Source organism: Homarus americanus, unplaced genomic scaffold (genome assembly GCF_018991925.1).
Source record: "Homarus americanus isolate GMGI-L3 unplaced genomic scaffold, GMGI_Hamer_2.0 scaffold40047, whole genome shotgun sequence".
NCBI classification, from domain to species: Eukaryota; Metazoa; Arthropoda; class Malacostraca; order Decapoda; family Nephropidae; genus Homarus; species Homarus americanus.
Window position 1 is genome coordinate 310,395 of NW_024741731.1, and position 60,948 is coordinate 371,342.

The 60,948-nt window shown below is 37.4% G+C and overlaps 3 protein-coding genes across 15 annotated transcripts in view; all 3 read left to right on the forward strand.

The window, feature by feature from the left end:
- Window positions 1–10,261, forward strand: part of LOC121876021 (carbonic anhydrase-related protein 10-like) — a 158,596-nt gene extending 148,335 nt beyond the window's left edge. For 2 of the 3 annotated variants that reach the window (XM_042380868.1, XM_042380870.1), the window contains exon 11: window positions 935–4,479. The gene's annotated coding sequence lies outside the window, so the exon portion shown is untranslated. Of the gene's footprint in view, window positions 1–934; window positions 4,480–10,216 lie in introns of those variants that run through there. The other variant, XM_042380869.1, reaches the window with a different exon arrangement.
- An 11,674-nt stretch (window positions 10,262–21,935) lies between these two features.
- Window positions 21,936–52,216, forward strand: LOC121876026 (sideroflexin-1-like). 11 transcript variants are annotated; one of them, XM_042380879.1, is made up of 10 exons: window positions 22,245–22,372; window positions 25,774–25,929; window positions 26,902–27,069; window positions 28,139–28,237; window positions 28,870–28,945; window positions 29,910–29,995; window positions 38,957–39,087; window positions 46,499–46,683; window positions 50,987–51,095; window positions 51,780–52,216. In XM_042380879.1, exons 1-9 carry the CDS (start codon window positions 22,290–22,292, stop codon window positions 51,044–51,046), a joined length of 1,044 nt encoding a protein of 347 aa, XP_042236813.1. In that variant the 5' UTR covers window positions 22,245–22,289; the 3' UTR covers window positions 51,047–51,095; window positions 51,780–52,216. The 11 variants fall into 11 exon arrangements, with proteins under 11 accessions (XP_042236821.1, XP_042236819.1, XP_042236813.1 ...); XM_042380887.1 differs by lacking the exons at window positions 22,245–22,372; window positions 51,780–52,216 and adding an exon at window positions 21,936–21,966 and having other exon boundaries at window positions 50,987–51,406; XM_042380885.1 differs by lacking the exons at window positions 22,245–22,372; window positions 51,780–52,216 and adding an exon at window positions 22,045–22,181 and having other exon boundaries at window positions 50,987–51,406.
- Window positions 52,217–56,279: 4,063 nt separating this feature from the next.
- LOC121876025 (basic salivary proline-rich protein 4-like) lies at window positions 56,280–56,726 on the forward strand. The gene has a single exon (XM_042380877.1). It carries the CDS (start codon window positions 56,280–56,282, stop codon window positions 56,724–56,726), a length of 447 nt encoding a protein of 148 aa, XP_042236811.1.
- The last annotated feature ends 4,222 nt before the right edge of the window (window positions 56,727–60,948 follow it).

Below are 60,948 nucleotides of genomic sequence, written 5' to 3' on the forward strand. Positions count from 1 at the left end.
CCAGAAAGTATAGGCTCTCATATAGGCCTACGGGGATTTGGTTAGTTTAATTCTTTATAAGGCAGTGGTGCATATACAATAGGTTAGGTTTGGTTAGGGTTAGGTTAGGTTAGGTTAGGTTAGGTTAGGTTAGGTTAGGTTAGGTTAGGTTAGGTTAGGTTAGGTTAGGTTAGGTTAGGTTAGGTTTCCACACACTATAAAACATTACTTCACCCTCAGCCTTACACACACCATATAAACTCATAAGAGATGAACTTCCCCGTCGTATCAGAAACTTAAAATTTAAGAAAGTTGTTGGTAAATATTGGGAGTATGTGGCTGTTTTGTGGTTAGGAAGTGGATGTGGAGACAGGTGGTGTGGATGAGCCTCATTATCACGGAGACACACGTGCAATGTTGCCTATTGAAATATAAATCTATTGGCTGAGAGTTCATTTTTTTTCTTGTAACCAATTATTAAAAATCTAAAGAAAGAAAATTAATAATACCTTCAAACTTAACCTCCCGAATACTAAATATATATAATATATTTAATTTCCTTAGTAAAACGCTAGTCAGTCAGGACGATATAGAGAAAAATAAATGCACATTAGGCAAGGCATCCAATTAGAGTTGTTCATGATAGTGTGGGGCAGCATGGAGGTCCCCCAGGTTACCCGTGTGCGTGTTAGTCCACAATAATAATTACATTATTTTTAGCCGAGGCATTTCCTGCGGGTGTGTCAGTGCATGACATCAATAATTTTCCACTGCCACCGACAGCACTGATTTACTGGATTTTTCTTACCAGACGATAACGAGGGAGATGGACCTGGCAGCTACAGTGGACAGTGACTCACCGACAGTGTTCCTCACTCGTCCCGTAGTTGAGTAGTTATACCTTGTGTCAACAGGTGATTGTGGCTAATTGTTATATTTTTGTCTTTAAATACAGCTGGACCAGAAACGTGAGCGTCCCGTCCAGGCGTGCCACATCCCCCCCCTCCGACCTAAGCCCCGTGATGCAGCTCGCCGTGCCCACCAGCCCTGTACCCACCGAGTCATCTCCTTCCCCGCCATACCTTGACTCCTCCAGATACATCTTATGATCTTCCATTAATTTATAAAGTGCACACTCAGTCCCTCGTCTCTATCATCACTCTGTTTTCCCTCACTAATAACTGAAGACACCTCGGGAGTCTTCCGGTGTGAGTATCCTTCCCACCAACACTGCCCTCCGTGGCTCACTCTCATCCATCACTTAACATCGCTAGACATTCTTAGGAGATAAAGTTTTCTCTCTGGATAATTTATTTTGGCATTATTGTTACTGTAGGGACCATCCATACAACTCAAACATGATTTTTGTATTTCGTCGTGCCAACTTTGTTTCCGTTAATTTTCCGAATATAAAATCAAGTGTTAGTGTGTGTGTGTGTGTGTGTGTGTGTGTGTATGTGTGTGCGTGCAGGAGGTAGGTGTGTTGTGAGCCTATACAGTGTTAGTTATATAGTAATAGTCGCGAGTTATCCTCCCATGTTGTTCATACATTGTCTTCATAGAACAATAAACAAAAAACATTCAATTAGACAAAAACTATAATGTTTTCTCAGAGGTTTAATGACCCTATGGAGGATAATTACCACATGTAGTTCAGTCTATGGTATTTATCTGCATAATTAATTAAATATATAAATAAATACTTATTTATTTATGTACTTATACATCTATATGAGACTGGTAAATGTATTTGAAAGTTGTAGACAAACTCCAAAGACCACAACAATAATCTGTATCAACTAAGAATAAAAACCAAACGACCTTATGGTTGACGTCACTGCCAGAAGAACATTAGACCGAGGAGATAATTGTCTGTGTAATAAAAATAAGAAAACACGGAAAAATAACACCAATTACCGGACGGACGGATAAAATAGGAATCAGAGGAGCTGGGTGATAAGGGAAGACTCCATACAGAATTGTTGATAACCTTCCCTTACCGATCTATAGGACTGATACTGACTGATTGATTAGGAAAAATAAAACAACAAATTGGATGAACATTATTCTTATTGTGTTTCAGACAATAATGTTATCTCCAGCGCTAGAGAGCAAATCATACGAGTACACTTACAAATTAATGAAGGTTATACTACACAGTGATATGTTCATTAAATTTATAGTGAAACGTGTAGATAATATTGCTTAGATTAATTATTTTTTGCGTTTGTGGCGATAAATAGTACAATAAGTAATAAATTGCCTTGGTAACCCGGTAATATAAGAAAATTTAAGCAAAAACGACTTAAAGTTACTTCATTATTTAAGTGAATTAAGTTTTATTATTATATACCTTGAGGTAGAACTGTAAACACACCAGAAACACAGATACAACTAAGGACTATAAATATATTACTACATAAATATCTAGTGACCCCAAACCCATTAATATTACATCTCCAACACGTTACTGAGGCGGGAGCAGTGTTCGTGACGCGAGATCGACGACTGCTTCTTGTCATGGCTCAACGACACGATTCACAAACTTACGTCAACTAACATCAACATCTCAAACACTATTTCTTGTGAGGTTCTTCATTACTGTAAGACAAGTTTAGCAGAACTTAATCTTCGTAATTTGGAACGAGACTAAAGAAAAATTGGAAAACTATTAGAAATTATAACTTGTGACTCGAAGTTTTCCTTTGATGGTAAACCTATGAACTTGAGGTTGATGAGTAATGGTATTGTCGAGTGGTCGTCCCTTCACCTAACTTCTGTTGGTGTCTTTAGAAGTCATTTTCAAAAGTTATTAACCAATTGCCTACTTTCTGTTTCCTGCCACAGTTACAGAGACCATTCATATTAGGAGTGCAGCTGTCGAGTAATTACAGCTCTCGCCTCCTCTCCTAAGGGACGCTGGTTCACGAGAATATGACTCTCGCTCAGTACTAAGTCTTCTGTACCTTAAATGAACAAATCCGCCACCAGAGGCCGTTCGTGTGTCTTGTACTAATGTGTATGTAATATTACCAATTTTCTTCTTATCAACTTTAGTAAAGGAATTTTCATGCCATTCGTTCATCAGTAATTTCATGTTTACCAATTTCTCTATATTAGTCTTGTTCTCCCCTACCACTGTGTCGGGGGTAGAGCAGAGGGCTCCGTCTGTCTGTTCGTCCGTAATGCTCGAAGCGTGTAACCTATGTGCTAAATCCTTTACAATATTCTATGAATTGACTTGAAAATTAAAACAAATGGAAAAATACGTGCAGCTTTATCACTTTCATTTATTTTATTTTTTTAATCTGTGTTTTGAACGTTGACATACGAGTATCATCTCAGGGTCAGTCAAACAGGTGTACAGTAAATGATCACAGCCTTCTACCGGCTTGAGTGAAATTAATTGAAACTTGAAATAGGGAATGTTGTCTTTGTCATTTTTTAGTTGTATCATAATACTTTACGGATAAGCATATAGTGTGCTTGAAGTACTCAGTGTTCAGTACTCAGTGTTCAGTACTCAGTGTTCAGTAGTTGTTTACTTCATGTAACACTACGGGGGTCATCTTCTCTCCTGTACACAGTTTACAGTGGTCGTCCGGGGCCTTTTAGTGTACTCTTTTACCTTAGAAACATTCGCTGTAAACTTACATTGGTCATCACTTTAGTTTTTGTAACAATTTTTTTTCGTGCAATTTTTTTAATGTAATTATTTTATCGAACTTAAGATACTATTAACAAATTTAATACCAAATTTCAGACTATTTTAACTATACATTTTACTGTAGTTTTAATGAACATTTACTGTGTGTAACTGCCGGTTTAGTATAAATTTGACCAAGTTATTAATTACCTCTTAGCGTTGTTGAAGATGTTACGAAGTCACACATTAATAAAGAAACAAGTTCACCATAGTGTTTGTTATTCTTCCTTAGCGAGATAATATTCCCATGTATACACCAGTCATAACACAAAGTCTACATCATTATCCTCCCGGGTTTAAATCACTGGTCTTGTCTGTATGTAGTTTATAAGCTGCATTTTACAAGCCATTACAGATTGTTTATATTAAGTGTGCATAAAAAGTTATTAAAATATAAAAATGTACAAAGACTTTATAAAGACCCCGTACATACGAAGCTTCCGTAGCCTCTATACTCCGCTCTTCCTCCCTCCCTCCTTCCCCTCCCCTCTCCTTACCTGTACATATCACCCTTCTTCTTGGTCCAGGTGACCTACCCTGCCTCCCTCTCTTACGACACACTCTGCCAACCCTACCTCACCTTGCCACACAGCTCATTATTCTTACCTTGCTGTGTCTAGGTCTAATCAGATCTACTTTACCTTTCTACTTGTCTCATTCATCTCTCTAAACTCACCTGAGTCAATTGTCTTACCTTTCCTAATTCATTTCACTCTATCCTATACAATATCTTCTTCCCTTAGCTGTTTCTGTACATGTTCAGCAATGATCGGTAATAAATGAATAAATTTTAATGGCTGTCTTTTTATAACCTTTATAATATTTATCTTATTAAACTGTATAGGGTAATGCAGTAGGTTATGTAACGTGATGCACCATAACTCTGTTTTATCTTCCTCGATGTACTCAATCTTCCTCTCTCTTCTAAACCAGAGCAAGACAACACAATACTGGAGACTGAATCAAATATACCTACGATGAGTAGAAAGGGGAAAGTGTTAGCTCTTCAACCTAGAGAACTGATCAAAGACAGAAAGTTCTTACGGTTTATGAATTTTGAAAGATAATAAAATGGGTATAATTTTGTATCTGGCTGTACTACGGGGACAAACAGGTACAGTACATACACTTCACAGTAGCTCCGAGAGATTATATTCGCGTCACTACCAAAGCACTGTTACAATTTCCTCAGCTAAGATGTTGTGCAGATAGTTACGTGACCAGAGTTCATTAGTGAAGGCCTAATGACCCTTAATAGGTAGTGTTCCTCTGCCGGGAGAATCATCCTGGGAGCAACTGCAAGCGATATGTCATAATTGCACTATAATTACTGGAATTTTTGGCACTTGATGATGGTCGAGAATTGTGGCGGCATTTAGAGTCACGTCAATTCAGTCAAGCCTCTGTACCTACCCAAGGGCGGCGTTCCCTTAACTAACTTTTATTAGAGTGACTGTTATTCTTTATACCCTTGGTTTTAATATAACATAAATCGTACATATAGCACAACTGAATAAAATCCTCAAAGCATATTTATTAATTGTTTTCACTTTTCTTACAGTAGGATTATACGTATACTAAAATTAACGGATTATATACATTTCAAGAGATTATATATAATTTCTTTGTAATTATCTCGTTATCCTATAAACATTATATTATGAATTAGGTGTTTATATATTTGTCTTATTTGTCACTTTTCATTTTTAACTTAAGATTATTTCTGGATGTTAAGGATAAAATTGTAATTCCAGAAGCAAGTATAACACAGCCAGTGCAGGTAAGAGGGAAGTACCACAGCCAGTGCAGGTAAGAGGGAAGTACCACAGCCAGTACAGGTAAGAGGGAAGTACCACAGCCAGTGCAGGTAAGAGGGAAGTACCACAGCCAGTACAGGTAAGAGGGAAGTACCACAGCCAGTACAGGTAAGAGGGAAGTACCACAGCTTTGTTCCTCCTCCTCTCCTCCTCCACCCTTCCTCCATATTCTTCTCTTCCTCCACCTCCTGCGCCTCCTCCTCCTCCTCCACTCTTCCTCCCCCTCCATTCTTCCTCCTCCTCTTTCCTCCATTCTTCCTCCAGTCTTCCTCCTTTCCTTCCTCCTCCTCCTCCTTCTCCTCCCTTCCTCCTCTTCCTCCATTCTCCCTCCTTTCCCTCCTCCTTCTCCTCCCTTCCTCCTCTTCCTCCTCTTCCTCCATTCTTCCTCCTTCTCCACCTGCTACTCATTCCCCTAGAGACAACACCCAGACAAGGAAGATCTCATTACATAGAGTCGAGCCTCAGAAGGTAATTATAACGCTTATCTTTCTTGCTTCTACGTAAATTAGATGGAATTACATTATATTACGTTAGATTAGATTACGAAAGATTAGGAGGGTTTAAATGTAATGCTAGATTCTCCTTTTTGTAAGATAATGTTAATGTTATGAGAAATGTGTAATTATCAAAGAATAGTTGGTGGGTTAACGTGTGTGTTGCCTTATATAAGAAGTACAATAGGTGGTATAAATGTTGGGTATAGACACTGTCACACTATACATACTGTCACACTATACATACTGTCACACTATACATACTGTCACACTATACATACTGTCACACTATACATACTGTCACACTATACATACTGTCACACTATACATACTGTCACACTATACATACTGTCACACTATACATACTGTCACACTATACATACTGTCACACTACTGTCACACTATACATACTGTCACACTATACATACTGTCACACTATACATACTGTCACACTATACATACTGTCACACTATACACAGTATGAACACCGGCCAGAAATAATGTACTGTATGTAGACAATCCACCATTTTCATTATATTAACAAATTACACTCAGTACATGGAAATAAATAACACGTAATTTGTCACACCCAATATATCTACGACACACACACACACACACACACACACACACACACACACACAAAACCTTCAAGAATAAACATTATATTTTATTAACTGTGAAAGAGCAGGTGATATATGTTGGGCGATGGTGGTGAGCGAGGCAGCAGATCTTTGTACAGGGCGCGGGGAAGACATGAAGAGCTCTGGAAGGTCATAAACTACCAGTACCTTGACGATGGATAAACTATTACCTGTCCTGGGTCTCGGTTCTGGCCTTCTTCTCTCTCATTTTTCCTGTTTTTATCAGTAAATAATTTGTAATGGTATGAAGTGAATGTTGGAGTATAATGTAGTTAGTTATATTTGTTTATTATATAATTTGGTATATGTTTAAGGGGAAGTTGCTGCGATTTGAAGTACTTAAAATGGAATTAAGTTTACAGGTGACAAGTATCGTCCAGTTTTTATATGATTATTTTTTTTTCGCCATAGGATGAAGGTTATTTTTTTTTTCTGAATTTGACCCAATGGTCTCTAGCCTAAAGTTGCCGCTTCGGAAGGCAGCCGGAATTCACACACATTGCTACCCGGGCTCCTCACCTGAGAGAGCGACCCTATAGGTTTACTATCATATAATAAACTTCCACCAACATGTAGGAACAGCGTATATTACCATACAGTACAGAATAATTATTAAAGTCTAATCTAACGATTAAAAAAAAAGGCTACATAACCAGAATTTCAAAGTTCATATTTTGTTCTAAAATAAATACTGAAGTGGTACCTTTTGTCTGGTTTTAATTCATGTTATAAATCTTTTTATTTTCAATTTCCAGTGGTAACCCTCTTGCAGCCTGTGGTTAAGGAGGCAGTGCTCCCGTAAGTGTAAATTAATTTTTCGTCCCCAAAATATGGAAGGGGCATATCTAGTAATTTTTGGTCCAAAAAATTAAATTTGCTCAAAATCTCAGTATAGGACGTAACACTACTTTAACCTCTACTAACAGACAAACTGTTACTAATGAGGAGTGCACTGTAGTCATCATACTGTATACCAGTTTAAATATACGGTATAGATCAGAAGTGTTGTCAAGAACAGAAAAACATTTAGCCTGATGTACAGTATGTAGCACAAACGAGAGATTTACGAATTATAAAAAAGTCACACGATGTTATGTCAAAGAAATGTGAAAACAGAGAAGATTTCAGTGTCAGATCAGCCTTAAGAATAATGCGGCAGAACACAGGGTGGTGGTGGTGGTGGTGGTGGTGGTAGGGACTGTACAAAGATTGGAGACCCACACAAGATAGCCCACGAGCACGACCACTTGGAAGAGACCGAGAGAGAGAGAGAGAGAGAGAGAGAGAGAGAGAGAGAGAGAGAGAGAGAGAGAAAATGAAACACGAAGATAAAAGAATATCAATCATCTTATCCCATTCTTGTGTGGGAATCTGATTACAAAAAAATGAGGGTTCGCTTTACTTTTTGCTCTGATAGAATGATGTATATAATTTTACCTTGCATTATTATACCTTCCTCAATATAAACATCATCAGACCTCTTGTGTTTCAAAATACGTGGCTCAAGACGAAATAAGATGGTAGAGTGATTTCATCGTTGTCAGGAGGATTGCATCGACCACCCGCTGAATATATTACACTGCCAGACTTTTAGACAGATACTTCCACAAAAGTCTCGGTGGCTTACCTGAGAAAGCTTTTACTGTCCTGTCTGACGGATCAAGACTTATAGACGGGTTATATCTTCGAGATTCTTGCCCAAGACAGACGGGGAAACTCTCACGGGTCTCGGAGGTTGAGGGAGCCTCCTTCCTTGAGTACTTAGGTAGTGTTGTCTTGATTTACATAGTTGCTTAAAAAAGAAGAAAAGTTAAAGGTAAAGATAGATTCCCGTGACAAGAGCCGTTCTTCACGTCCTGGTAAAAGAGAGATTGTGTGAAAAAAAAGAGTGAGTGATTGTGTATGTGTGTGTGTAAGAGATAAAGAAAACCCTGACAGACAGACAGAGATAGAGAGCTAAATTTACTCATTTCCAAGACTCACTGGGTTAAAAAAACCCAACCTCTCTATCTTCCTCCTCTTAACCCAAATACCTTAGCCCAACCACACATAACGAACACTCAGGTAAAGTACTGTACACAATCACTAACATAGGATTTATCATACTTATAAATTACCTACATCATGAAATTAGTAAAATAACACACGAGTAAATCCAGAGGAACTGCCAAAAAATCAGTATTAATGGCGTTAATATTGAATTTTTCAGTCCTAATATAATCTACCGTCCAGTACCAGAGACGCCATTAACCAGGTATAGTCCCCACGCACCGCCTCTGTTAGGCCATATATTCAAGTGAGGTGATTATCGCGTCAAGATGGTCGACACAACAATTAAACCGTCTCTCATTACACACTAAGTCTCACTGACCAAGAGACTTCCTCAGATAGATCGATTGTAAACATAATTGTGAGGGAATTGTGTTTAAATACTGGAAAACATATATATAGTTTCTGGTCGATGGTAGACAAGATTTAAAGCGAATAAAGACAAAGTTATTATGACTGTGTGTGTGTGTGTGTGTGTGTGTGTGTGTGTGTGTGTGTGTGTGTGTGTGTGCGTGTGTGTGTGTGTGTCCTTACCTTCCTGTAGCTCCTCACCTGTAATCAGCCAGCTGCATCACGCTAACAGACGTCACTACAGAGAGGCAGGTGGAGGTGCCGCACAGGTGATCTGGCTCAATTAACCCAGCTGACACCCCCACCACTCGAGGTATTTAAGGTTCGCACACCTCCCTTATATACGACACGCTTTGTGCTGTATTAAGCCTATCACATACTTTATAACCGTGAGTTCTCCCTCTAGAGTACATTTCCTTTTTAGTACATATCCTTCTGGAGTACATAGCCTTCTAGAGTACACACTCCTCTAGAATACACGTCGCTCTGCAAGGCAATTTTTCACTGCACATCTATTCACCTGTTAATTAATGATTCTTACTCAGGTGGCTAATAATTCCTCATTAGTTGTTTCTTTGGTATAAAATTCACATCATTTTAGGGATCTGTTTTTCATCACACACGACACACCTCAGAAAACCAGAAATTAAGCAGCCATAACACAGGTGAGTCAGGTTACCCTCAGGTCTCGTCCTCCAAATGAAGACAGCCTTAACCCCTCCCTTAACCCCTGTCTGCAGACCTAAAATTACCACCTGACCTGACCTGACCTGGCTGGTGGTGGTGGGAGACTCTAATTTATGTCTTAATTATATATATTATCAATTTCAAAACATTATTTAAATATTTCTGTATAACTTATCTCGTTGAAAATACTAATAAGGCAGAGTTATCGTGTGTAGTAACTTACATTATTCGTATTCATTATAAAGTGTAGATCTTCCGAGGATATTCTTATGCATTAACTTTATGGCGAAGAGACAGACTTACCTATAATGGCCAGTTATTTAAGATGTAGTATTTCTCATTGCCTCAGAGTCATTTGTGTTGTACAACTTATTAGTATCAGATGGACAAAAAAGGCAAAAGAATGTTGTCGATGATAATATGACGTTACTGTTGGATGATTTATTGCCACTGAATTCTCTTTATGTTTAATAGACACTTTTAGCGTAGGTGTGTGTGTGTGTGTGTGTGTGTGTGTGTGTGTGTGTGTGTGTGTGTGTGTGTGTGTGTGTGTGTGTGTGTGTAATTTCTAGTGGTCGGTGAATCAATCTGAAAGCCTTTTATTACTCTTTAACTGAAGTTATATAAATTGTGGGTAAAATCATCTGTTTTTTTTCTTTTTCAAATCGATGTTTTAATCAAACATAACGTGAGCTGCTATTGTGATCCTGACAACAGATAAACTACGTCTGAAAATCTAAATTGTAGTCGGGTGGGGGTGATCCTTAATCTAAATATTTAATATTCAACTCATTAATGGTAAAAGATAATTAAATTTTGGTAAACGATGTACCCTAAATATGGTAATTATATTAATCACCAGTTGTTAATATACATGTATATCATATTATGTGTGTGTGTGTGTGTGTGTGTGTGTGTGTGTGTGTGTGTGTGTGTGTGTGTGTGTGTGTGTGTGTGTGTGTAATGTTCTCACAGTTTGGTGTAAAGTCTTAACACAAAGAGAGGAAAGTTTAGAGATATAATGGTTGAGTATGAGTTTGAAACCCCCGACCCCTTGACTTAATACACCACAAAGAAGTGTCTCAAGATTACTGCTTCCCTTGTTGGTCCCGTCGTGAGGTGGACATTCTTAACACTCACTTAAATTACCGTACCTTCAACATATTACTGGATATATATATATTACGAAACGAGCTTGAAAAATAATTCCAATTGACCCCAAAAAATCCCTAGAAAAAAGTTGGATATTCCCTAGAACATCTGCATATATAATTTCCCTTCATCTAGAGAAAAATATTAAATAATGTAATAATGATCGCAGTTAGTTTCATATTGAATCTTTGGCGTGAATTAAGAAAAAATCCACATCAGAATAAATTATATTATAAACATAAACAAGACCAACAGAGGAACACAAACACACGTGATAAGTAAAGAGGGTAAATATACGTATAATATGCACCCTATTGTTATGAATGTTTACTGAGAATAAATATACTGCCTCCACAAAGGTAAATAGCTTTCTGTATTAGAGGGTCGGGGTCGTGGACGTCCCACTTCTCATGCCTGTGGAGCGAGACTGGGCCAGCCGCTGCACACTAATTGGCTTAACGCGGTAAACTCGGCCTGTGTGGAGGATATACCATGCTAAACTAATTACCTGTAAAGTTACGCTAACCAAGTGAGGTCGATCCCGCGTATAGATGACAATGAACCTGGCTACCTGTGTGACCCTAGCTACCTGCGTGACCCCTAGCTGCCTGTTTGACCCGAGCTACCTGCAGTGTAAAAGGAACATAACAGATTCAGTACATAGAAGTTACAATAAATGGAAAGAATCAGTGTAATAAAATTAGAAATACATTTGAAGTGACAGATAGTTCAGTTATAAAATTTCATGAAACAAAACAATCTGGAAAAAATGTTTTATTTATATCAAGATGTTGTAAAAACTTGTGCAGCAAACCAGAATTTTTACGTCAACGAAAGACTTTTAAAACGAAAATATCAGGTTTAGTGAATCAGTTTGTTGTGTTATACAATTCCTGTTAAACAAAATACACCAGGTGAGTAAACTAAGGTACAGGTAACAGTACAGTTTAGTAGTGGCGCTCACACTGTTCCATGGTTCAGTAATGTTTTGTCAAATAGGTTGTGGAACAGTAATTCAAATGTCTTAGTATAATAAAGTTTCGAAAATGAGGAGGTTCAGTAAATTAGGTTCACTAAATCAAAAGTTTCTGTTGAATTAGTTTGATAAGTGAGGAGGCTTAGCGAGAGAGAGGAATCACTTCAGAAGGTTATAAGTGAATTAATATGAGATTGTCTTATAGTTCAAGTGAATAGATTCAGTAAATCAAATGGTTTAGTAAAATAAGTTTAATAAGAAGGTTCAATTCAGTTAAATAGTTTTAATAAATCAAAAATCTTAGAAAACAGAATTTCGTTCACAACAATCGAGTCATAAATTCGAACTGTAGAGAAATATAAAATTCACTTCAAAATCGTCTTGTCTGTGAAACTTTTCATAAAATAAATTTTAGAAAATTTTCAATAAGTATTGTGTGGAATACTTTATGAAGGTGGCTTGAGAAAACCTTTGTGAATATATTCCTCGATGATAAAAGTGCAAGAGAAACATTCATACAGAGAACCAAAGAATATTAAGTGACACGCTTACAGTGACCATATACTGATCCAAATTATCGTGTGAGAAGTATCGCTTTTACGACACCTTCAGGCCAGGGCAGCGTCTAGTGGTGTATTTGTTCTGATTGTGTTGATTCTTGGTATATATTGCGTTTAATAAAACACTAAATGTATTAGAACTCACATTCAGAAATACACGTTTATATTACATTAATGCCTCAAGATGGTTCAATTATTTTCCAAGAAATGCACTTGTGTATGCGGTGGTTAGTTCGGTAATAAGTTTCTCTACTTTGACGTATTTAGAGATACTAATATCTCTATATCCAGAGTAATATATACCAAGAATAATACATACCCTAGTAAACAGGTCAGCTGAGAGAACAGACTAATGATTAGCAAACGTAGCCTACCTTATACCGTCTATGGTGAAGTAAAGTTTGACTCACATTCGAGTTTGTGTCTTGAGCTTAACACAGGCGAGCCAATTAATCCTTATATTACTACGTGACTCTCATCCTCACAACGCTGGTAAAGTTATAATTGGAAGTGTTGAGGCGATGGAAACATGTTATGATGTGTTGATGGTTGTACAGACATGTTGAACTAGTTTTAGAATTTATGAAGACATGAGAGAGCGTATGGGAATACTGTCTGTACAGTAACGTAAATACGGTGCGTTATTACATTGATATACACTCTGTGTGTGTTGGTCAGACGGGGTGAACCAGCGGGTGGGTGTAGCTGTGACACCTTCATGGTAGTGTAGGTGTAGCTGTGAGACATTCATGGTAGTGTGGGTGTAGCAATTCACCTCCTTGCATTTGCTAGGTATTTACCATTCAACGTTGATCATCTAAAATAATTAATTTTATCAATATTTTCGTAAGGTGCTAACCCTGCATAAATCCCACACGACAGTAATAAATAAATGTAATATATTAAGAATAAATCCTCCATATCTTCTCTTGATCTCGCCCATGACAATTCACATGTTTACGTCAGCCCAAGTAAATGAATGACACTGACATAGCCAATCATGTGAAGCCATAACGGGTGGTCGGGCACCATTATACGCCACAATGGATTTTCGGAGAATACAAAGAGAAATATGGACCATTTTGACGGTGTTTTTCAGTATTTTCTTAGTGTAATATATATTAATGCCTTTATTTTACGGCAATTATTTACGTTTTGTGGTTCTCGACATCACCTTTGTTATGTTTGTGTTATGCTGTACAGTCGAAGTCAAAAGATCTCTCGTATAACCTTAGCTGTCACAGTGTGCCCTCCCTGACACAGGTAACCAGCTCTCAGTCAGGGAAGATCTATGGTTCTTGCCTGGACCACCCGGGGGTCCCTGGTCAATAGTAATACCAAGGTGCACAACCTTGGCACCCATGTAATATGCGTGTAAAGTTTCACTACTCTAACTACTTCCGTTTTGTAGCTGTTGCTGGAACAGACAGACACACAGACACGTTCTTTTATTATCATAGATAGCCAGTTAGGTAAGGTTAAGTTAGGTTAGATTTTCTTTGAAACATTTTATAATATGTCTTATGAGAATCTGCAGGAATGTCTATATACAATCAGATGTTTCCAAGAAAAGGATGGGAAAATATTTCAGAAATAAATCTGGTAACATAATAAGGAAATAAATGTCCCTTGGTTTCTGGTAATTGGGAGCGTCACCCAGGCGCTGAGCCTCACGCCACCACCCAGTAATCAGCCCGCGGCGCCATCTGTCTCTGCCCTGTACTTCTTGTCCCACTCAACACTCATCTGGTTTCTGCCAAATTCTTGATCCCTAATTTTTGTCATAGACTAATGTTATGATTATAGAATGAGTGTTTTATGATGACAGTTCAAGTCGCTTTCATTCACTCTATTTCACAACAGAATAAACAATTGTCGAAATGCTGTTGGCCGTTTAAATAACGCGACGCCTATTTTCAGCTTAAGAAATTTGAAAATGGAAGGCAAACACCAATAAAACTTCCGTTACCATATTTGTGGAAAAACATTTGCACTTTATATGTTGTATGTACTGTACATACATTGCATACTCATGGATTTCAGCCGAGTGGCCTCGTACGAGCTGTTCTGCTTATGCTTCGTTTTGGCCAGCTAAAAAGGAGTGAGAACCACAGCTCCTAAGGAGGAATGAGAATCATCACCTCCGAACACAATAATCTACCATCACTCTTGGTTGATTGAAAGACCATTGCACAATATATACAAAGACAGACATATATTTACTCTAAGAAACAAGTACAACATGGAAATACAAGAAACACCAAGCACTCCTCCCTAATATGGAAGCCTCGTGGGGCACTGGAGGACCCATCCTGAACTAAACAAAGGAGACAGAAATGGTTATGGCCTTCTTCATGGAGTTGGGAGCCAATCAGAAGACAGAGAGGCGAGGAATGCCCATCCTCCCTAGTGATTGGAGAAAGAATGAGAGTGAGCAAGTGGCAATGCGACTCAGCCTGACCCAGTGTAGCACGAGGGGGGGGGGGAAAGTTGGGGGGGGCGTGTAGCGTGTTTACCCACAATGCACCATAATATGTAACAAAAGATATCTAAATAATTAATGAGGTATTGTTGAGACTAATCCTTAAAAATGAGTACCCAGGTTGTGATCATCAACGCTATTTTAATATAACCAATAAGCATTATAAACATATACGATCTAAACTTTAGTCAAAAGTTGTGGGAAAATACTAATGTCACCATTTAATATCCTCACTGAGCAAATTAAGGAAAATTTAATAATAGACCCTGATGTTCCCAAGGCAGTACGGAAACACCCAGAGCGGCCACCCTCACTGCTACAGGAGCCAATAAATCCAAGGAACCAAGCAAGTTTGTTTCATAAATGACATGCCTGATGTTGTACACTCCTCCATACAAATGTTTGCCGATGACGCCAAGTTATTTCGAGAAATTAAGAACCAAGCGGATTGTAAAGAGCTGCAGTAGGACCTCTGTGGGCTCCAGGAATGGTCGAAGAAATGGCTGCTGAGATTCAATGTCACGAAGTGTAAGAGGATGCACCTGGGGCGTAGCAACGGCAAGGAGGCGTATCATATGTCCCAACGGGATGAAGAAACTGCATTAGTTGAGACTGAATGTGAGAAGGACCTAGGTGTGTATGTTGACAATGAGCTGAAGTTCTCGGGCCATTGCGAGAAGAAGGTAAACCAGGCAAATAAATTATTGGGTCTTATAAGAAGGTCGTTCAGATATCTAGGCGGTCCGTCCCTCGTAACGATCTTCAGGAGTGAAGTGCTTCCCCATCTGGAGTACTGTCACCCCGTCTGGTCCCCGAGATATGCTAGGGACTGTCAGTTGGTTGAAAATGTTCAAAGGAGGGCCACCAGACTGGTGCCTGCACTTCGGCACCTCAGCTACCCTGAGAGATTGGAGTGCCTGAACTTGCCTAGCTTATACTACAGACGGGCAAGGGGGGACCTAGTTGAGGCGCATAAGCATTTCAGGGGGCACTACTCAGTCGAGTGTCCTTACTTGGAGCTGGAGGACGCTCGCCCCACAAGGGGTCACAGCTCAAGATTGAAGAAGCCACAAGTCCAGAAAACTGTGAGGGCAAACTTTTTCGGAGTAAGGGTTGTAAACTCTTGGAACAATCTACCAGAGAGTGTTGTGACGGCACCGAGTGTGAGCTCTTTCAAGACAAGACTTGACCAACACTGGAGCGGGTTCAGGTACATTCGGGAACCGGTGCATGCCCAGTATTTGCCAACAGTGCGTGACAGAGACGTGACCGATCGCCCAAGCGGCTAACGAGCCGATCAGTGGTGAAGAGAATAAAAGTAAAGTAAGTATTGGCTTATCCTCTCTGAAGAAAACTTAGATACACACACACACACATATATATATATATATATATATATATATATATATATATATATATATATATATATATATATATATATATATATATATATATATATATATATATATATATATATATATATACTGTATATATATACATATTCTTATGCACTTACCCTTTTGGGGAAACTTCTGAGTGGGCCACGTAGATCATACGAAAACCAAATCTAATCTTACGCAGGGCCGGATTAAGCTTAATAGGGGCCTGAGGCACAGATCAACTTGGGGCCCCCTACCCTCAAGGTATGTATAAATAACGAGAACAAAATATACCCAAATTTATCAATGATTTCACCAATATTAAGCTTCTGCAAAATAACACATTTAATGTTCATAAGAGACAGAAAATTGGGACGTTGCTAGGACATCGTTGAACGAAGTTCATGTTTTATACGCTTCAACTTCGAGAATGTTTGGATTTGGGGGCCCCTTAGAGTCGGGGGGCCTGAGGCCAGTGACTCTAGTGCCTCATGGTTAATCCGGCACTGATCTTACGTAATCTACTTTGGATATAATTTTGATATCTTATGATAGTAAACGACGCTTTAAGTGAAACAGAAAATTTTACCATATACGAAATAATTTCCATTAATTAATAGCAATAAACAAAGAAGTTATCCTCGTTTTTTCCACCATAATGTGTGTTTGTCTTAAGATAAGGCAAAGAGAGAAAATAGTTGTAATATCCTAATAAACCAGACTAATACACTGGGCACATAAAAAAAACATGGAATTTGTTTTTGAAATGAAAACCCGACCTAGAGGGCTGGGTGGCCTTTACTCCGCCTGAGACCCACAACTCTTAACACTTTCCAGTAACAAAATTTCCACTGTAAAAGACTCTGGACAATACACAGTTAACCTTTAACCTTTCTAATACTTATCTCTGGCACTAAATACTTAGCTTAGTAATATATTATATAGAACCATCTTACTCACTTTCCTGAGATATTCAGACAAAATAATTTAGGTTAAATAAAAACTTTATATCAAATCACGAATACTCGAAAATACTTCTCCTTCTTGAATCAACTCATACAAACATATCAGGTTCCAAAGGGCGCTGGGATATTGGAAATTGCAGAAGCGCCTTCCTCGTTGGAGCCGTTCAGACCGTCCACGCACGCTAACCTTCAAAGGGGCGGTGAAAATGGAAGGAAAGCAGGAAGGAGTCTTGGAGTTTTCTCGGTGGTACAGAATAGGCTGCTGCTGCTTTACATTCATAGCCCAGATACTTCACCCGATGGCCCGTCTCAAAATAAACACAATATGATGGAAACAAATTCCTTTACTTATATACAGATGAAATAAGTACGTACACGTTAAAAGAAGTATATAATAGCCACATACACACGCACAACGAACGTACCAACAAAAAAATTTAATTCTTACACACACACACACACACACACACACACATACACACATGTATAAAATGGGCTCCATAATTGTAGGCCTGGGGGTCCATTAGGGGCAGTGTGGATACAGGAAACTGTATTCTAAGCCGACAGTTTTCAAGGTGGTATGGTCGACACGGCAATTGATCGTCATCCTACCCCGTATGTAAAATTACAAACTGTACTCATTCACAGCTAGGTGTACAAGCACTTGTAAATGATCATAATACATATAAATGAATAGGTTCATGCTTAACTTAATCTAAGCTAACCTAACCTTAACCTAACCAAATTTAAGTATAATTTGGCTATCTTATGATGGTAAACGATGCCTTAAATTAGACAGCAAATTTTACCGTATACAAATTAATACACTGTGCATTATGTTGTAGCAATACAAAAAGTTATGCAAAAACTACAGTTGATGTTTAAAGCTCAGGCAAGAAAGATATTTGGGCGAGTTGTTCACTAACCTTTCACCTAAACTTCTCAGTACATTATCATGTTACAGTACTATACAGTATTTGGATGTAAAGTGTATACTGTACTGGTAATTTTGTGTTTAACTTAAATCGATCAATCCGATATATCTTTTTAGCTTCACTTCCTACACGACTTTGTGAATTCTGACAAATGCCAGTAGTGTGTGTTGCTGATAACATATTCAAACAACTAACGGGGTGAATAGATTATCCTGGGAAAATGCAAACAAAGTTTCACAGTGAATCATTAACAACATTTGCAGTTTCTCAGCCTTGTCTCTCAAGTATACTACTGTACAATAGTTTAACAGTAATAGCATCGACTTTGTTCAAAATCTCAGTATAGGTACTCCTGAACATGCTGATTAAGGATCTGTTAACCAAAATTTGTTATCTGCATTATTACTTATTCAAATGACTTACAATTTTTGTCATTTTCGGAGTATGACAGTATGAAATATGATGATCTCAAAGCCCAACTGGAATTCGTTGTCAGTACCTATTGCAGTGACCTGGAAGCATCTGTTCTAGATGAGTTTTTGCAATTTAAAGACTTTTGTCTTCTGAATCTGACAGGTCAGTGACAAACATCTCCTCTTTGCTGAGGTCCAAAGATGGTATTTTGACAACTGCCTTTCCAAACATTAGTATCTTGGTAAGAATTTTCCTTACCATCCCCATTAGAAATTCTGAAGGAGAGGCGTCTTTCTCTACTCTATCTAGGATGAAAAATCACCTGAGGTCTACCAGGGGACAAACCAGATTAAACTCACTTTCATTATTATGCATTAAATCTGGCCTCCTACAATCCCTTGACACAAACAGTATCATTGACAAATTTTCCATGAAAAAAGTAGGAAGAATTTATTTTGAAATTCACACAGTTTGCTGTACTTCATGTGCTTGCAAAATTGATTATGCTTTAAGTTAATTGTATTTCTTTCATTATTCCCATATATAAGACGTACATGATATAGAACTAATTTGATTAAAAGTAATGATGTGTCACATTGTGTTGAAATTCTTATTTCTTACATTATAATATTATGATATTATGTAATATTTGATGACATTTGGCCATTGCAAAATAATTACAGTAAAAAAAAAATATATATATATATATATATATATATATATATATATATATATATATATATATATATATATATATATATATATATATATATATATATATATATATATATATATATATATATATATATATATATATTGATTATTGAAACATGCAAACATTTCTATAAATTTGGTGGCCCACTGATGAGTTTGGCCTGGGGCCCACAAGTAGGTAAATCCGGCCCTGCACCTAATTATAATACAGTATAATTATTGTGGATTATGTCCGTGTATCTCATGATTATACGAGGCATCAACAGTATCATATTTATTCTACAGTAAGATGGGATATATCTAATGTTGACAAGTCGCTAATTTTTAAAACATATCACACATAACATTAAAGTTTTACTATTATTCCTAACATAAACTGATCAACTTGAAATAGTTTTCAGAAGAAGTTGCTCTGACACCCTCGAGAATGGAAGTTTAGAAGCTATTACAGTAGTTATAGGAAGAATGTGTGGTGATAGATCTTAAGAAAAAGGTGTTGATAAGAAAGGTCTGAAAATCTTGAGTCAATACGGAAGAGCGACGGCTGATATCAAGTAATCCCTTACAGAGACGAGGTAAATGCACTTTTACTTAAACATACTAAATTTTGTTCTTACGGGCATCAAGTCAGGAATGGAACAATCTCGGAGGCGCGAGAAAGGACACTCCGGGAAGGGGACCATTTTAGGTAAACACGGGAAGATTGTGAGGAATGCGATCAAGGTAAGTGTTGTGTACATGAAATACAAGATAGGTGCCAAATATTGTGACGGGAAAAAAGACATTTAGCAGGATAGACATTTGCTACACGTACGACATGAGGAGAGTGGTATACCATCACAACAATAACCATCATTATTACAATAACCATCACCGCATCAACGACCATCATCAACACAATTACCATCACTATAACCATTATCACAACAACTAGCATCGTTATAGTCATCACCAACAACCATCATCACCACAACTATCATCACTATAACCATCACTACAACAACTATCATTACAACCATCACAACAATAACCACTAGCTGTCATAGTTCAAGGTTTGATGAAACCACAAGTCCAGAAAATTGTGAGGGTAAACTTTTTGGGAGTGAGAATTTTAAACTCTTGGAACAATCTGTCAGAGAGTGTTGTGACGGCACCGAGTGTGAGCTCATTCAAGACCAGACTTGACCAAAACTGGCGCAGATACAGATGCATTTTGGAGCCAGTACTTGCCCAGTACGGTATTTCCCAACAGTGAGTAACAGAGACGTGACCGAGTGCCCAAGCGGCTAACGAGCCGATTAGTGGCGAAGAGGATAAAAGTAAAAGTAAGTGAAAGTTCATCATGAATATAAACATTGGAGGTATACGGTGCATGTGGGCTGACCTTTGTGGGGTATACAGTTTCCTGTGAACCGAGACAGTGCAAGTAAACAACAATGGCAAACCAGGGGCTGAACCAGGATGGGTCCTGGGGGTGCGGACCCCCCTTGTATCAGAAAAAATCCAATACTTTTTCTTAATGCAGCATTGTACTCAGGCGTTTTTGTGTAGTAACAATTAATTACTATTGATTTGCTTGTTTGGATATTTCTGGCCACTTCGCCTTTCGGCTATTTCGGCCTTAACTATTTACCTCAAAATACCCATTATATTGGTTAGATTTCAATGTTTTTACTCGAGAACCCCTCAGTTTAGATAGCGATGGTAATTAATCTCATTATAAACGTACCTATAACTACTCTCAGACACGATTATATTATTTACAATACTTCCACGCTCGGGTAAAAGTGTGCCTTCTCAACATAAGGTTGCAAATACTGGGGATAGTGAAAACTTGTAATTTCATGCTACAAGAGTCCCTCCATCAGTTACGTTTTCTGTGACGAAGTTTAACAATGTAATGGGAGACTAACACATTACAGTGCAACACTAACCTAAGTTCGGGCTTCCTTGGAATGCAGCTGTAATGTGATGGTAGCTGATCAGTACAATCACGTAGTACAGTGTTAGAAGTGTGATGTTATATAACATTGAAACGGGCAGTAAACTAGGATGACATAAGTAGACTTCAGCGAGCTGAAATGAGAATGGTAGATGTGTATCATATATACTGTACTAACACTAGGACATTGCTGGTCATAAGGAACAGGTAGATCCCCCTAATGGCTAGTGAGATGACATGTTGTGAAATGATATAACAAAAACTTAATCAAATATGATAGTGGTACAGCGGTAATGTGTGTGTATCTCTCACCAATATGTTAAGAGTTCAAGCCTGGAATGCCTGGACTCACGTGAGAAGGGTGTTTTCCAGTGTGACCCTCACTACCAAACATCACAGGTTTCCCGGTCTCCGATTTTCTTCTTTATTAACACTGGATAAACCAACTCCCGAACGGCTAGTAAGGTGATAAATGGTGGAAATTATAAAATATAATGTGTACAGTATTTGTATGTTTATTATATGTATATGTCAGAGAGCGTTGTGACAGCGCCGAGTGTGAGCTCTTTCAAGACCAGACTTGACCAACACTGGAGCAGGTTCAGGTACATTCAGGAGCCGGTGCATCCCCAGTACTTGCCAACAGTGCGTAACAGGGACGTGACCGATCGCCCAAGCGGCTAACGAGCCGATCAGTGGTGAAGAAGATAAAAGAAAAAAGTAAATAATTAATAAAATAAGCGTCTTACCTCACAATCATTCGTTTTCTACAACTCACTTTAGTACAGTAGTTTATATTGCCAATAGATGGCTGGACACCAGACAATAGATAGCTGAAATTAGCTTATATTCTAGTCTTGTATTTCCTTTGGTTCTGTCCTTTTAAATATTTTAGGCTCAGACGTACTTAGAAGGTACGACGCTAATCATAATAAGTGAGTATACTAGTAGAAGCACACACATTTATATATATAATACAGGAGCCGGTCAGTGGTGAAGAGAATAACAGTAAAAATGGGGTGAAGCAGAAGAAGGGTATCTGGATGAGACCAGTTAGTGTGGTGCAGCAGACGACACACGCGGCCCCTAGCACCTTCACCTGCCATCACTCATCACCTGTTATTACGTAATTCTTCGCGTCATTCTCCATTCCCTGACAACTGGTGTCACTGGAGGAGAGCCTATATACGTGTATGACTGCATGGTAGTTGACAGGTCTGATAATATAGCTTGTAGAAGTAGAGGTATTTTTGTTGACAGGTACAGTATCCGGAACATGTGTGTTATATCGAACTACAGTGTTGGTGATAGCTAAAGTTAATGTCATGTCAAATGGCTCATGTCTAGCAATCAGCAGGCCTGAAGTGAGGTGTTGGCTAGCAGTACATCCAGGCTAGGGTGTGTGGTGGTGCTCAAACTTACTTCACTTCTTTATCATTGACATTTTGGTTGTGACCTTTTATCCTCTTCATTGTTCTGCTTGAAATACATTATAGTATAGTTTTCTTGATAATATTTTAGTTTTGGTCATCCAGGGAATTGGTTAGGTTACATTAGGTTATGTTAGCTTAGTTTGGATATCAAATAAAGGGGTTTACCGAAACTAAAATTAGACCATTTCGTTTGTCATCCTGTGAATTTGAGGTTAGGTTAGGTTAAAATTATGTTTATTCGATGGATTATTTCAACTTCCAAATAGATGAAGGACCGCAACAATAATTTTAACTGAATTTTTACTTCAGAGGGGAAGTTGTTTGTTTCTTTCTCTTTAAGCAGTGAATATTTTGCCGTGACTGGCTAAGTTCTTACTGACGCTATTTTACCATGAGTGAACAAAATGGCAAAATATCCGCTGTTCATTTTTTCTTGAGATGTTTGGGTGATTATAGGAAAATAGAATAAGACGATGCACAGGTTCTGAAGTTAGGTGAGGTAGGTAGGTGAGGTAATATTCTAATAGGTTTTGTGCATTGTTGTTTTGATTTGATTAGCCAATCAGAGCGCACTCACGATAAAATAGTGTTAGTAGGAACTTAGCCGGTCACGGGAAAATATCCACTGCCTTATCAAAAATCACGCTTCAGAAAATTTAAAATAAATATTGAACATTACTGTACGTTGATTTTTAATTCTGGTTGATGAACTGCCATTGAGGATTGTCTTTATTTGGGCATAATACTTTTACCTGGGAATGGTTGTGCAGGTTAACAAAAAAGTTAAGAAAAAAAATAGTTATTCCACAAACACTGAATACAGCGGTGATAATGAAAGTTTGGGGAAATGCATAAGTATTGATTTATGACCATTACTATTATGTCAATCTTGACCCCACCAGTAAAACATAACTAAAAGAACCAAACCTAACCTAATCTTGTCATTGTACCATACTCACCTGTTAGATAATTATTTTCTTATCGCTGGCATATGATTTAGGTTTGTAACCCGACATCGACATATGATTTAGGCTCGTTTGTCAATTTTTATGGAATATTAACCCAAAAATTTCTTAATTACGTACTTTAGAATTTTGCTTACTTCTAAAGTACGGTACCTTTGTCGACTATATTCGGTGGAATTACCTTACTATTTATTACTTTTATTTTATCCTGCATTGTCTACTTACATTGGAAACTGTATAAAGTACAGTGATATCCCCATTAGCCAGAACAATTGGTGCAGAGCACTTCCAGGGATGAGAGATTTCCGGGTAATGAGACGACTCAAAGCAAGAAAAATCTCTCATCCCGGAATTTTCCGGGTAACGGAAAAATGTTCTCGGAAGTTCCAGAAATTGCCCAGTACAGTACATCATCTCTCGAACCCGGAAATATATCCCTCATCCCTGGAATTTTCCGGGCATCGGGAAATTTTTTCTGAATTTTCCGGAAAATGTGCCACTCAGAAACTTGTTCCCAAAGCCGGAATTTTCCGGAAAATTACGGCTTTGGGAACGATTTTCCGAGAAAATTTCAATTCCGGCTATCGGACAGTTCCAGATTGAGGGATTCTGGCTAAGGGAGATGTTACTGTACGTACTTTCATGGTTTATGTACGGTGCTACTATAGCGTTTGGTCTTCAATATATATTTAGTCTAACCTTACTTTACCATCTTGTAGACCACACGCTCTAGTACCATCCTATGTACATCACATACAGTAATGTTACTTGCTTTATCTTTATACATACTGAACTGTATACCTCCATCATCTATACACCAAACTATTTGTAAATGTGTATGATGGTTTTACTGGATATATATTATTATTAATGTTATTGTCTTATACCCCCACTTTCCACAATATCAAAATAAACTTCAAAACTGATTTAGGTTAACACTGGCGGACGGTTGGGCACCTGAACCAGCAACAAGAGAACATTTGTCTTCGGAAGACAAATGATTTTCTACTTCTTGAGAAGACCAGAAAGTTGATGATTTTTCTTTTTTCTGTTTTTATGATTATTTTTTTTCTTTTCTTTTTTGGGGTGGGAGGCATATTTAATTTCTTCCATCCTGAAGACAGTCTATGGCTGTGAGAGCTGATGACATTGTTCCTTTATTTCTTTTTCATTGGTTTCTTTTATAAATAGGATTTGTTTATAGAAAATAATAACAATTATTTTAGGTTGGGATGTCAATGCAGCAGTTTCTTTTCTGATTTTTTGTCAATTTTTCTTCTGTGGAGAAATTTTGTCAAGTCAGTCTAAGGCTGGACCACTCTCATCTAGTAATACTGTACCGAAAATTCCTATGAAAGGAACCAATTTAACATATCGGATTTAAACAAAGGAGCATTGTGTTAGAGCTTAGATCTCACAGCCATAGATTAGTGCTCAGGACCAAAAAAGTAAAAAAATTATAAAGTATTACAAAAACAATCCTGTTCAGCTGTATGGCCCTCTTATGTGGTGAGAAACCTTTCAACTTCTATAGAGAAATGTTGCCAAGTTGCTAATTCAAGTGTTCAGTCATCTTCTAATGGTACAGTGCTGTTTTAAGCAAGCATGGATAGGCTGCTGGGAAGCGTATGGTCACTAAGAAGCATTTATCAATAGCTGAAGTGACACACATGACACCCTCGTCCAAATTTTAAGGACACTTATTTTTTCAGAATTACCTCTACCATTTAGTAAAAAATAAGGCTGAACAAATAAACATTTTATAATTTTAGTATAGTACGTACTTTATTTAAGGAAAATTGTTTGTGCATTTTGTAGTTTTCATGTAGCTACTGTACTGTAGTTATCCACATTTATCCATAACTGTAATAACAATGTACTGTACAGTACTATATTGTTATTTCTTCAAATTACCTGTGGTGATGCATTCTCAAAGTGTAACCATTTGCTGATTGTCAAAAGTTTGATAGTCAACTGAATTCAGTTTGCTGATATAGATACTGTACTGGTATATAAAAAAATGCAATGAATATTATGTATTGGTTCATTGAAATTCAATATGATGATTTTATTAATTCACTGTGCATTTTAAAATTTTATTGTCATTCTTCATTGTTATATAATTTCAGAGAGAAGATGAGCCACATTAACATTGATGAGCCTCGGTGGGACCAGAGCACCTATGAGGGTCGTGCCAAACACTTCTTAACCATTACCAATCCTCTTAACCTGTTGTGTACTTCAGGTCAGCTAGAAAATGCCAAAGATGTTGTGAGTCGATACAGGTGAATATGTGGCGTGTTGAAGCATTTCATTGTGTATCAAGTCTCTGTTCTGTGCACCTGATCAGTAGACATGTACCTTTAAGATATCTGCTAATTGGTTGATCACTTCTACACTGAGAGCTAGAAGAATACCTTTTTATAATACTGTACTGTAAATATGTTATTTGAACTTGGGTTTAATGTAACAATAGTGGCTGTTTTTAGTTTTTCACTGTTATAGCAATAAAAATTGACACTCAAAATCATAAGTATTTTGGGGTGCTGGTGGCACAGCTGTAGTTGAATTAATTGCCTCTCATCATCGTGTCATGGGTTTAGTTCCCAGGTTGGATGTAAAAAGGGTATTATGTGTGACCCTACCAAACATGACAGGTTTCCTCTCATATCAACACTATGCAATGAAGGATAAACTCGTCAGGTACAAAGTGGGGAATAAACAAGCCTCCAGCCTCTTTTCCCTGTTAAAGCGATATTGTGGTATAATCCTGAACATACTTACATGCCTGCATATTGCTCACCCTTTACATCTTTACATTTCAAAAATTAATGCCAGTCGTATTTACAGTGTGTGGCAATACTGATGAAAAATGGAATGTGGAGTTCATTAGGGGGTTAGTCCCAGAATATTATGGATCAGATTTAAAGTGTATTAAGAGTGGAAGAAAGAGGGAGACTTTGGATACACATGAAATTACTGCATTAAAATCTTCACTTTAAGAGATAGTGGATGGAATTATGGGTAAAGCTTCATTGAGGTGTAGGTCATATTCCAAATCATTTCCATTTAGTGATTAGTACGGACTCGTCTCAATCTTACATATACAGTATACAGTACTGTACTGCCTTTGCCCTTCAGTTAAATACCATGTGCATTTTCATTGTTCTTTTCTCATTGATTGTAAAGACTTCATCTATTACAGTAAGTACTGTATACTGAAATGTATAATTAATAAATAAAATTTCTTTTTTCAGGAAAGGTGAAGAACTGGGTTTATCAGAAGATGAAATTTGGAAAGCAAAAAGCATTTATGATTCTGCTTTTCACCCGGACACTGGGGAGAAGATGATGCTGATTGGACGCATGTCTGCACAAGTGCCTATGAACATGACCATCACTGGCTGCATGTTGACTTTCTACAAGTGAGACAATTAACGTCTAGTGTTTTTTTTTTTTTTTTACATGTCCAAGGAAATAATTGTTATTCCTAAATGAACTTTGTTTAACCATTCCAAGCAGCAGCCTACTGGGGATGAGAAAATTTATCTACTTACCCAGAATTCTCTGAATCCAGGAACAGTTCTGCTCCAATTACTGTCTTCTTGCTAACTGGGATTTCACTGTACAGTAAAACCTTGATTAACCGACTTTCGGATTAACCGCCGATCCCTGACACCTAAAATATTTTTATTTATTTTTTTTCTACGGGGATTAGCCCACCTGGGCACAGATCACTAACCCACATTGGGGCCTGGGGGGGGGCGAAAATGTAATAATAATAATAATTATAATAATAATAATAATAATAATAAAGAACCATAAAGAAATGCAAAAAAAAATCTAAAGTGAGAAACAATATATGTATGTTGTGTTGTCAATAGTAAGAGAAACAATTGAGACCCTGCAATTGTGTGTAAATGAGGCAGAAGTCAGATCAGGGCTTGGTCACAATTTTTGTGATGCCATATGTTCTTTGACTTTTCCATTTTTTATTCATTGTTTCTGTGCTGGTTCATATTTATTTAATAAAGTGGTTAATGTTTTAAAGCAAATGCTATTGAAATATGAATGGCAAATGAACAAAACTGAATAGAGGGACTTAAATGAGGTAGGTTAGGGATAGGTACTTTAAAAAGGTTTGTTTTATTTCCGTAGACTTTATTTACTATTAACCAACCTTTTGGAATATCCATCGGCCCCTTCCCCCCATATGTGGGCGGTTAATCAAAGTTTTCTATATAGTACAGTATATCAACTATCAGTGCTAATTAGTATTTCATCTAGTCATTTGCTCTTTCTCTTGAGTTACACTTCTAAAGCTGGAAATAACATGTTCCTTTTAATTTTTTACAGCACAGTATTGTTTTTATTCACTTACAAAGGGATTAACTTTAAGGTAATATATAATGAGGTTCCATTTGTATTTTATATAAGATGCAACTGCCACCTGTAATGTTATATGATGTTAGTAAGAAACTTGTATAATTACAGGACAACTCCAGCAGTTGTGTTCTGGCAGTGGATCAATCAGTCATTCAATGCCGTTGTTAACTACACAAACCGCTCTGGAGACTCACCCATAAGCGTTCAGTAAGTGGATGGTATTACAGGGTACTGTATTATTCTTCCATTTCCTTTGCTTCTGTAGTATGATGGTCAGTTCAATACTGTATGTAGTACAGTACTCATGAGTGCATATAAAAAGACATGTGTAAGTGGCCAGTGACCCTTTCCTTTTTTAAATGCTATTTACAGTCAACAGCAGAAGTTCATCGCGAGCCAACCTGTATGATTTGAGGCAGGTGATTTGGTAACACTGTATGGGGAAGAGTTGAAAAATGTGCTTTAAATGCCTAGTTATTTAAGATGTATGGTCAGAGATTACCTAAGAATACATATGCATTTATTTGTACAGTTTTTGAAGTACAGTAAGTACAGTGCATAGTTTGATGATAATGTTGAAATGTTAAAGTTGCTTGTACAGGTATTAATATTTCACAAAATAGATTTTTGTATTGAGGTGTCAGAAGGTGTGATGGAGAATAGTGCAATGAAAGAGTTGTATAATGTTAGTGCAGTACATACAATTATTGTGAGGACTTTTATAATGAAGATTTACCATTGATTGTACATTTTTATTTGTATGTTAAAATTAATATTCTATGTGTGTGAATTAGACTAACACTTGCTACAGTATTGTTATTGAAGATTTTATTTTCCAGGCAGCTTGGTACATCTTATGTAATGGCAACTAGTGGAGCTCTGGTCACTGCTCTGGGTCTTAACAGTTTAGTCAAGGTATAACAACACATTTCATTGTATTAATCCAAATGTTAATGTGAATGAATGGAGTGATATACTGTACTATTCTTTCTATATAATTGTTCTTTGATGTTACTAATACTGTTGATTAGTGTTAGCTGTCCATCTATGTGTGAAAATAATTATCATCATTGATTAATTGATTATGTTTTTGTAACTACAGTATACTCCAATGTTTAATGTGCATATATCCTGTTTTGTAACGGTGGGGGTTTGTGATGAACTTAGGGTGTCCGTAAAGTTCTGCTCCGGTTTGAAAATTTTATCACAATAAAACCAAGAGATAGAGTACTAATACATTTTGTTGCTTAACAAATTGAATTTTATATGTTCTGTGCACCAACTGACACTCCACCTCAGTCCATGGGATGGCCATCATATCCTTCATCCTCTGATGCCATCGGTTGTTCTTGTATGAAGTGTCTCAGTGTCTAAGGGCGTAATATCAGGAGACCGTGGGGGCCAGGAGACTGGCCCATCACATTCAATCCATCTGCAAGGGACATTCTTGTCAAGGCAAGTTAAGCACAATCAAACTCCAGTATTGAAAAATAATGAATGGTTGCAACTGGAAACTAATCGACACATTGAGCTCTCTCCTGTTTAGGTGTCATCCCCTTTCAAGCCTCTGTCATTAAGAAATGGGCACTCAGATTACCAGCTGTAAATCAAGAAATTTTTTAATTAGTTGAGCATACTAATATCATTTATGGTTTTGTTGTAATTAAATTTTAAACCCAGAACAGGACTTTATGAACACCCTGTGCATTGTAACTTACAGTGACCTTATCCAAGATAGGTTTGTCTTGTGTACCATGGATACAAAAAACTACCCAAGTAACTATTCTTACAAATTCATTATTTATTTGAAATACTTTGCTTGGTAACGTATTTTTGTTGGAATATTTTATGCGCTTATGTCTGATTTTGTATTTTACAGTCATTGCCTTCTCTTATTGGACGATTAGTGCCCTTTGCAGCTGTTGCATCAGCCAACTGCGTTAACATTCCCATGATGAGAATGAAGTAAGTCATCTTATCATGTCCTATATTTTTTTATTAGTCGTGAAAGTTTGTCATTGCATGTATTTAAGTAATTTTCTTTATTTTTTTTTAAATTCTCTCTCAATATAGAAGAGCAATTCAGAGAACTCTGAAGATACAATTGTAAACTTTTTCCATGAATTACCAAACTTAGTTAAGGTTGAAGTGTACTCTTTGATTTTGTTGATGGAAGACTGCAACTGTGATATTTTTGTCACACATCATAGCCTTTATTTAATCAATTAAAGTTTAGTCTCCAAATCATAAACTCAATTTGAAAGTAATACTGATAGTAAACTGACATGTCTACTGGTGAGTGATTTATTTTTAAAGTTATGTTGACAAAATGGAGTTGCTTTAAAGTTGAAGAAGTGATCAGCTTTATGCTTAGGTCATTACTACCCCTGATACAGTATATTTTCTTAGTGGCCAGAATTAATTTTTATTCCTATCTATCTCTTAAGTGTATCTGCAGACTTTTGCACCGCAGTATTAACCCAAAGTTTGCCAATCCTAAGTGTCAATAGCTAAAGCTTTTTGTGGCATTATAGCTAATCTTTTGGTTGATTTATATTGTTCTCTTCCCAGACAGTTGTATCACTAATTACAGTGGATCCTCTTTATTTGTATGGGTTCTTTCCTAAAAGATCATATGTATAACAATTATACAAATAATGAAGTGATTTTCCCATATGAATCAATGTAATAAGTGGGGTTTTGGTACCTAGCCAGACATGTTAAATTATATGTGTTGGTTAAGATGTAAAAAAAGCTCAGAAACATGTAAAAATCATATAAATACTGTACACAAATAAATAAAATGCATTCTAATCATAATAAATACAGTAATGTACTGTACAATAATGAATAGACATTACCCATACCAGTATATAAATATGTACTGTATACTGTACAGTAATAATAAAAGTTACCCCTCCGCTATATGGTACAGTATTTTTTATACTGTATGTTCATTAAATAGGTTTTTAAAGGTTTACTAAATAAATATCAAACAAAGAGTGTAGCAACTGATGAAAATATAGTTTCCTCCGCCCTCAGTAGATGGCAGCATGAGTGGGGCATGTTGTCTGTCAGTAGAGGCCACCAGGCACAGCACATCATGAGCCACATATTTACTTTATTCTGTTCCTCTCTGGTCGTTTGTATTAATCAATTAAATTGAGGTTTTGATGTACAGTACAGTATTTGTATGGTATACGAATAACAAAATTTTGGTGGTAAAAACTGCTACTGTATACATATAACTGAGTTTACATATAGCTAATATACAAATAACGAGGACCCCTGTTCAACTGTTTAGAAATGGAGGTTACCCAAAAGTAAAACAAATATATAGGATATTGATTATAGAATAGGTATTTCATAAACCTTGGCTTTATATACCGTACAACCTTTTACAAAGAGACGAGTTATTTTTTGACACGGGCATTCACTAATAGTTTGCTGAACAGATACAACACACACCTCTGTCTTAAGGGTTGCTGCTAGTTTGTTACTGTGAGACTCCCAGTTTGTCCACTGTGAATTGGAACCAAACTTCATTGTTGGGGAAGTGAAAGCAGTTAAGTGCAGTGCAAGCTAGACTGCCACCTTGTTTACCCCCCTCAAAAAAGGGCCAAGTTAACAGTTCACTTCCCCTTATGATCCATCAGGCTTACAAGATTCCCAGCTCACCCAGCTATGAATGAGTACCTAATTTAACTGTTGGAGAAACTGAAGGTAGTTAAGTGTATTGCCATCCATGCTGCCTCCTTGTTTGCTGAAAATGGCTTGGTCTGTGTGCTATATCCATACTATCCCAAATGGGTTCTCAGGTCTATGGGACTCACTTTTAATATTGAAGGTCCTCTGGAAGCAAAGGTTTGTTTAGCTCTTGGCTAGTAGTCATTTTTTTTTATCTACTAGCAGGTGCAAGTTGTTATTTTTTTTTAAGCATTAGAATAACCAATATTTTGACTAGATGATATAAAGAAGCTTATTGTAGGCAAATTAATTGGTTTTATTTTTTTAATATTTGCATTTAATATTAAGAACAAGTGAAGATGGTAGGCATGTAGAAATAAATATTTGTTCATATGGAGATATAATGCAATGGATGTGTCAGTGAGTGGAACATTGAATCATTAAATTGTATATGTGTGTGTGTGGGGGTGGGGGGGGGGAGGAAGTGAGTAATAGGTGTCTTGAGAAATGTTGGGAGAAAACTGTTAATAGAGTAAAAGATGGGGATACATGCAGTAGAGGAATTTAGTTGACTTCATTATAGGGGTGTGAACCATGGACGCATAGAATACTAGAGCAGGAATGGACAACCTTTCCTCAGTCATGGGCCACATTACGATTTAGGTATTTTTCTGCGGGCCAGTCCACCAAAATTTATATCCTACTAAACCCAAAAGTAGCATGGACAGTAAAACAGTTTATCGTCCGGTCCACCTAACGATATTTTTAGTTCACAATCACAGTCTTTTTCTCATTTATGAAATAAATCCATTATAATAATTTTTAATTAGTATGTTAAAGTTTTCTTGGCATTTAACAGAAGATGGGCGAAACAGTCTGTGAATATGTTGATTATTTTTCCATCAATTACATCATTTTTCTTACTTATGAGACACACACATAAAGAGAGAGAAAATGAGCCTATAGGTTGTTTCATTGTAGCTCCTCATATGCCAAGATTAACATTGGGACTAAAGTAAACCCTTGTTATTTACAAGGGATAGGTCCCAAGGAATGGCTCGAATAGGCAAAACCGCGAATAGCAACTTATACAACCTTAGTTCACTACTGTATACCTATATCAAACAACTGACCAGCTACGGCACCACTCATCCCCTTGTTTAATTTATCTAACAATTCAACTTTCTTTGTTAGGGTCATCACTGACTTCTGCCTTTTACATTTCACTCAAACTAGCATCACTAGCACTGACACTAGGCAATCTTTTAGGGGCCATTTCACACAAACACAAAAGTTTTAGAGTACAACACGAGACGCTGCGTGGGGTAACTAGTTGTGTTGCGGGAAAAAGCTTGTAAGCTAGCCACCATCTGCTTACCACGAATCGTTGAAATCTCGAATCGCAAACCTGCAATTCAACCCAAAATTAGGTTTCATTTAAAATCGCAGTATAGGTACTCCTGAGCATGCCGATTCCGATCTATGGTCTACGATTCAATTGCGGGATAATTAGTGGTCGTATTGACACTTGCAAATATTAATTACATTATTTCAATGCTAATTACTCGCCAACTGTGGGTTCCCTAGGTGCAATTTTGGCGTTTTTATGTTATTCTGGAAGTAGCTCTTTAAATTCCAATTCCAAGAGAAAATTATATTTTGTTCGAAAAATTACTAAGTCATATCGCTTAATATTTTGGCAGTTTCGGCCAAAAATTAGATTTCGTTGAAAATATCAGCATAGGTACTCCAGAGCATGCTGATTCCGAATGTATGGTCCACGATTTGATTGCGGGGTAATTAGTGGTCGTAACGATGCTTGGAATATTTTAATTACCCTGTACATTTTTTCAATCCTAATTACTTGCCAACTATGGGTTTCTGAGGGTTGATTTAGATTTTTGGCGTTATTCTGGAAGTACTTAATTAGTTAAACCCTGTGTGACCGCTGCCTGGAACCCCACTTGGACTTACCCAACCTTTGTTTATTCCCAAGTGACCCACTGCCATATAGCATCAAATCCATCAAACAGACTGCGCCGAACTTTGTTCGTAAACTCACACAAGTTAAAATTTTTATATTGTTGACCATACTGTATATACTTATTTCACTGTTAAATTTTCGTAGTTACATACCTTTAGGTGATGAAACAGTAACGAATTGTGTGTGAAGATTATTCTTTAAATAAATATTGCTTTACTCACCATAAACTGGCTGGATCTACATGAACTGTGGGCCACATTAGATAGAATTTCTCGGTCACTCCACAGGCCGCATAAACACATGGTCCGGGCCGCGGGTTGCCCATGCCTGTACTAGAGGAAAAAAATAATTAGGTTCCATATAAATAATGTGCGAGAGCATTACGTGGGGTGATACAATGAAGAAAATGGAAGATACGTACAGAAATATGATATACAAATGAAAAGGGTGTCTGACTGAGAGCTGATCAGGGTTTACTAGGGTGATATGGGGTTGTTGAGAGGTTGGTAGAAAGAGTGTACTTGTATAATTCAGGTTGGATAGTAGAATGGAGAGAGGGAAGAATGGAATGAAGGATTTGTAAGCAAGAGGGATGGACTCTCAAGAAGCATTCAAATATACTATGTGAATGTTAGGTGCACATGTCATTGAGTGGTATATGAATTTGTTACAGCAGTAAGAGCAAAGTGATTACATCAAATAAAGTCTTTATATACTCTTGAGTCTACCCACCTTGGAATATAACAAGAAGGGGCCTGAAACATTGAAAGAAACAATTGTGAATTTAGATAGATATATAGCAACTTTAAACAACATATACAGGTATTCCCCAATTTAAGATAATCCGCTTTAATACTGGTGATGTATTAAACCCCCCCCCATTTATGATGTGTCAGATCCATATAAATGATAGTCATCATCCAGCCAAAGCACTTTACAGTCACAAAAAACAGTGAGAATCACTTCACAGTCACCAAATAGAGTACAGTACGATGTGGGTATTCATGATATCCTCTTACTGTAAAAAAAAACACCGATGATAAGTAACAACACTGATACTGACCGATAATTGTTGAGTTACACGATCGTGGCTATGTGCGATCACCATGGAACAAAGTTTGATACCTTAGTGCACCGGGTGGCCACTTGGCGGCATGCATGTTTATTTCAGCAAATAACAATCTTTGTCCCAGATTTGTCAGGTAAGTGAAGTCTTACTGTAGTGAATAGGAAATGTGGCATGAATTATATTTTTGCTTGAAAGGAATGCTAACAGTAAAGCATGTTTTGTAAGCACAGATGCTAGTACACAAAGAAGCTGTACATTGTAACTGGTAAGTGTAACTAGTAAATAAATACAGTACATGGTAAACAGAACCACTATAAATGCAGTATACCAGTCTGGTAGGCTGGGTATTTATTATAATTGTAAGCTAAATGTCTTTAATTCGCTTTACTGGAGGTTTTAGTTACTCTCATAAAGATGATTGACTTTTGAAGATTATATTTTTTTTCTAAATCTTAGTATCTTTTTTTTAATGAGATTAATATCCCCTTAGTGTCATAATAGCTAATTGTTGGGCCTGAAAGACTAATTGACCTCAATCAGAATAGGTGCTAACACTTGATTTTGTGTCTCGTCTTACAAACTTGATTTAGAACTATTGTCAAGAGCTGTGATTACATTTGATGTTTATGTGTCCCATCAATGTGTGCATCACCATATAGGGAGCTTCAGGATGGGGTGGCACTCCATGACCAGAATGGCAACAAAGTGGGGCAGAGCAAGAAGGCAGCCAAATGGGGAATCGGAGCTGTGTGTGTTTCTCGAATCTTGATGTCTGCACCTGGCATGGGTTTGTATCCTATCCAATCTACAAACTGGTTGTTTTAAGGGAAACAAATAATAACTTAAGAGAATTATAAGATTTATGCATTTCAGGGTCATGCCTTTAAGCAAATAAATCCAAAGTTGTCATTAATATGTAGGAAACTCAATTGGTGTTTCTGTGCATGTGTTATTTCAGGTATGTATGTATTTACACCTCCCAGTACAGTACCTATTCATTTCTGCCCTACAGTTCTTGGAGATTAGGATATAGCATAAACTGGCATCCAGGTGTGTGTATCAGTTCATATTTGTCCCATGCAGCACAGGTGCTGTGTTTACATGCATGGACTTAAATATGATTAACAATTAACAATGGAATGGCAATGGAATGGAACTAAACTTGTTATATAGATACAGTACTGTATATCAAAGGATCTCAAGATTAATTTGGTATTATTGATAATTATGGCCCTTTGACTTTACTGAGGTATGTAGAGAGATTTGGCCATCATTGGTGCAAATTTTTATTTGCATATTGATGAAAGATCGAGATTTATTTATTTATTTATATATATATATATATATATATATTTCATGTAGGTCCACAATGAAAACGTGGATAAGATAAATCTTGATAAAATCACACGGGAAAAGGGGAACAACGGAGCACCTTAGATTTCGTCTTTATTCAAGACGTGTGATTTTATCAAGATATACAGTCTACGTGGAAAGTTAAGGCACACCGTGGAAAAAAAATAAAAAATCGAGGTAAGGCAATAAAAAAATGAAAATAACACTCAGCCACCCCTCTTAGTATTTTGTTGTGTTCCCCAGCACCTCTTTCAGTCGTTGTGGAACACTGTCTGCAAGGTTTTTGCAGGTGCTGTGGGGTGAAATTGGCCCACAGTTGCTTAATTGCTGTGGTGAGCTTGGGGACGGACGAGCTGTCGAGGTCACGTAGGCGACGTTTCATGAGCCCCCAAAGGTTCTCAATAGGGTTGATGTCGGGGGATTTGCCAGGCCAGTCCTTAAAATATGAAACCTGGCAATCCTCCAACCACTAAGTAACCAACTTGGCTGTGTGGCAGGGAGCACCGTCCTGCATGAACACGTCGGCGCGTGTTTTCTCAAACGAGTCAGGCAGAACGTCACAGAGAAGCTCGAGGCACACACCCTGGTTAACTTTAATTTTTTTTTCAAGCACAACCAACTCACCAACACCGTAATAAGTGAAACAACCCCATACCATCACTGAATCAGGAAGCTTGACCGTCTTGACGGTGTACCTGGGGTCGAGCAGGTCAGAGTCTGGCCAGCAGTACACCCTATCGTGACCACAACCACTCACTGTAAACGTGGCTTCATCACTCCACAGGACGTTCCTCCACTCCTGAAGGGACCAGACACTGTATCTCTTTGCAAAAGTGATCCTCTTCTCCTTCTGGGCAGCAGTCAGCAGAGGCTTACGGCGTGGTCGGGTAGGCACGATAACCGAGATGGTCATGAAGAAGCTGCTGCACCGACCTTAAGGAGACGTTACCAAGGAGTCCTGGGTTAGCTTGCTTTAATTCCCGGGCCTTGAGCTTGGGGTTAGCATTAACTTGCCTAGCAATCACCTTCCTGGTTCTAGGAGACCTAAGCTGTGGTCGCCCAGACCTGGGTTTAGGGGTAGGCAACTCTTCCTGGCTGTTTGCTTCAAACTCCGAGATGAATTTTTACACTGACCGCCGGCACACACCGGTTAATTCAACTATTTCAGTAACTTTATGATTAGTCTTGTATAAACCAATCGCCTGTGCAACATCCTCACGCTTAGTAACTCTCCTGGACATCTTAAAGACCCAGAAATCACACGATAAAGCACTGTAACTCAGGCGTAAAATCACGGCTTTTGGCGCTCACATGGGTACAAAAACCTTCCACCCACGCAACCTAAACAAAGACTGACCAGGTTTGTTCCACTCAACGAATTTTTTGCGATTTTCCACCAAGTTTGATGAAAAGCGATTGTGCCGTTTTGACTGCCCAGAACAGACACACAGACAGACAGCTATTCCTATAGTATATTAGATTAGCAGTTAAAGGATATTAGAGTCAGGTGTATGGAAATTCTGAATATAGGAATTTATACACATTAAACTTAAAAGTTAAACCAAAAAAGAACTTGTGCATGGATTCACCTCTGATCTGAATGAATTATGCTTGGTAATTAATTTAAAGGTAAGTAGAGGTTGGTAATTATACCTTGGAGTTAATTTGCCATAGAAAACTATAAAGCAAAATCAGGTACGTTTATTTAGTGTCCTGTTAGTTTAAGGAGTAACCAGGGATGTACACGGAAGCATTGCATAATCACACCCAAAAAAAATATATGGTAAGTTTTTCCCACTATAGTGGTTTTCCTTTAAGTATCTGTACATTACTGCAAGTGTTATAAAGTGCAACCTCCATTCTTTTCTATACAATCCACTGTTAATTTAACCAAAGCATTCACATCTTGAGACTAGCCACACCACATTGTTTGGTTCATTGTACCAATACTTGTTTGGGAACTTTACTCAAATTACTAGATAAAGTAGATGTTGACCTTTTCTTGCAGTACTGTACTTCTAGGTGAGACATCTCCACACACTTCTTCACCCAGCTCTATGGTTCCATTTTCCTATCTTTTATCAGTTTTCAAGGAAAGCATCGATGTCAATACAGGTACTTTTATTTTCCAATGTGACTTTTCAGTCTGGTGGTGGTTATGATGCATAGAAGTCTCAGTCCAGCAGCAGCTCTGGTTATATCCATTACCAAATCTGTTCTTTTAGTTTATTCACTTTGTCACCACACCAGCTAAGATCACATACAAGCTTTCTGCATTTTTATTGCACTACAGTATTAATAATGCTAGCTTGTATTATCATTCAGCTTATGGTGCATATTTCCACAGTTTGGGAGAGCATTGTGGTCAAATGCATGGCATTGGGAAGTCTTCATTACCGGGTACACTTTTTTTTTTACCAGCTCGGTTTATTGTATAGCACGGGTATTTTTATACAGTACTATGCATTTTTTCTTTTTTTTCTAACTATTTACAGTACACCCTGTACTTCCTTGTATTTCTTTCTTACCTTGAGTTGCACATTACAGTATAGGACTTTAGGTATGTCTCTTAGGGGTCAGTTCCCCAATCCCCATATTTCCTATTAGACCCAGCCCTTGTCAATCATGGCTTTGCTAACTGCAGGAGAATTCTAGAATGTAACCCCGTGGTTGGTGAGGGAGGGATTACTGTATCAAGGAACTTTTAATGATACTGTGGAGGAGTGAAATGTGAGTACCTTTATAATTTTAGTGTAGTGAGAGGAGATGTTATGCTCTTTGAGGATAATAATGCTGATGAGTGGAATAAGATGCCATCCCTTGTATGATGTAGAGAATGGCGTGAAACGGGTGTGGTACTTCTGGACCAGGATAACAACCCTGTGGGGAACAGTAAGAAGGCAGCACTACAGGGGGTGGTCATGGTTGCCCTCTCTCGGATCCTCATGGCCGTCCCCAGCTGTGGTAAGATGGTTGTGCTCCTGAGGGTGTGTTCAAATTTAGTAGAACAGACATAATGTAAAGGAGCAAGTCACAGTAACACTAATCCATAGGGTACAGAATGCTGTTTATTTTGTAGTACAGTATAGCTAATTAGCATGTGCCAACTTCAAAAGACAGTACAGTACTTTAGTATAACTAATGATACTGTGAAGTTGACCACCTTGAAGCTGCATTGATAGCATGGACATATCACTTGGTAGAAATTGAGTGAAGTATCAGTATATTATCTAGTTTGAGAAGCTGTGTGGTAAAGATTTTTTAGATTTTTATTTGTAATAATTTATAATGTTAAGCATGAATAACATAGTACCCTGTACAGTACAGTGGTCCCTCGATTAACGAATGGTCCAATGAACAAAATTTCGGTTAACGAATTAGCTCCCATAAGGATTTTCAATTCCATTAACGAACAAAACTTTGATTAACAAAAGCCTTACGAGAAACACGCTTTGTTGTGCGCATCAGCTGATCGGCTAGTCCGCCAATACAGTAATTGGTTCTATGTTTACATTCGTTTCCAGTGGAGTAAATATCAAGAAAGTTGTGCTCATGAATATTTCTTCATTTTTTATACAGTATTAAAATTATTGGTCATTCTAATTTAGTTAACATATTGATAATATATACAGTACAGGGAAAAGTTTTTGTGTGCCAATCAGCTGATCGAATCACCCACCAACGCTTCTCAGTTTAACTTTGTTTATAGTGGAGTGAACATCCAGTTTGTTGGTCTCTTGAATATTTTTTGCATTTTTATATTAAAATTATTGGTCATTCTGAAATTTAGTTCACATATTGATAATATACAGAGCATGAAATTATTATTAAACATGAAGACAGCATTAGAACCAATGCACTCTGTAAAGAATATGGCATGTCATCATTGACTGCCTCTGCAATCAGCTGTTCGTTATGTAAACAAAGCTGCCGGGAATACGACATACACATCTCAAAGTAAGTTAAAATATAGTATTCTATTGTTTTTACTTTATTATTATACAGTATACTGTACAGTACAGTACTGTATTTAGTTTATATTTAATGTTTTGTTACTTCTGTTACTGGTATGCAGTACTTTGTATGTACTTTTTCTGTGAGTTGGAACCAATTACCCAATATCCCATTGAAATAATAGATTCAGTTAACGAAATTTTCGGTTATCGAATGACTCTGCGGAACCAATTGTGTTCGTTAATCGAGGGACCACTTTATTTTATTTGTATTATTTAGTTGCTGGAGTAGAATTTTATAGATTACTTATTTGAAATCTAAAAAATGTACTTGGAGAGTGAATTTCTCATACAAAATATTTAGTGATTGTTTTTATTAGTTGATGATTGTGAGAGAGATGGCATTTTTATATCAGAGTGTGTGCGTGTTTGTCATTGAGGCCAAAAAAAAATCTTGTTTCCTGTTACACAGACCAAATATTAAGCTTTGGCTGTTATAGCACTTACATATTCCGTTATTTATTCTTATTGAATACAAATAGGTTTTCCCTGTCAGGAGGATTGTTATGGTGTCACTGCTTGCTTTATTTATGTTTTCAGTGAGTATTCAGGCGGCTAATTGTTTTGCACCTTTGTTCTGTCATAAGTTGTGGACAAAGTTCCCTGAAGATTTGGTAATATCTGGCATCTACATCTGGGTTATATACATGATTGGTTTATATCCAGCAACACAAATTTTCATCATATATGTACTACTGTATATTGGAACTACAAAACGAAAAAAACCCACTCCTTAATACAAAGAAAATGTGAGAAAATACACTAAAATACCAATCCCCATCACCTACTGATCCTCAAGTACTTACATGCCAGATGCTGCCAAGTGTCCTGGAAATTTTGTCTACAGTATCTGTATGTCTATCCCACCTAAGTTTGGTCACAGGATTACACAAAAAGTATCCAACATGGAGAATTATAAGCTTATAGGTTTATTATATGTATCCCCATGTGATTTGAATGGATTTTCAGTGTTTTATATTCTCTTTAGTTTTGGACTAGGCCATTTTAGCACCAGTATGTAGCGCAAGTATAACTCATTGTGGGGTTCGAGTAGTTACCTCTATAAGACAGCAATGCAGCCGGTGGACTGTTTATTTTGGTTGGCATGTGGATTTAGAAATAAGTCAATCAATATGCATCATGGAAAGTAAAATCAATTGGAGAAATACATTTTATTGAAGTAACTTTGAAAAACTTGGCAGTACTATGAACAAATGACATATGGCAAAATCACATAAATCATTAGGCAATATTGTTGAATGATGTTTAGCCTTATATGATACAAAACTCAGAGTATAGTTAGCTTCAAAACTCACTTTATTTCAACATAATACAGTATAGGTTTTCCTTGATGTACAAAAGGGTTAGGTTCCTGAAAAATATTTGGAAATCAGATCATCTTTTTCCATAGACTCCAAATAAAAGCTGAGAAACATTCCTACAAAAAATACTTCAACAAAACATCTAATTATGCCACAAAATATGTTTTTAATAAAAATTTTTGGTGTAATTATAAGCCAATAATAAACATAAGTGAAATACACGCTGTACAGTACTGTAATAATTTATACCTGCACTTATGAGAAACTGAATGAGAGTTGAAACAAAGTGAACAGTATATAAAACACTAAGCCAATGTATATAACAAATACCCTTCTTGTATGATGGGATGATGATGTCTGATCTCCAGTCCCTAGGTGCTTTAACTTAATCCAAAGAGTTAGCATTATGTATGCCTAATCTTAACTCCGTCCAGCAGTTTCATGTAACTTTTGGTAACTTGTGCAAAGGTTGACCCCCAGGCTTTCATTTGGGGTCAATAATGCACTCCCTTTTTATATGGAAACATTTATAAAATGAACAGTAACCACAACCTGCCCTAAGCATCGGTTCCTCACCATGATCATGTTACAAGTGAACACACACATTGTAGTGAATTGTATTATACCTTAGTGATTTTGCAGTGTATGTTTACTAATACAACACAAGTTTCTTTATTTTTTGTTTTGTTTCTGACAGTATGTTAAGAATATCCCAGTAGATTATTTAAACATTTAGTATGTTTTTATTTAAATCATGTAATTTCCTGTCTTGTTTTGGGATAATGTTGCTCCCTTGTGTCTGTTTTGAGTGAACTTTTTTTGTTTTGTTTTTTAAGAGATAGGGGGGTCTTCATTTGCAGACATTTCCATAATGCTTCAGCATATTTCTTCAAATTTGACATGGTCATACCTTGATTGGTGATGTGTAGTATTGGTTAAGAGAATTGTATTCCCAAAAGATTTTCTAAAATTAATTTTATACAGCCTATGCAAATTATTATGATTCTGATTTTATTTCAGAGGAATAGCACTATATATTTCAGTGTCTCCTAATTCATTACAGTGACCCCTCCGTTAACGAACTCAATCCGTTCCAGAAGGTCGTTCGTTAACCGAAAAGTTCGTTAACCGAAACCATTGTTTCAATGGGTTTTTGGGTAATTGGTTCCAGCTCACCGAAAATTTCCTAAATTCAAGAAAAATGGTAGAAAAGTTCACTTACTTTGAGGTGTGTATGTAGAAGGCTCCTGGATGATGATGATGATGGGATTTAGAATGGGGGTGGAGGAGAAGGAAGAAGAGAAGGCATTGGGGTGGAAGAGAAGTCACCCCATGGCGCCATTTCACCCATAAAATTTTAGCTCTCTGGTGTAATTCAAGATTATTTTCTTTAAATCAACACTGCACTGCATTATATATTGTCAATATGTAAAATATATTTCAAAATGACCAATAATTTGCTTGGAAACACAGAAAAAAAGTGTTTAGTTGAAGAGAGTCTCAAGCAAGATGTTACCTCCAGTGAAAACAGAGAGAGACTAACGCCTGTTTGCTGTGTTAAGAGGCTGGATGCCGCGCATTAAACTAGTCACTTTACCTTCAATTATGTTCAATAATTGTTAAAATGACTAAAAATTGAATATTAAACTTTTAAAATTATTGAATAGTATAAACTTCTTGATATTTACTAAAATAGTGAGGAATTTAAGCCCTAGAACCGATTAATGTATTGGCGGACTGATACTAAAGCTGGTTGCCCGGTCAGTGCAAGCGAAAACATGTTGAGGTCGGTTCGTAAGAACTTCGTTAACCGAATTTTTTTTCGTTAACCGAATTGAAGATCCTTATGGAAGGCAGTTCGTTAATCGAAATTACGTTAACTGAGGTGTTTGTTAAACGAGGGGTCACTGTACATGGTATTATTTATATTTGTGCTAACACATTATTTATCTTGGTGTATACTGTACTGTTGTGATGTTGTTTCCCTTGGTGACTCTTCTGTCCTGGAAACTAAGACATTTCAGTTTTTCTGAAGGAGTCATTGTTTGTGGACAATGTTATTAATAGCTCAAATTATTTCCTTTAAATTCAAAGTACATAGAGTACAGTACCTTGGCATTATGTTTGTTGGGGTAATGTTGCTCCCTAGTAGCGATTTTATCTCACTCATTCAAGCAGCTTCCCTCTGCGGGAATGGTTACATCAGAAGAGCCTCCTTTACAACTCCTCCTATCTCTTATTCTTCCCCTGTTCTCTTTGGAATGTATTGTTCCAACTTTATCTCCTATGATGAGAAAAGTCCCCCTCTACCCGACACTTTTACACTTTTCCTATCCTCTTCTGCATCCTTCTCACTTGTTCATACCATCTCACCAAACCTCTCTTCACCCATTCCTCATACATTAACAAATTCTCACCATTTACATTTTAGCAAGTCTAAAAGTAGCGCTTAGATAGAGGATTTTGCTGCCAAAAGTTACAGTAAGAAGTATATTATACTACAGGTATCCCTCTCTATACGAAAATTCACTAATACAAATTTCCTAAATTGCCACATCTTTTTTGTGTTACAGTTGCTTTCTTTGTTTATGTGAATTAGGGTCTTGACAAAAATTCTAAACACTTGCCCCCAGGAGTCAGTTGGGACAGCCACATCCCCCTGGCACTCTCCCTACCAGGCTGAGGGAGAGTTATGTTGTGTTTGTTTTTTTCAACTTGTAATTTTTGGGTAGATAAACTTAATTTTCTTCACTTTTTTTACTCGGTTGCATGTACAGACAATTCTATATACATAATGTACAAAAAAAGAAAAAGAAATAACTATTATAAAGTAAAAAACATAAAAAGGAATAAACATTTCTTTGGGTGTGAGAGCGAGAGGGGGAGCATCCCCATCTGGACTTGGGTGTTGTGGCAAGGCTTGACGGCGGCCACTTTTGACACAGCCAGTGTTTTTGCAAGTGACGACTGTGTTAAACTGATTTAGCTATTCCTTAATGGTTTTAACTGATATTTTCAACTACAGCAGATTGAATTTAATTAATATTTTCAATGTGTTAGGTAGTAAATAACGGTACTGTAGTTGTGTACTACAGTATTTATCATTAGTTAGGTATTTTTATGTTGTTTGGGAACTTATTTCATGTTTTTTTGGGGTATGATATTGGGGTTTTCTTGTCATTGGGGAACCGAACCCTATTTTTCCCATATGTTCTTTTATTTGCTATACGAAAATTCACTTAACACATGGTTTTCAGGAACCTAACCCATTTGTATAGCGAGGGATAACTGTATCTCTGAAAACTGGTTAAGTTAGGGGAGGAAGTATGAATATTTTATTATCTCAAAATTCCTTATTTACCTCAAGCTAACATTCTATCCCTAGGTAATACTGTACTGTACAACCCAACTGTTAGATGACCCATCTCCCATGTAGTGAGCATTCTAATTATGGTATGCTCTCCATCACTTCATTATTATCAATCCCAAATATGGTACTGTACTTGAAGATCTTTAACATTCTTTTGTATATCAATCTTAATCATAATTCTACAGTGTAATTCACCCATTTACTGAAGTTTTCTGTTTATAATTTGTCCCACAATCCATTACCTTCCTAGCATTTATCTAAAATTTCTTCCTATTTCACACCCCATCAAAGTTATTCACCATCTTGCGCAGTTCCTGTTGACACTCCACAAAAGTAGTGTATCATCCATGTAGAGTAATGTTACCTATGGCCACAACTCCTGCCCCAGTTACCCTTATCTTCATTTCCCTCATCACTCCATCCATAAATTTCCTGAATAACCATAGGGCCATCACACATTCCTTCCTAACTCCTACTTCACTTCAAAGATCTCGCTTATCCCTCTGTTTACCTTCACACATGCTTTAACACTATTATATAATGCCTTTATTACATCAGGCAGCTTTCCTCCTACTCCATAAAACTGGATCAACTTCTACAGTTCCTTTTGATCTACCCAGTTTTATGCCTTTTTCAGATCCATAAATGGTATTGTATTGTGTGGGATGATGATGTTCCTTTTAGGAGGCCGTATAGGGAGCCAGTTGCTTATCTGCCCTCTCGACATCACCTTTATTGATTTATTTAAATTTTGATACACAAATGCTATTGCTACATGTTTGTGTTCTTGCTTGTGATCTTAATTTTGCATTTGTAAGGGACTTTGTTTCCAGATAGTGTCAGTAGAACTGTAACTGATTTATCTCAAAATGAAAAAGCACATGTCTTGTTTAGTGTGTCCTTATTTATGACTGCAAGAAATTTTGCTGATTTTTAAATAATTTCATCTAAAACTTTATAGTATTTCACTTCGGCACCATACTACAGTTGGTAATGCTCACGTAGACAACACAAGAAAGGCAGGTTCAATTTCAAGATAGAGCATTCTTTCTTGTGGTATGCACTGAGTTGGCTTTTCACCTTATCAAGGCCTTGTTAGGGAGTTTTCATTTCACCATTCATAGGGAGTGGCAGATAATATTGGATTGCAGGTATAATTTTAACCAATTATCCTTTTCACTCATAACTTAGTTCGGTATCCACAGTACAGTATTGTATACCTGTACTGTATAACCAATTGAATCAGACATAACTGAGCTACAGGATACAGCCTCAGTTGTCTGTCAGGGATTGAGTGAAAACTATATCATCTTTTTGTTTATCATTAAAAATATAGTGCAGTAGGTTAATATATTAAGTTTACAGTAGTACTTCAGTTTAGATTCTCTCTTGAATTAGCTTGGTTTTCTCTTGAAAGCTGAGAAACCCTGCTATCTTACTGTAGCATTCTCTTAACAGTTGTTCCTGACAGTGGAATGTAGAATTTGTTTTTATTTTAATATAAGAATCATTTTATATTAGGTTTTACAAGCATTCAATTTGATACTATTCATTAATTTTACATAAGGTTAGTGCTACTTTACACTTATAAGCAATATTATTCCATGTACCAGGTAGCTTTAATATAATTAAAATTTATGAAAGCCCTATAACAATTTTTTAATTTTCAGTGCTCCCACCTATCGTCATGAATATACTTGAAAAGCGTGGTACATTACGACGATTACCATGGCTATCTGCCCCATTGCAAGTGGGTCTGTGCGGTGTGTGCCTCACATTTGCCACTCCAGCTTGCTGTGCACTCTTCCCTCAAAAGTCATCCATTGCAGTATCTTCCTTAGAGCCAGAAGTGCGAGTAAGTAATACACATAAAAATGGTACATAGCTCTTTAAGAAGTATCACAACCAAAATTATTAAAATATAACTTGCCTTACATGACCTGAGACCTAAATGATGTTTTTGAAACTTAGTGTCACCATTTAGGGTAGTCTATGAGTCTAATGATCTTTAGAAGCATTAATACTGAATATGATTGACTTTTGTCCTAATTTGCACTTTTACTGGGGTTTTGTTCAGTACCTATTTTGACTCTTTCTGTAGGCTGATAAAGTTGCTTATATTAACAGTATACAGTATATTTATAAATGTTATATTATTCATTGTTTTTGTTTATTCATGAATTAATTATTCATCATCATTGATTTTATTAATTTAATTTATCTATTTATTAGTCATCATCATTCATTTTATAAATCTATTTTTTCATTCATTTATTTTATTCATTACTCATAACGAATCAGTAATGCGAAAAATCTACGAGATATACATGATATCATATAAACATAATAATTGACAGACAACAGTCACAGAGAATAATTGCAGCGAATCATCCTAAGATTTAAATTAACACAATTAATTATCAAAATTTCAATATTTCAACCACAGATCAAGATTCAGCATGTCAAGGATGACCTATAGGTATTCCTTCATGTGTAGTTTATGGATCTGTCATCAACCAGTTGAAATTCTGATAATTAATTCATCTAAAAGTTACTGGAGTTTGTAATTTTTATAATTAATTTCCCTTGTTAATTTTAGCATTTTCTGTGTCAAAGTTTTGCTTAAAAAATTAGTACGTAGAGGTAGTCCTTGACGCGCAGATTGAGGATCCATGGCCAGAAAGGTGGAATTCTGATAATGAAGTGTCGTCCAAGTAATTTGCACAATAAATTATAAACATTTCTTACCCCAGGGACAATTATTTCGATCTCAGATACTGATTCAGCATGTCGAGAACGACCTATACCTGGGGCTGAGGTAGTACTTGTTCAAGGTTCAGGTCAGGTCATTGTGAGACTAGACCAATAGAAATAGAAGGGCTCAGCTGTTATGTCACTGAGGCTGTAGCATGCACCTGGGCTTTCCTAACAGGTCAGGTCATTGTGTGAACAGAAACATTTGGGATTAGCTCAACTGTGATGTCACAATATGGTCGTGTGTCCATGTAAAGAAAATCCAAAACCAGGCCCATGACTTCGAAGCTGAAACCTTTAGAGAGTTTTGAAGTTAAATCCTTAGTTGGCTTCCGCATCATGTTTGCTTGGAATCATATCTCCAGTATATTTTGTTCTTCCATTTTGTATCCCCTCTCTTTCTATATTTAACTTTCTCCTTTCTTGCTCGTCATATGTCAAATTTCTTGGAAGAAGTGTGAAGAATGCAGTGAGAGGTTTTGTACAATATTATCTTATTCCTTGACCATTGCCCCTCACCCCTCCTGCCCCCTTATCTTTTTAGGAAGGGGTAAAGATAGTATAGTAGGAATAGCCTGATCAGGGAAATGCATCTTCCAGCTCTCTCTGCCTTTCACTGCCATTTCCAATCTATCTACTTTTTCCAGTATTTTTCCTACAGTAAGTTCAAGGATAGAGGGAAGAGAGAGAGAGAGAGAGAGAGAGAGAGAGAAAAAAAAAATATGGTGAAACATGAGTAAGTTGTTCTCCTTATTCCACCACCTTACTTGTCCACTTTATTTTTATTTTTCGTGTGACTGTGAAAAAAATAAGAATAGAAAATGAAGGGCAAAGAGAGAAGACTCCTTATCCATCATCATTTTTTTTTTCCATTCTCAATTCAATTTTCAATTTCAATTGTTTATTCCTTGATAGAGGAAGCGGGATCCTAGTGCTGTCACTAGGTACCCCTGTACAATGACACCAGAAGCATCTGGCAAGTGTGACAAGTATATACAGTATAAATATTATAAAGGGGCTTACTAAAGCCTAAGGAAGGAAGGATATTCCTTTAACACATATTCAATATTATTTACAAAATATCTGGCCAGTATGGGGAGGATCATTGTGTCTCCGTCAGGGGGTCGTGGAGTGGTGGTCCAGCAGGCGTCACGGAAGCGTTGTGTGTGGGGACATCTTAGGAGGTAGTGGATAAGGGTGCTGCTGTCGGGTCTTCTGCATAATGCACAAGAGCGTTGCTCAGGGGATGCGGGGATACCAATCTCCCAAGCAAAGTCATACCCAATGATCTGACTTTCATTTTACACTCACACATTATCCTATCCGATTTTCTTTCTCTGTTCTCATCCTTCCTTTATTACCCCCCCCCCCCTCTTTGCCTCCTTTTCTCTATATCTACATTTCTCCCATTTTATTACTTCCTTCTCTAACACCTTCCTCTTTTATGTCTCTCCTTTCCAGTTCTCTCACCTTTCTGTATCATTATTTTCTTCTCATAGCCTCCTCCCTTTTGTCTTCTCCCATTTTCCCTCTCCTTTAGCCTTGCTCTATATTCTTCCTTTTACACTTTCATTTCTTTCTCTGACTTTTCTCTACTTTCTCCATTTCTTTCCACCTACATCTCTGCCTACCCCTATTTCTTCCTTCCCTCTTTCTACTATACTTATCTCTCTTTCTCTTCTATCCCCATTTCTCTTTTTAGCCTCCTATCTTTTTTCTCATTACTTCTGTCTCTTTCCATATTCCTTCGTATTGAAGGCCCATTCATTCAGTATCTTTGGTGCCGCTTCTAAACACTCTTCTGCCTCCCAATGGACGAGTTGACGGTCGTAATTTTTTCGGAAGATGGGTAAAGAAAACACTTTAATTCGCTATAGTAATGATATTTTTTTAATAAATTAGGCCAAAATGTGTCAAAAATAAGGGTTAAAGTTGCTAAAAAGTCACGTGACAGCAAAAAGCTCTGTTTGCAACGTCACTGACTAGTGCGAGCCACAAAGCGGGAGCCTCGAGGCAGCCAGCTGTGGTGTGTGAGTTGTTACCAGCAGAAATACAGGACTTGTGGCCATATACAATGTTGATATATACTGTACAGGCCTACCTTATTTTTAGGTTAAAATAAATTACTGCTCAAGAATCTTGGTGTGTATTTACTTACTGGGTGTCAAGATGGTGCAAAAGACCTATAACTCCAACATGGAAGTTTTCATCACTTCTCTATTTCATGTCTGGAAAATGTAAGTTTTCGTCACTAATGTCTATATTTAATGTTGTGGAAGGACTAGGGACGGCCAGGGAATGGGCTTGAGATGATCAGATGACAGATGTAATTTAACGTGCTTCATTGCTGGGTGGCAGAGTTCTTCGTAATGCTCTACTATCATAATGACATCTGCTTTTGGTAAATTTCTTTCATCTGGCTTGATAAACCCTGGAAGTAGTTGTCAACCTTCTCGGCTGATCAGCTCTGTAAATAAATATTATTAGATAATTAATTGTGCTTTACTGGATATTACTTGCCCTACTACAAATTTCAAAGTACTGTATAAACATTCCAAACAACATTGGTATTAGTGTATTTGGATTTTGGTCATCTGGACAACCTTAAGATTCTTACTATGGGATTAAATACTTTAAACAATGAGACAATTTATCTCTCCGAGATTTCTGTCGCAAAACATTTTTCGATCGTATAAGAAAATACAGGTCATATGTTAGGCTAGGTTAGGGTATGATGAGTTATAAGGTTAGCTTAACATACATAGGTAAGGGTTTAGTAACTCAAAGCTAGTGATTTCCAAGAGAAATCAAGGTCTAAATCATTCATAACACATCGCAAACCATCAGGAAAAAACATAGTCTACATGTACAGGGATGACCAAAACTTAAAATTTTCCCAATATAGCCTATCTAAGCATCCAAATACTTGTGGTAGTTAAAGTAAAATTTTATCCATCAATTAATATAAATGATGATATATCCCAGTGGTTCATTGGTGAATTATCAAAACAATAACAGCCTTATGTTGTCATGTTTACCTAGCATCAGGCATTATCAAAACAAAGTCCAGACAATGTCATTACTTCTAAATTGACTCGTATCTCCATCCGTGCGTTGTCTGCAGGGTAGGTGGTGAAGTCATTGCAAATGGCGGCCCTGTTTCAAGAGAAATAAACTTATTTCGACTATTATGGCAGGACTTTAAACTTTTATTACAAATTATATATACCGTATCACTCAGAACTGTCAACTCGTCCATTCTTTCTTTTATTTCTCTTCCTCCTTCCTCTCTCCTTTCCTACCTTCCTACTTCTTTCCCTCTCGTCTCCATCTTTCCATTCTTCGTTCCTCGTCCCTCTCTTTTTTTTCTCCTTCACAATATTTATCGTTATTTTAATTTCCAGGACAAGATCCGGCAGCTGCCTGATGCACCAGAGGTTGTGTATTACAATAAAGGGTTATAGAAGCATCTTTTTTTTCATTTTGCTGGGAATATCAAGAATACCAGCTCAGGTAATGGAGATAAAACAATGGTCATAATACTTAATTATCTTGTACAGTATTTTATACATGAGTTGTAAAGGAATAAATATGTTCTTAAAAATCTGTTCAATTAAAATAGATAGATGTACAGTTTGTTTGTGCCATTTTCCTAGTTTGAATTTATACTAGGTACTGTTTTTGTTACCACTGTAATGAATAGAATTAAATACAAGAGTATTAATTATGAATGTAAAGGATGTGTTTGCTACTTCTCATCTTGAACAAAGAATTCTCAGTATGGGAAGAAGTATTTTAATTGTGAAATAAATTTTATGCACTTATTTCCTGTTTGTCTTAACATACTGTTTCTCAGCATTTACAAACACCATGCAAAGTTGCCTCATTATATCCACCTTAAATTAGGATGTTCAGCAAGTGTGGTGTGAAGATATCTATAAGACAGTCTGTAGTGTTACCAGTGACTGTTGAGAATACCTGAAAAAACAACAGGCATATAAGTGCGTGGGTATTAAGGTGCGTCTAGACCTAGCAAAAAAGTGAATGTTCGGTGCTAGATGTGGTTGGAGGCTTAAGCATGTTCGAATGTGAGCAAGCACATATGAATCATGTTCAAGTGGTTGTTGGTTCATTAGAGGGTAACGTGTTTGTGCACAGAATGTCTGAATGCTGATTTGTTGTTCGTTTATGCTCCAGGTGCATGCATAATGAAGTGGACATATGATGATATACTGAAGTTCATTGAAATGTATCGAGAGGACCTGGTACAGTATTGTGGGAACCCTAAGATACATTCTACAAGATTACAAGAAGAAAGAACGATACCTGGGAATAAATCATTTGCAGAATTATTTCATGTTGATGTTGCAGAAATTAAGGAGAAAGTGAACTTTATTGGCCTCATACAGAAGAGAATGGACACTTCACAGGTAAATAGGTTCTGTAATTATGTTCTGAAAATACAGGTTGACCATCTCAAATCCGGATTGATTGGGACCTGAGCAGTGCCGGATTAGTGATTTTGCCGAACCACAGATGGTTAGGTTAGGATTAAATAAATAAACACCTCTAACCCACTTCATAACCACCTCACCCTACTTTTAAAATACTCTGTAAATAGTACAAGTTGGATATTAAAAAGTAAAGAAACAACAAATGAAATAACAGAACATATGGGATTAATTGAAGTAGAGACTGGGACGACCCCCAAACTCCACTTTTTCCGACACAATACGTACCCTGTGGTCAAAATAACATCTTAATTTTATGATGGTATGCACACACAATTAATAATTAAGAGAAATATCAATCATATTAGGTTTTTTAACACGTACATTAGTAGAAAAGATGGCTGGGCAGACGGGGATAGGGGGGTTGGTTCCGAGGCAGAGGGCAGATTATTGGCCCTCACCTGTATCACTTGTATCAATTGTATCACTATTCACCACAGAGGCTTGCGCTGGGCCTCTTTGTCAAACCTCTCAAAGTCCATATAAGTCCATATCCTCACTATCACTATCACTGACTTGGGCCGGCTGTGGTGCGTGGCGGGTGAAGAACTCGGTAATGTTTTGATGACTGGCCGACCTTGTGCGCACCCTGCCCGCGCCGCTTCCCGCGTAAATGACCAAATTTGCCACGTAAATCAAGCATTTCAATTCTGGCAAGGCTTAAACCAAAACCGTGTAAATCCAGACTCAACTGTACGTATAGGCAAAATACCTTACAAGTTATCTGTATTTACTTACATCAGAAGGTTGGTTATTGCCACTTCCAATGTAAAGAGTTGGATTGTACAACTAAGCAGAGTTACACGTCTGAAAGTGGGGGGTCATCAAGACACTTGTGTTTCATCTAAAGAGTGTTGACTACTGTCTTGCAGATTTCTCTGCTATTTTTCTGAACATATCCTGCAAGCTAACCTGTTTCATGTATTTTGGTCTTTCTTTGATTAGTTTTTTTTGCAACATATAAACATTCATTATTTCCTGTTCAGTAATAAAACTGCTTTGCTCGAGACCTTTTATCAATTCACCTGTCAGCTCAACTAACTTATCAATGGACATTCTTTTGAGCTACCTCTTCCTCGTTTTCATCATTACTTTCTCCCCCACTGTTGTTTGTCTCTGGATTTACAACCATCTGAACAATTTCAACATCAGTATAATGGTGAACAGTTGATTCATTATCATCAACACCCATCCACTAGTTAATGTTATCTGCATTCAGCCTCGATGCTACTTCCTTCGCAGTAGGATTACTGAGATCTTGAGCATAAGAAAGCAGTTCACGTACAATCTGATTTTGATTTGAAACCCTAAATCCTGTAAATTAATTTCCAATTTCCTCACCAGGTGCAGAACTGAACATTAAAGCTGGCCACAAATTATGCCATCCATTTTTCAATGTTGATTCTACTGACTGCCAAGCATTAGCAACTCCATAAATCACATCTCTCATATTAAATTCTTTCATAAATTCCTTTACTGGTTTACCAGAGTTAACTGCATTCAGTAGCCGCTTCATAAACTTGGAGCGATATTTAGACTTCAAAGACCGTAATATGCCATTGTCCAGGGGTTGAATTAATTACGTACAGTTAGGTGGCAGGTATATACCGTAAACATTATTCTTCACAAGAGTTCTGCTTTTGGATGCGCAGAGCACTTATCTAAAATCAGCATTATCTTAAAGTTTTTGTTCAAACCAACAGTCACAATGAGCTCTCGCTGCTGGAACAAAGTAATGTTCAAATCAATCCAATGTAATGTCAGTTGTTATCCATCCCCTTTTGTTAGCACGGTAAATAACTGGAAACTGTTTCATACCTTTGAAGGCTCTGGGGTGTAAACTTTTGCCAATAACTAACAACTTACACCTGTGGGTTCCTGCAGCATTAGAGCAGCCCAACACAGTGACACGATCTTTCGATGCTTTATAACCTGTTGGTGATTCTGCATCCTCAGTAGTCAGTGTTCGCCTGGGAGTACAACGCCAATATAAGGCGGTTTCGTCTGCATTGTAGACCTGTTCGGGACTTAAATTTTCATCCGAAACTTACTTAGCGAACTCATCCACAAACGCAGCAGCTGCTTCCTTGTCCGCCGACCTCTTTTCACCACACACTGCACGAAGCTTTATCCCATGTCGCTGCTTGAACCGTTGAAGCCACCCTTCAGTATAATCACATGCATAATCTATTCCTAATTCTGCATGAAATAATTTTGCTTGCTCCCTCACCATCTCCCCAGACAGTTCCACACCTTCACTGACGCTAAGTTTAAGCCACTTTATCTAGCTGTGAACATCTTCCATCTTTCAATGTTTTCCTTATGGACATCTGTTTCTTTGATTCACTATCAACAAAGAACTGGAGCAGCCTCCTTTCTGTTTTTTTATGTCATACACTGTGGAAGCGCCAATGTTATACAAGTCGCATATGCTGCGAACAGACACACCACTGTCGAGTTTTTTGAGAAGTTCAACCTTATCTTGTATAGACGACGTATGGTGTTTGTGCTTTACACCACGAGAAGCACTTCCTTCATTCAATGAAGAATAACTTGCCGCTCCTCAAGCACCGTGCCAACAGCCGAGTCTGCTAGTGGCGCCACCAAAACAGTAGCGGCGGGTTGGTGAGGAGACCAGCGCGAAATTTAAAATTCAGGTGGCCAATTTATGTCCGAACCAGCGGTGGAACCGGCTTACTGATTGCTGGATATGAGGTGGTCTACCTATACTTCTTAGTACAGTGAACTATTCGGTTAATGAGCATGTACCCAAGACCAAATCCACTGGCTTCAGGACCACTAAGAGACCATTACACATGAACTATGCGGCAGTTAACAAAGTTAAGAAAAAGTGTATGAATTTCAAGAAATAGGCTGCGACAAATAATGAGCAAGACAGAAGGGTGTATGCTAGGTCCAAGAGCCAAGTCAAGTCAGAGTGTGGGAGGGCAGAAAAAGAGTCCCAGAGGCAAATTGCAAATAAGGGCAAGTCAAGCCCTCAGGTTTCCTATCTTTACGGAAAATTTAAATTAAAGATGTCTGGGCATACTGCGATACACTACAGTACCTGTAATTATCATGTCTGAAACTTGAAAATGGTAGGTAGTTAGACTCAGGTCAGGATAAGACAGAGGCATTAAATGAAGAATTTTCCTCATTCACAAGAGAGAATGTAAAAAGCACACCTGTGTTTGAGGAAAAACTGCTTACACATGCTAAATTTTGGTGTTATTCTGGAAGTACTTAATTTGTTCAATCGTAATAAAACATAGTATTTACCAATTACACTTTCCAAAATAGAAGATCTCCCACCAATCACATTTCAGGATACAATTATTCTGCCAAATTCTAAAATAGATATGCTAGGCCTCACCATTTCTTCTAATATGTCCTGGAAGCCACACATCCACAACATTGCTAATGCTGTCTCCCATAAGCTGGGAATACTATATAGATGCCGTAGCTACTTAACTCCTGAGCTGTTGCTTCAAGTTTATACGGGATTCATTTGTTCTAACTTGGAGTACTGCTCTCATACCTGGGGTGGCTCTTCTTCTGTTCAACTGTTGGAGCCGTGCCGCCAACCCCAGGGACCCTACCAAGAGTCCTCAGGGGACCTATGGCATGCTTGTTCGTTGTATCACATATATTTCATACTTCCAGAAGGCCCTTCCTGAACTCTGATTGGTGGCATGCTCTCTTAACCCACCAAATTACAGCCAATAGGAGAAGAGAGCAGTCAGTCAACACAACACCACAACTTATGTTTTCCTATTGAATATTATTCTCTGTTACCTTTGATACTGAAAATGTGATGGGCGGTGTATTTATTTAACTTTGCATCTCCCAGAGTTCTAAATAGTGCAATAACTACTGTGCCCAGTGGATCTAGAGGTCTGGCGCACCCAGGGGTCCACCTAGGGGAGGCAGTGCCCCAGGGGCGACAACGGTCCCAGGGAACCTCCCAGGAGCGGTTGCAGCTCTAGGAACCCTCTCGGGGTGCCGGAGCCACTGGGAACCCTCTCATGGGCACTGGCGCCCAACGAGCCCTTTCATGGTCAGAAGCAACCCCAGGGGCCAGTCTAGGGGCGTCATCGTCCCCAGGGACCCTTCCAAAAGCAGCGGAGCCGCTAAGGGTCCTCCCAGGGGCGGTGGCGCCCCATGGGAATATTCCAGTGTCGTCAGCATGCCCAGGGAACCTCGCAGGAGCAGCAGGGAACCCAGGGACACTCCCACGAACATCGGCACTTCCAGGGACTCCTTCAGGGGCATTGGCGCACCTAGGGACACTCCCAGGGACCCTCCCAGGTGTGTCGGTGCTCCTATGGAGCCTCCAAAGGGTGGTGGGGCCGCCAGGAACCCCCCGAAAAGCGGCAGAGCCCCTTGTGACCCTCCTAAGGGCGGTGGCGCCGCCAGGTACCCTCCCAGGGGCAGCGGCACCCCAAGGGACTTTCACTGGGGCAGTGACGCCCACAGGGACACTCCCAGGGACAGTGGCAAAACCAGGGACCCTCCCAAAGGGCCTTTGGGCGCTGGCGTGTCTGAGAGGGTTCCCGGTAGCGCCGGTGCCCCTGAGAGGGCTCCTGGAGCAGCAACCGCCCTCGGAGGGTCCCTGGGGCACCACCGCCCCTAGGAGGGCCACTGGGAGCGCCAGACCTCTAGGGCCACTGGGAGCAGTAGTTATTGCACTATTTAGAACTCTTGGAGATGCAAATATAAATAAATACCCCGCCCATCGCATTTCCAGTATCATCGCATTCTGAAGTAGGTAACGAAGAATAATATTCAATAGAAAACATAAGTTGTGGTGTGTTGACTGACTGCTCTCTTCTCCTATTGGTTGTAATTTGGTGGGGGATAAATGAATAATCCATCGATCATAGTTCAGTAAGGGCTTGTTGGAAGTATGTAATATATATGATACAGCGAACAAGCATGCCAGAGTTCCTCTGGGGACCCCTGGTAGCGTCGCCTCCCCTAGGAGGGTCCCTGGGGGTCGCGCAGCCCTTGTGAGGGTACCTGGGGGGCTCCACCATCCTCAGGAGGGTCCACAGGAGCACCGTCGACCCTCGGAGGGTCCCTGGGGGTGCTGCTGTCCCTGGGAGTGTCCTTTGAGGCGCTGCTGCCCCTGTCAGTGTCCATGGAGGCGCTGCTGCACCTGGGAGTGTTCATGGGCGCGCTGCCTCCCCTTCATTATATAATATATTCACAACCATAAGGGCCCCTGTACAATAAGTATAGGCCCGCAGTGGTCTTCAACTGGTGGGCCATGGGGTGGTTCTCAGGTGGGCCACGGACTAGGCCCTATAGTAAAATGAAGAAAATGAGATAAAATAAGATAATAAAAAAATATACAGTATATATATATACATTTTTTAAATGTCCGTGTCCCACCATCGATCTATCTATCTATTTTAACAAGTAATAATCCAGATATTAAATTTTGGTCAACAGATCCTTACTCAGCATGTTCAGGAGTATCTATACTGAGATTTTGAACAAAATTTATTTTTTGGCCGAAAATGACAAAAATTGTAAGTCTTATGCCTTAAAGGATTTTTGGCCAAAAAATAGATTTTGTTCAAAATCTCAGTATAGGTACTCCTGAACATGCTGAGTAAGGATCTGTTGACCAAAATTCGATATCTGGATTATTACTTGTTAAAATGGCTTTCAGAAAATTTTAATTACTTTTGCAAGTCATTTCAATAAGTAGTAATGCAGATATCAAATATTGGTTTACAGATCCTGAAACAGCATGTTCAGGAGTACCTACACTGAGATTTTGAACACAATCTATTTTTTGGCCAAAAATCCTTTAAGGCATAAGACTTACAATTTCTGTCATTTTCGGCCAAAAAATGGATTTTGTTCAAAATTTCAGTATAGGTACTCCTGAATGTGCTGCTTAAGGATCTGTTAACCAAAATTTGATATCTTGATTATAACTTGTTCAAATGGCTTTTAGAAAGTGTTCAAATGATTTTTAGAATATTTTAATTACTTTTGCAATGCTAATTACTCGCCACTTATGGGTTTTCGAGGTCATTTCTTGGTGCTTGTGTATTATTCTGGATGTACTTAAATAGTTAGGCACATTAAATTTTAGTTCAGAGAGAAAAAGTATTTTTGGCCAAAAATCCTTTAAGGCTATAGACTTACAATTTTCGTCATTTCGGCCAAAAAATGGATTTTGTTCAAAATTTCAGTATAGGTACTCCTGAATGTGCTGCTTAAGGATCTCTTAACCAAAATTTGATATCTTGATTATAACTTGTTCAAATGGCTTTTAGAAAATGTTCAAATGATTTTTAGAATATTTTAATTACTTTTGCAATGCTAATTACTCGCCACTTATGGGTTTTCGAGGTCATTTCTTGGTGCTTGTGTATTATTCTGGATGTACTTAAATAGTTAGGCACATTAAATTTTAGTTCAGAGAGAAAAAAGTATTTTTGGCCAAAAATCCTTTAAGGCATAAGACTTACAATTTCTGTCATTTTCGGCCAAAAAATGGATTTTGTTCAAAATTTCAGTATAGGTACTCCTGAATGTGCTGCTTAAGGATCTGTTAACCAAAATTTGATATCTTGATTATAACTTGTTCAAATGGCTTTTAGAAAATGTTCAAATGATTTTTAGAATATTTTAATTACTTTTGCAATGCTAATTACTCGCCACTTATGGGTTTTCGAGGTCATTTCTTGGTGCTTGTGTATTATTCTGGATGTACTTAAATAGTTAGGCACATTAAATTTTAGTTCAGAGAGAAAACGTATTTTTGGCCAAAAATCCTTTAAGGCTTTAGACTTACAATTTTTGTCATTTCGGCCAAAAAATGGATTTTGTTCAAAATTTCAGTATAGGTACTCCTGAATGTGCTGCTTAAGGATCTGTTAACCAAAATTTGATATCTTGATTATAACTTGTTCAAATGGCTTTTAGAAAATGTTCAAATGATTTTTAGAATATTTTAATTACTTTTGCAATGCTAATTACTCGCCACTTATGGGTTTTCGAGGTCATTTCTTGGTGCTTGTGTATTATTCTGGATGTACTTAAATAGTTAGGCACATTAAATTTTAGTTCAGAGAGAAAAAGTATTTTTGGCCAAAAATCCTTTAAGGCATAAGACTTACAATTTTTGTCATTTTCGGCCAAAAAATGGATTTTGTTCAAAATTTCAGTATAGGTACTCCTGAATGTGCTGCTTAAGGATCTGTTAACCAAAATTTGATATCTTGATTATAACTTGTTCAAATGGCTTTTAGAAAATGTTCAAATGATTTTTAGAATATTTTAATTACTTTTGCAATGCTAATTACTCGCCACTTATGGGTTTTCGAGGTCATTTCTTGGTGCTTGTGTATTATTCTGGATGTACTTAAATAGTTAGGCACATTAAATTTTAGTTCAGAGAGAAAAAGTATTTTTGGCCAAAAATCCTTTAAGGCATAAGACTTACAATTTCTGTCATTTTCGGCCAAAAAATGGATTTTGTTCAAAATTTCAGTATAGGTACTCCTGAATGTGCTGCTTAAGGATCTCTTAACCAAAATTTGATATCTTGATTATAACTTGTTCAAATGGCTTTTAGAAAATGTTCAAATGATTTTTAGAATATTTTAATTACTTTTGCAATGCTAATTACTCGCCACTTATGGGTTTTCGAGGTCATTTCTTGGTGCTTGTGTATTATTCTGGATGTACTTAAATAGTTAGGCACTTTAAATTTTAGTTCAGAGAGAAAAAGTATTTTTGGCCAAAAATCCTTTAAGGCATAAGACTTACAATTTTTGTCATTTTCGGCCAAAAAATGGATTTTGTTCAAAATTTCAGTATAGGTACTCCTGAATGTGCTGCTTAAGGATCTGTTAACCAAAATTTGATATCTTGATTATAACTTGTTCAAATGGCTTTTAGAAAATGTTCAAATGATTTTTAGAATATTTTAATTACTTTTGCAATGCTAATTACTCGCCACTTATGGGTTTTCGAGGTCATTTCTTGGTGCTTGTGTATTATTCTGGATGTACTTAAATAGTTAGGCACATTAAATTTTAGTTCAGAGAGAAAAAGTATTTTTGGCCAAAAATCCTTTAAGGCATAAGACTTACAATTTTTGTCATTTTCGGCCAAAAAATGGATTTTGTTCAAAATTTCAGTATAGGTACTCCTGAATGTGCTGCTTAAGGATCTGTTAACCAAAATTTGATATCTTGATTATAACTTGTTCAAATGGCTTTTAGAAAATGTTCAAATGATTTTTAGAATATTTTAATTACTTTTGCAATGCTAATTACTCGCCACTTATGGGTTTTCGAGGTCATTTCTTGGTGCTTGTGTATTATTCTGGATGTACTTAAATAGTTAGGCACATTAAATTTTAGTTCAGAGAGAAAAAGTATTTTTGGCCAAAAATCCTTTAAGGCATAGACTTACAATTTTTGTCATTTTCGGCCAAAAAATGGATTTTGTTCAAAATTTCAGTATTGGTACTCCTGAATGTGCTGCTTAAGGATCTGTTAACCAAAATTTGATATCTTGATTATAACTTGTTCAAATGGCTTTTAGAAAATGTTCAAATGATTTTTAGAATATTTTAATTACTTTTGCAATGCTAATTACTCGCCACTTATGGGTTTTCGAGGTCATTTCTTGGTGCTTGTGTATTATTCTGGATGTACTTAAATAGTTAGGCACATTAAATTTTAGTTCAGAGAGAAAAAGTATTTTTAGCCAAAAATCCTTTAAGGCATAAGACTTACAATTTCTGTCAGTTTCGGCCAAAAAATGGATTTTGTTCAAAATTTCAGTATAGGTACTCCTGAATGTGCTGCTTAAGGATCTGTTAA

Coding starts and splice junctions, on each gene's coding strand:
- LOC121876025 (XM_042380877.1), top strand. CDS start 56,280: ATGCCCAGGGAACCTCGCAGGAGCAGCAGGGAACCCAGGGACACTCCC.
- LOC121876026 (XM_042380879.1), top strand. CDS start 22,290: ATGAGACCAGTTAGTGTGGTGCAGCAGACGACACACGCGGCCCCTAGC. Junction 27,070..28,138: donor TGCATGTTGACTTTCTACAA/GTGAGACAATTA, acceptor GTATAATTACAG/GACAACTCCAGCAGTTGTGT. Junction 29,996..38,956: donor ATTCCCATGATGAGAATGAA/GTAAGTCATCTT, acceptor TGTATGATGTAG/AGAATGGCGTGAAACGGGTG.